The sequence below is a fragment of the Solanum dulcamara genome, chromosome 3 (genome assembly GCF_947179165.1).
Source record: "Solanum dulcamara chromosome 3, daSolDulc1.2, whole genome shotgun sequence".
NCBI classification, from domain to species: Eukaryota; Viridiplantae; Streptophyta; class Magnoliopsida; order Solanales; family Solanaceae; genus Solanum; species Solanum dulcamara.
The window spans coordinates 75,164,193-75,226,254 of NC_077239.1; the positions used below are offsets into that span (position 1 = coordinate 75,164,193).

The 62,062-nt window shown below is 31.4% G+C and overlaps 4 protein-coding genes across 4 annotated transcripts; 3 read left to right on the top strand and 1 right to left on the bottom strand.

Moving 5' to 3' along the window:
• Positions 1–5,970: 5,970 nt before the first annotated feature.
• Positions 5,971–8,604, top strand: LOC129882957 (60S ribosomal protein L18-2). The gene is made up of 5 exons (XM_055957474.1): positions 5,971–6,077; positions 6,172–6,261; positions 6,360–6,488; positions 7,667–7,849; positions 8,182–8,604. The coding sequence occupies exons 1-5, from the start codon at positions 6,075–6,077 to the stop codon at positions 8,338–8,340; spliced, it is 564 nt and encodes a 187-aa protein (XP_055813449.1). The 5' UTR covers positions 5,971–6,074; the 3' UTR covers positions 8,341–8,604.
• Positions 8,605–30,419: 21,815 nt separating this feature from the next.
• On the top strand, positions 30,420–34,331 carry LOC129882960 (uncharacterized). The gene is made up of 3 exons (XM_055957478.1): positions 30,420–30,989; positions 32,302–32,546; positions 33,928–34,331. The coding sequence occupies exons 1-3, from the start codon at positions 30,525–30,527 to the stop codon at positions 34,172–34,174; spliced, it is 957 nt and encodes a 318-aa protein (XP_055813453.1). The 5' UTR covers positions 30,420–30,524; the 3' UTR covers positions 34,175–34,331.
• Positions 34,332–37,745: 3,414 nt separating this feature from the next.
• Positions 37,746–38,568, top strand: LOC129882961 (RING-H2 finger protein ATL2-like). Its single transcript, XM_055957479.1, has one exon. The coding sequence runs from the start codon at positions 37,798–37,800 to the stop codon at positions 38,446–38,448; it is 651 nt and encodes a 216-aa protein (XP_055813454.1). The 5' UTR covers positions 37,746–37,797; the 3' UTR covers positions 38,449–38,568.
• Positions 38,569–40,519: 1,951 nt separating this feature from the next.
• LOC129882958 (probable pectinesterase/pectinesterase inhibitor 7) lies at positions 40,520–43,014 on the bottom strand. Its single transcript, XM_055957475.1, has 2 exons — positions 41,954–43,014; positions 40,520–41,342 (listed from the first exon to the last, which is right to left on the bottom strand). The coding sequence occupies exons 1-2, from the start codon at positions 42,975–42,977 to the stop codon at positions 40,651–40,653; spliced, it is 1,716 nt and encodes a 571-aa protein (XP_055813450.1). The 5' UTR covers positions 42,978–43,014; the 3' UTR covers positions 40,520–40,650.
• Positions 43,015–62,062: the final 19,048 nt, after the last annotated feature.

Genomic DNA, 62,062 nt, shown 5'->3' on the forward strand with positions numbered 1-62,062 from the left:
CTCTCATTCAATTTCAAACCTTAGTTATTGGCAGTAATAGTTGTATCATTTGGATACCGCTTATGCACTACTGAGAATGTTAATCAACAATCACATCTCAGTTCTTCTTCGGTACGGTTCACTAATCAAGTGTACTTCAATGTTTTATTATCATTTTTTTTCTGAAACACCAAAAATAAATTGAAGAATTTGTGTATCTTCGAAAATTTCTCAACGATGTTAAACTTCTTGTGCAAGTCCCTCCAATAAATATATACCCAAAAGATGCAGAAAATGTATAGAAAGGGCAACCCGTAGACTAAAACAGCCTTGTTTATACAAATTGGTTCTTCTTGTGTTTGTGTCCAAAAGAGCATTCTTACAGTCAAGGCTATGAAAACCTTTAGCATTGCCAGACAAGTAATTACTCATATGTGTTTTTTTTTTCATTTTGCTACTCAGAATAGGAGTATGACAAGGCATATAAGAGAATTTTAACCCTATCTTAGTCTTCTTTTATCCCAGTTCATAGCTACGCTTCAGTCGTCTTCAGTTCGCGACTCCCTCAAGGATTCCTTATCATCCTTTTCTCTGTTACTTGTCAAATTACGGATCAGATTAATCGTGAAGATCCACCAATCATTCACCATTTTTGAATAACGGATGAGGTTTTATAGAGTTGAGTTTATATATAGTAGTGGATTGGGATAATATTCCTTGCAGTGAAGGAGCAGTGACTGAAGAAGTATGGAAATGTTATGGAGAATAAGAGGAAAGGCAGGGAAGAGAGAGGCTTAAAATTATTTTGTTATCGAAGCGGTGTTTTCTGTCTACCTAAACTTTGATTTTTCATATGAAATTGCTCAAATTTGTGGTAAAAGATAAATGGTTTCCTGATTTCTAAACATGTCATATCATAGATCCTCTTTTATATATATATATAGGTGTTAAAATTGTTTTATTAGTTGATATTTTTTGGAAAAATGCGATCTTATAATTAGTCATGTTTCTAAATCATATAATCTGATAAGCTACATTATAGACTTTCCAATAGTTTACTGCCTACTTTTTCTTAGACGGTTAACAGTCCTCCTATCAAAACATTGAATATACTCGCCTTAGACACTTTGTGACATCACTCGATTTGATGCAGTATTTATCGTTTTGATAATCGATAAGTGCCTTGCACTGTGATTTTCAAGCTTGGATGCCCTGTCAGTTGTGAAATCCTTTGAAGTAGGTAAAAATATGGATCACATAACTGAAAAGCTTTAGTCTTTGGAGGGGCCAAAGAAATATTTGTGATTTCGGTGCTGCAGCATGTGCGGCAGAAGAGAAAACCGCCATTTTTACCATTTTATTCTTCAAATTAAATGAACAAGTCAGTCCATCTAACAAAATGGTGTAAAAAGTACCATAGAGATAATGTAGATTGTGTCAAAATTAGTCGACACTCACCCCCAAAATATTTAAAGGGGCAGAATGTGTTGGGGAAAAGACAAAAAAAGGGTGAAGTAGTACTTGACCCACACGAAATATGTTTCACCTGTCTATTTCGATATAGTTGGCTATCCACTTTGTTTTTCCGAATATGGATATAAAACATATATTTCAATATGTTTGATGTTACTGCAACTTAGTAATATTATAAGTATGATACATGTGCAGGTCTACAATTGAACATTCAAATCATAATCCTACAACACAACTATAAAATATTGCAATGTGAGTCGTTTGTGTCACGATCCGAATTTGAGTGTGATGGAACTCATCTTAATCCGCTGAGATAAATCAGCTTAAAATCCAACGGAAAGTAAATGTGGAAGAAAATGAAATGAATCGAACTTTAACTTAATTACAAATACGTAAAATAAACTCAAAATCCTTCAAAATTGGTTGTCACATGTACAAGCCTCTAGATAATGCATAGAAGCAGGAAGAAATATAAGTTTTAATGTCTTTGTCTCAAACATGACTAAAAACATAAAATAAGAGTTGAGGTAGCTGATGAAATGATGTAACAGCTACCTCAGTCACTCTAGATAGTAGCCTCGGTGATGGATGGAAAGAAAGAGGTGTCACACTAATCCGGGCTCACATCCTATACAACTGTAGAAACAAAAGGTGAGTACCAACCACACAGTATCCAGCAAGCACACGACTAAGCATAAGAAAAGCTAAATAGAACTCAAATAGCCCTGTCACACCAACCGAATCTCCATAACTACAACCTGCACGTAAACCATCATAATCTAGCAATTTATATTATAAGTAGCACATAGGTTCTACCATTCTCAATATTTCAAATAACTCAATCAAGTATCAAGATATATCAGTCATAAGGATATCACAGGAGTAAATGTGAATCCACAGACAATCAATGAAGTACAATATAATGCAATGCGGTGTCAGATGATATGATGCATGTCTGTTCTATCGATACACATCCGCTGAATCTCAGTCCGAAATCCATGGGGGACATATCTGTCCATGTAACCTGCTACATAGCGTATGGCCCGACCCCTCTTATGATACCTGCCACTAAGTATGTGGTCCGATTCCTATTTCTCATAATCACTGCCATGGAGCTTGTGGCGCGTTTCATATTTTTCTCATTGTTATCACAAGTGTTTCATTTCAGCTGTGTCATAGAACAAGTATAATATAGGCATGATCACACGTATAGAAATGTACAATGATACTCACGAGTCATCTCAATATAGTCAAGGCACGCTATCTCAGATAAGTAATTATCATCAATCATATCACAGATAACAATATAAAATTTATTTGAACTAAAATACAGAGGACTAAATTAATCCTCGACTCATAAATTATTTGAATAGGTGATCTCTCAAATAAGGGATCTTAAGTTCGCAACTCTCTAATATTTTTTTGATCGAGCTTATTGCACAAAACTTTTAATGCGATTTACTTCTAATGTATAATCTGCGCACTATTATATTAATACATAATTTATCTCATGCGTGGCAGAAGGATAGCAACCATATATTCTTTGTCAACAAAAATAAAAAATATAAGCAAAAAATGTGTAATAGTAACATTTGTACATTAATATCTTCAACCATGATAACTACAACTAGAAATTTAGTCTTCTGATAGAAATGAATTTATGCTGATGTCCCCCGAAAGACAATATTTAATTTTTGGCCATGTTAATATAACTTTAACAATTATCGACTTTCTAGAAAACTCATTGTTCCTCTTCTCCTTCTTATTCCTCTTCTTTTTTTCGGAGCCCGAATAAATTTAGATTCACATCCAAAAGTTCCACATTGGGGAGGTAAAGTGCTCCATAATAAAGACAACTTCATAACCAAGGAGACTCAGATCTAAGCCTCTTGATTAAGGATAAACGAGTACTTACTACTCCACTACAATCCTTATTGGTTTCTTTGTCTCTTTTTTCTTCTTCTAATAAATTATAAACACGTATTAAAATTGAAGATGATGAGATATGTATTATAGAGGTTAGAAAGCTAATTAGTGTTAGGATTAATGGATGTCATTTTCTCCCCTTTACTTTTTTTCTGCCCCCTTTTTCTTTTGTCAATTGTGGCAACTAATCTTTGCCTATAAATTGTTAGATTTGATAATGAAAATGTACACAATTCTCTCAAATTCTCTTCGCTTTGTTTTTCCCTTTAGTCTTTTATTTACATTTCTTATAATTTTATTATTTTATAACACGTTATCATCACGAAACTCTAATTTTCTTCAGACAAATTAACTTCTATATCAGGTATATCTACTAGAGAAATTTTATTTTAGTTGTCTTTATTATTTCTAAATTAATTTCTATATCAGTTGTCATCATGTTAAATTTATCAAAACTCAAGTTTGTGGCACTTGACATTTCCGGAAAAAATTATTTATCATGGATCCTTGATACTAAAATTCACCTTGACGCTAAAGGTCTTGGTGATATTATTAAACAAGAAAATAAAGCATCAAGCCAAGATAAAACAAATGCCATGATTTTTGTCCGTCATCATATTCATGAATGATTAAAAACTGAATTTTTAACTGTGAAAGATCCCCTTGAATTATGGACTAATTTGAAAGATCGATATCATCACCTAAAACTTACGATGTTACCAAAAACCCGATATCATCATATTCAGAGAGCCATATAAATATGCTGTAACGACATCCATCAGATGCATGTCAATTTTTTCATGAACTGCCAGATTTATAAGATAGCTGAAAGTGATTGCACCCACCACAGGAGAATATGTTTCTCTATAATCAATGACAGGTCTTTGCGAAAATTCTTGTGACACAAGTCGTGCTTTATAGCTTACGACTTCATTTTTCTCATTTCGTATTCGCACAAAGACCCATTTGTATCCCATTGGTTTTATACCTTCAGGTGTTCGGACTATCAGTCCGAAAACTTTGCGTTTTTCAAGAGAAGCTAATTCAACTTGAATTGCATCTTTCCATTTTGGTCAATCATTCCTCTGTCTACATTCATCGACAGATTTTGGTTCAAGATCCCCATTTTGTTACATTATTTCAATAGCAACATTATAAGCAAAACTATTGTCGACAATTACATTATTTCGGTTCCATATTTTTTCTGATGAGACATAATTTATTGAATTTTTTTTATCATTTTCAGGCGTCTTAACCGCTTCCAAGGTTTTATCAATTGTTATGTCTTCTTTAGTCTTTTGTTTAGTTTTCTTATAATTTTGTTATTTTATAACAATTAGTACCGTTTTATGATTTTATTGAGGTGATTTTTTTTTTGTTGAAGACAAAATGAATCTATAAATTTTTAAAGACTAAATATTAAAATATCGCGATTGATTCAGAAATTTGTATATCAAATTTAGAGTGAAAAATTGACCAATATTTAAGTGAACTCGTTGGTAAATCCTCTCAACAAGTTGTGGTGACCCATCAAATATTTTATGGCCAATTCTAATGACTTTTAAGGGCTTGTGGTCCGAAATACTAGCGATTCGTTAGGCCACATGCTCTAATAATCTATCAAGATACATAAGCGAGAGTTTTGTTCTTTTTTTTTTTTTTTTTAAGAGTTTGTGCTTAAAATTAATCAACAACAACTACAGGTGTTCAAAATCGAATCATAACTGATAAGCCAATCGCAAAATTGGCTTATTGTCTTATTAGTATTGGATTATCGAATAAACGGTTGAGGAATGAATTAAAATTTTATAATTAACAATTTATTGTTGTGGGGTGGATTATTAAATTTTCTTATCGGATAAACCGTTAAACCGTTAAGAATTACCATATACTTACACTTCTTTTTCAGTCTTTAGCCAATTGACATGAGTTATTTACTCTGTTTGTGTGCAATTCTGTAAAAATACAAGTCACCAAGTTGAAGTCAATGTATCCTTGACTTTTGCTTGTATGATATATCTTCTCTTCAATCAGTTCCACCCTTTCAATGTCAACTTAAGTTCTTTCTCGTTGTCAAATAGTGTACAAACTTCTTATAGGTTATTTGATACACCGCCAAATAATCGTCCGATAATTGATAATCCGCTACCGAACCAACCGATATTTTATAGGTTGGCTAGCGGATTAGTATATTTAAAAATCGATATCCGATAGGTCAAACCTTTAAGTAAAATTATCCGCCCGATAAGCAGTCCTAACAACAATAACAATAACAGTAACAATAACATATTCAGTGAAATCTCATAAAATTGGGAGTGATTAAATTCAGTCGATCCGTTAAAATTTATGGAAATTCAGACGATAATTTTGACAAGAAAAATTCTATCCATCATAAAATTATCATAAGTTTGCAATCTAGTGCTGGCTGTGAATTTATTCTTGTAAAACTTTTTTTTTAACTGAACAAAATTTAAATAATCACACTAAAAAAATCCTATTTGTGCATATTTCCCTCACATATAGTACCTTGGGCCTATTGGGCTGTCAGACACCAACCAAGCCCATTAACGTTCATGGATTAGGGTTTAATACAAAAGGGTTAAAAAGCTTCTTCTTCATCTTTTTCTCTTTGTCAAGCACAAAAAACCTATCAGCAGCAGAGGCGGCGGGAAGCGGAAGCAGCAGGCGGAGCATCCATGGTGAATGCTTTTTTCTAGAATCTTTCTGTAGCTTCTACCCTTCTTTCTTCACGGACGCAATTGTTTGATTTTGTTATTTTCTTTTTCTCTTCAGGGTATCGATCTAGTTGCCGGAGGTAAGTCGAAGAATACTAAACGCACTGCACCAAAATCCGACGATATTTATCTCAAGCTTCTCGTCAAGGTATTTTTTTTTGTCGCTTTTCAGAGGTTATGTCTTATAGATTTAGTGCATTTTGGTTAGTATACTGAGAATTGAATGGTTAATTGTGTAAATAACAGTTGTACCGATTTCTTACACGGAGGACTGATAGTAAGTTCAATGCTGTGATACTGAAGAGGCTTTTCATGAGCAAGATCAATAAAGCTCCATTGTCTCTATCAAGTTTGATTACTTACATGAAGGGAAAGGTATTGCTATTCATCCTTTTTAGCTATTTTTCACCTTAAACTGTTTGGAGAGTTTCATAATGTATGGAATTTTGAATTATTATGTTATATTGTATTATACTTTGTTCTTTCAATAAATACAGTGCTTGTATAGATTGTGTATGTTTTATGTCGTATGTAATGTCATGTATCAGTCATTTGAAAGATGAATTATAAAAAAATTATGACCATTACCCAAAATGGGACATGTTATCTTAACATTGGATTTAGTGTTACAAGACAATAAACTTTAAGTATTTAAGTAACAATCAAACTATCATTTTTTTAATCTAACAACACCATACAATACATAAGGTGACAACCATCCAAACAAGTTGTTAGTGATCTGGGATTAAACACATTTATAGTGAGTACTTGTTAAAATGTTCTTTCTTAAGGATTTGAATGTGGTTGTTCTTGTGTTTGTTAAATCGTTCTTTGTCTCATGCCCTGCCTCCTATATTTGCTGTGCATCAGTGGTCCTTGTATTAAAGACAGGTTGTGTAGCATTGTAATAATGGAATTGCTGAAAATAAATAGCAGTGAATAGGACTATAGGAGTAAGTAATTGACACATCAAAGTCAAGAATACAACTTAATCCTTATATTACTAATACATTTAGGGGTCGTTTGGTATGCCGGACTAACATATATAGTCTTGTTTTAATAATTTAGTACTGCCTTATCCCTTGTTTGGTTACTAATCCTCGGATAACTTATGCGTACCAGGGAAAGTTATCCATTCTAGTGGGTGGAATAATAGTACCTGGGATTACTTTCCCAGGATAAAACATTGAAAATGTCAAATACTCCCGAGGTCCCTCAACCCCTTTTTCTACTAATTAAGGTGGAGGTGGAGGGTATCTTTGTAAACAAACTACTTTTCTTAGAAATGATGCATCACATGTTATTTTATTACTCCTAGCATAAGTTGTCTTCAAACTGAAAACCCCCTTTTTCTTATTCCTAATTCTATATTGTATAAAGTGATGCATAGATTGCATATATAGCAAAGTTATGTCTCCGGATTATTTATGCAATGCAAAATCTATAACTCAACCATGCAAAGTTTTGTATCTGAATCTAAATGTTAGATTAGTAATGCAGGTTACTGACATACTAGATGGTATATCTAAATTGACTTGTCTATTATATGATAGGAGGACAAGGTCGCTGTTATTGTCGGGACTGTTACCGATGATATTCGGGCTTATGAAGTCCCTTCACTCAAGGTTACTGCATTGAGATTTACTGAAACAGCTAGAGCTAGGATTGAGAAGGCTGGAGGAGAATGTATGACCTTTGATCAGCTCGCTCTCAGAGCCCCTCTTGGGCAGAACACGGTACAGAAATTTGTCCTCTATTAGTTTGTGTTTTTATGGTGTTCTTTTATTAATCAAGTCAATTTTTAGAGCAACTGTTGGTAGTGGTCTTTAGTATAATAAAAATTCAGGTGTCTGTAGAATTGTGGTGCGGATCACTGTTTTCTGGACTTGCATGGGAAATGTTCCATTCATTGTAGAGAAAATGGAGTAGTGAAACTTATCTCTGAGAACAGGGATGTTGTCTGAATGGAAAACATACCACTAGTCATTCATTCTGCAATTTCGATTGCCATTAAAAACCCTTTGACTGCTATGTTGCTTTCTTGATATTGTTGGCTGCGTTCTTTCAGGTATTGCTTAGGGGTCCAAAGAACTCAAGGGAAGCTGTTAAGCACTTTGGTAAAGCTCCTGGTGTCCCGCACAGCCATACAAAGCCTTATGTTCGCGCAAAGGGAAGGAAATTTGAGCGAGCAAGAGGAAAAAGAAACAGCAGAGGCTACAAGGTTTGAGGAAGTGCCAGATGTTTGAATGCACAATGATAGAATTTCTTTTAGAAGGATATCCCAACCCTACTTTACCATAATATAATTGTTTCTTGTTGGATTTTTCTTATTTCATCCCTGTTTCTCTTACACCCCCAGCAACATATTGCTGATTTTTGCATGTGTTTCTTATCTGTTTTGCGAAATTTAGTTCTATTAAGAGGGAGTGGTATCTTCAACATCTGCAAACAAGCCTATGCTGGATAATTAAATCCTTTTCATTTTGTTCCATACTTGTTCCTTATATGTTATGACTGAAATAAGAGTCAATTACAGATTTTTGTACTGGCAGAGGACACCAGTTTATTACTCGAAGCTATTAGTAGATTGTGTAACGATAATATTAAAAAAAGAATACATACCTTTTTCACTAATCAAAAGTAACTATATTGCACTCATTTCATCAATCGATGAGATAAGACTACTTGTCACTACCTAACATGAAATAAATTGGAGTGAATTCTTATTAATTGGGCTGCAAAATAATCATTGAACACCAAATAATTTTTTATATAAAAAAAATAAATCAAATTACATGCCCCAATTTGTTAGTCCTTTATTATCAGAAGAAATATCAATTCATAGTTTCTCATCTTTTTGTCTATTAGGTATTTTAAGAGAATTAAATAGAGAGGGAAAAAGAGTTGAGTACATAAATACAAAATGCAAATAGAAGGAGCTTTCCTTGCTTTTGACAGGCTATTTTTTCTGGATTCTTCTTCTTCGCTGGAAATTTATCGCTATCAGTTCATTAGGGTATTCAAACATTTCAAAGCACATCATGAATAAGAGATTGAACAATCCAAGTGAAGAAGAATAATCTAGAAATCGATGAGACTGACAAGATATAATCCCAATCGTTCTAGCCAGGGTTGATCTCCGATTAGCCGCTGTCGTGAATGTGGTTTGAGAGGGTTGAAACCTAATGAATTGGTAGTAATGAATTTATAGACAAGGAAAAAATGAAGAAATTAAAACAATCTGAGTGAAAAGAAGAATAGAAATCGCTACACATTTTATTTGAGCACCTATCAGATCCTTTTTACCTCTATTCTATTTGCATATTATATTTAGGAAAAATTACATATCTATACATCCTTATTTATCATACTAATTTAATGGACGTGTTTTGCACGTGTGTATCACGTCAATTATTACTTATTGTGTTTTAGATGGACCGATAATAGACATAGTAATTTTGTGAAAATTTAGTGCAAAAGCTCAGAATTTTTAACCCTTTGGAATTATGAAGTTACTGTTCTTTGAGAAAGAATCAAATTGTGTTCTTATTGTTTTACGAATAGAAAGCCAAATTGATATTGAAAGTCCATACGAATTCATGTTAATCAATATTCTGGAATCACAAAGCTCGAGGCCCATGAACGAAAGTAACGTAAACTTAAAAAATATTGAAATCGAAATAACATGAAATCATTCGAAAGTTAACAATTGCAAATGTTAATACAACTTAACAATAAAGAAAGAAATCTTACTCAAGTAATAAGATCATATGACTTATGCGTTGAAGTTTGTTTAATTGAAAATGTTTTATTAGTCCTTTAAATTATAAACAATTTAAAATTTAACCAAATATATTTCAAAAAAAAAAAAGTTCATTAAACTAAATACCTCATTTTGTGAGGTATAAAACTTGGCACCAAAATATTCAAGTGGAATGTAAAAATGAGGTTGGAAGAATATAAAATAAATCAATAAGAATATATTTGACTAATCAAAAACTATACTGAGGCATCGAGTAATTGTTCTTTTTTTTATCCAACTAATGGATCCTTATACAACAACAACAACAACCCAGTGAAATCCCACATCGTGGGGTCTGGGGAGGGTAGAGTGTACGCAGACCTGACTCCTACCAATGTAGGACGGCTGTTTCCGAAAGACCCTCGGCTCAATAAAAGTATAGAACAAGGTTAGACAAGAATATTAAAGTAAATAAGTAGATAACGAAAATGATCCAAACAATAGTATAATCAAAGCACAAAAAACAGTAGATATTATTATTGGATAATAACATAAATACCATAAATAACATACAGCAGAGTACCAGAAATCATAGTGCGTTAATACGCCTACGAATAAGGGAGAATAAAACCACTATGAACTAGCCTTCTACCCTAATGTGTGTCCTCCACACCCTCCTATCTAGGGTCATGTCCTCGGTAAGTCGTAAATGCGCCATGTCCTGTCTGATCACCTCTCCCCAATATTTCTTCGGCCTACCCCTACCTCTTCTGAAACCATCCATGGCCAGCCTCTCACACCTCCGCACTGGTGCCTCTGGGACTCTCCTATTCACATGTCCAAACCATCTCAGTCGCGTTTCCCGCATCTTGTCTTCCACCGAGGCCACTCCTACCTTTTCTCGAATAGCCTCATTTCTAATCCTGTCACTCCTGGTATGCCCACACATCCATCTCAACATTCTCATCTCGGCAACCTTCATCTTTTGCACGTGGGAGACCTTAACTGGCCAACACTCTGCCCCATATAACATAGCTGGTCTAACGACCACTTTGTAGAACTTGCCCTTAAGTTGTGGTGGCACCTTCTTGTCACATAACACACCGGAGGCAAGCCTCCATTTCATCCATCCTGCCCCAATACGGTGTGTGACATCCTCGTCGATCTCTCCGCTGTCTTGCATGATAGAACCAAGGTACTTAAAACTACTTCTCTTTTGGATGGCTTGGTCCCCGAGCCTAACTTCCGCGCCAACCTCTTGAGGTGTCTCACTGAACTTGCACTCTAGGTACTCTGTCTTGGTTCTACTCAGCTTAAACCCCTTAGACTCCAAGGTGCGTCTCCAATCTTCCAGTTTAGCGTTAACTCCGCTACGAGTCTCATCGATGAGGGCTATGTCGTCCGCAAAAAGCATACACCATGGCACCTCACCTTGAATTTGTCGCGTCAATCCATCCATCACCAAGGCAAATAGGAATGGGCTAAGAGCTGATCCTTGATGCAACCCCATCATAACTGGGAAGTGTTCTGAGTCCCCTCCTACTGTCCTTACCCTGGTTTTGGCACCCTCGTACATGTCCTTGATCACCCTTATGTACGCTACAGGTACACCTTTAGCCTCCAAACATCTCCATAGTATCTCTCGTGGGACTTTATCGTAAGCCTTTTCCAAGTCGATGAACACCATAAGCAAGTCTCTCTTCCTCTCCCTATATTGCTCCATTAGTCTCCTCATAAGGTGGATGGCTTCTGTAGTTGAGCGTCCCGGCAGAAATCCGAACTGGTTCTCTGAAATAGACACGCCTCTCCTCACCCTCATCTCTACCACTCTTTCCCACACTTTCATAGTATGGCTTAGAAGCTTAATACCTCTATAGTTGTCACAGCTCTGGCTATCCCCTTTATTTTTGTAAAGCAGGATCATGATGCTCGATCTCCATTCTACGGGCATCGTTGTCGTCGTAAAGATGACATTAAATAACCTAGTCAGCCATTCCAAACCTACCGAGCCCGCACTCTTCCAAAATTCTCTAGGGATCTCGTCAGGTCCGGTCGCTCTTCCCCAGCGCATCCTACGAACAGCATCCTTAACCTCATCGACCGTAATACTCCTACAACCCCCCAAATCGTGACTCCTTCCTGTATGTTCCAAATTTCCCAACACAATTTCTCTGTCCCCTTTGTCATTCAAAAGTTTATGGAAGTATGACTGCCATCTTTGTTTGATAAGGGTCTCCTCTACCAATACTTTTCCGTCTTCGTCTTTAATGCACTTCACTTGATCCACATCGCGTGCCCTTCTCTCCCGGGCCCTGGCTAGCCTGAATAATTTTCTTTCCCCACCTTTCTCTTCCAGTTCAGCATAAAGACGTTCAAAAGCTGCCATTTTCGCCGTTGCAACCGCCAACTTCGCCTCCTTCCTCGCTATCTTATACAGTTCTCCATTCGTCCACTTCTCCACCTCATCCTTGCTCTCCATCAACTTAACATACGCCACCTTCTTTGCTTCCACTTTCCCTTGCACTTCTCCATTCCACCACCAGTCCCCTCGATGCCGACTACGACTACCTGTCGAGACTCCTAGCACTTCCTTTGCTACAACCCTAATAAAACTAGCTGTCCTATCCCACATATCGTTCGCATCCCCACTACTATCCCAGGCCCCCATATCCTTCAATTTCTCTCCCATCTCAAGGGCACTAACCGTTGTCAAACTCCCCCATCTGATTCTAGGTCGTTCTTCCCCGACCCTCCTCCCATCTCAAGGGCACTAACCGTTGTCAAACTCCCCCATCTGATTCTAGGTCGTTCTTCCCCCACCCAACTAATGGATCCTTATATGGATACAAAAGGTCTTCGTTGCTGCCTGAATCTCTAAAAAAATAGATTTACAACATTAGATGATATGAAATTAGGAGCATTTAAAATCAAACAAAAAATATGTAATATGATAAAAAAAAAATTAGAAATATGCCGCAAGTACATTCAACACAAACCTACAATATTAGCTTTTGGGGGGGTGATAGAGTAGTTTGGAGTTATATTGCAAGAATTAATCGATTGTAATTTCTCATATATTTTAGGATTATACTTAATTATTAATTATCCTAATATATAATTCTTATCATATATTTTAGGCTTACCAAATATTTTAGGAATTCTTAATTTTTAAAATATATTTTCTCTTACCGTATATGTAGGACTCATTAATGTTAAATATTATTGTAGAGTCTTTCAATGAAGATAAAAAATTCAGTCAACATTTCTAACGGCCTTCATGATTTTAATATAGTATAGATAAATGTATGTACTTTGAGCGTGTGTATCACAAGAATTAATAATAAATGTATAGGGAAAAAAATTATTATATGCACATTATTTATTAAGTACTAAATTTTTAAATAACAACGTAAAAGTTTTAAAGATAAAATGTGTACTTAAAGAGTAACGTAATAATTCACCATCAGACTAACAATTAAGAAGCAAAATTAAATAATAGTAAACAAATTTTCGCAATTGATATCAAAAATCAAAAAGCAAAATTTTTAAATAAATACTTTGTGTGATAAAACGAAATTAAGCTCTATCTCATTGAAACACAATACCAATTTTTAATTTTCTAATATCAAAGCAGAATAGTTCTTATTATTATGCATGTTACAAAAATAATAATATGAATGTTTCTTAAAAAATCAATTCTTTAAAAGTTTCTTCATTCTCTCCCACAGCAATTAGTTTTGTGACAAATTAGAATATCCAAAAATTTAAAACTTAGTAAAAGAAGGAAGTTTAGACATAGCGGTAGAAAACTAACAAATAAAGAACAATATATTATGATGGATGATAAAATAGATTCATATATACAAACTTTCTTGAAAACTAAAAAGAACATTAATAAATGAAAAAGAAACCAATACACACAATTAGCTTGGACTGTCAACACACTCATACAAATAAATACTTAAACCAAAAATTTTAAAGCAATTAGAAGCGAAATTTTTTTTTGGTCACCAAAGTCTAGTAAATATTGTAATATCATCGAATACAATTTTTTTTTGTTAATAACAATAAACTCTAGATGGAGTCGATAAATGTTTCGTCTATTGTTAACTCATCCATGTATCTCATCAATTAATACTATATCGTCTACAAATATCAAGGTACATGCACGATTAACCATTACTCATAACAAATAGCATTGTAATATAAAACATTGAGTAAGAAGTAAAAGAAATAGATGTTGTAATTTATAAGCAAGTTGTCAGTGTCCACTACAATGTAATGACTACAAAGACATTCATGAAAAATACACATGAAGAGTTGAGAAAGAAAAATAGTAGAGAATTTTGAGAAGCATACATTAAGGATTTCTCTTGTTTATGATATTTTTATCTCTATATATAAAGCCTTGTAAACCTAAAAATAATAAAAGGTGGTTAAATTTTACCTAAAATATTTAGGAAGAATTAATTATTATTATTATTATTTATTATTATTATTATTTTTTATTATTATTATTATTATTATTATTATTATATAAATATGTAATATTACATAATTCAAACAAGGAAAAATTAATACACAATATTAGCTCATTTGAAAATTCTAAATTACATAACTCAAATATGGAAAATTTTAATACACGATATCTAAAGGGTGTTAAAATCCTAAATATTAGGTCAAAAAATTAGATCATTGTTCTTAAATATATATATATATATATATATATATATATATATATATATATATATATATATATATATATATATATATATATGAAAAAAATGCCTATTGTAGAGTATTGTAATGAAGGGCAAACATTCAATCAATTAAGGACAATTCTACTAATTAATTTTATTTATTTATTTGAAGGACTCCTAATTTAAAAAGAGTTCAAAGTGCTCAAAAATTTTCTAATATAATTTGTCTCATGTTATAATGATAATACTTCGTAAAAAAAAAGTATCTTAAAATTACCTACAGGAATTGAAAGAGCACAAAATTAATTAGTTAAAATTTGATAACAAAAGAAAAACACAAATTTGATAACAAAAGAAAAACACTCCTCAACGTAAAAGCAGATAATTTTATAGTAAAAGAAAATAGTGTTATAAATGGAACACAAATTTGTTTTGGAGAAGGCGACTTTAATTAATTTCAAAATTTTAAATATTAGAATAATAATTAAATAATAATTATTTGAGAAAATAGTAATGACAACTTTTTTTATTGGAGAATCTTTTAAACTTTTGCCTATTTTTTTGGACGTCTTTTATTGACCGTTTTGCTTTTCTTTTTGGGACCTTTGTTTGCCTATTTTGTGAACACTTTTTAAAAATCTTTTCTGCGTATTATTTTGGAAGGTTTTTGACTATTTTGTTTTTAAATCTATTTTAGTTGGAATTTTTTTTTTGGAAATTTAATCATAATAAGAAAATCTCCTTCATTTAATTTTTATTATAGTCAATATTTAATATTGTTAAAATAATAATATAATAATTAAAAAAGATGGTGAAAAGACGATTTTGTCTAAAGCAGAGTCTTTTAATGAAGGACAAAAAGTTCAATCAATATTTTAAGTATCTTCGTGCTTTTAATATAGTATAGATTTTCTATTATTCCCTACCATTCCAAAATATTTTTAAAATCCCTCTTTTTCCTCCAAAATTCACTCATCCGAATACATTACTTCCTAATTTCTCTCTTCCTATTTTCATTCCTCCAATCTCTTCTATTTTTACTCTCTCAATCAATAGTTACTTTATTTATTACAATTTTAAATTTTAAATCGATTTCAACTTCCTCAATGCGTAGTTTTTCATCCTCTCTATCTGAAAATTCATTCATCTGTATTTTATTTTTTGATTTTGCATATTCAAAGTTTTGATACATATGGATGATGATTCTTCTCTTACCATTGAGAGTACTCAGTTAAACTTAATATTGATCATGTTTATGATTCTGACAACAAAGATTGGGCTGAAAATAGATCAAACAATTGCACAATTCATTATCAATGACGAATTAGAAAGTTGAGAAGGCGAAGCCGAACAAGGATGTACCTTCCTCTTCTAAATGACTGTGGACCCCCCCCCCCCCCCACCTAAAAAAAGGGTAGAAAAGTTAATTTTTTTTTGCTTTCAGCAGATCAAATTGTTGTTCATTTTTTTCTGATACATATAGATTCAGATTTTTAATGTATCTAGTTGTTTTTGTTTCTTAAATTAATGTATAATGCCTTAGTTTCAACATTATGATACATTACATTTGAATTGTGTTTTCGAGATGGATAGTTTTTTCCTAATACATTACTATTTATGTATCTTGTTTAAATTGATAAATATTATATTTCTACTAGCTAGATACATTAAATAAGTATTTGTGCCTATAAGATGTTAGATTTGAGATAGATACATTTTCGTGTGGCAGTCACTATGTATTGAATACATTTATTATAAATTTGAATTTACGTATCATGCCTAAAAAAATAGTGCATGGTACATTACTATCTATGTGTGTTATTTTGTTTGAGAAATACTATATTTTTTAAAATATACATTATAAATGTAATTATTGCCAATAACATTTTTGTGTGTGTGATATATAATACAGTTGTGAATTGATATGTATATGATACATGTAATAAAGTTTTAATATTGTTGAATTTTGATATATATATATATATATATATATATATACACATATCAATTAAATTGATACACTGTTCTTTAGCTATAAAACATTAGAGTTTACGTATCAAGTGTATTTATTGAGTAACGTGCAAAGACACCTTACCTTTTAAATTGAATAAATCTGAACAAAAATTAAAGACTGCGGATACATAACAACAACTGATACATGGTAGATTATACAATTTTTACTAATTATGTATCAGATAAATAATTAAAGGCATGAACACACAAGTTTAGATATGAAAATAAACCAGAACTCATATGTATCAGAAAAAGATTAATAACAAAAAAACATATTTTTTTTTAATTTTTTGCTCTATCGGTATTGTGTCATATACATAGCTATGAATATGATACAAACTGATATTGTTATAAAAATATTCGTGTTTATGTATCAACAATTATATTTGATAATGTCTACAGATACATAACCTTCTAGTTGGATAAGTTTGGGTATACGTATTGCATAGTAAAAGATAACGAAATTTCTAATAATTATGTAGCCCATATCAATAACTATAAACATGATACATGCTAATTTGTATTTCCATAAATTAAGATTATGTATCAAAATTAATATTTGAACACGATACATTGTGCATGATAAAAATATAATGTATCATAGTGTTGAAACGAAGGCATTATACATTAATTTAAGAAAAAAAATTAGATACATTAAAAATCTGAACCTATATGTATCACAAAAAGATGAACAACAAAAAATAAAAAAAATCAACAATCCGATCTACTGAAAGCAAAAGAAAAAAAAAATGATGAAATCCCTCTACACTTTCTTCTTGCTCTATATCAACTCCTGTTTGTTATTTTTCACTTTCAACGCGTCATCCATGGATCTCAACCTAAAGCTCTTATCGAAGCCACAAAAAAAATTACGAATAAAATTTTGTTATCATAAGATATAATTATGTTTCTAAGTTAATTCAAAATATTATTTCTAGATACATAACCAAGACTTATCCATTTTCGCATAATTGAAAAATGGGTATCGAGGAAAACAATATAGAATTGAAAAAATATAGCCAATTTCGTTATTTTTGAGCTTTGAAAAAATTAAAAATCAAGATCTCAATCGGATTCAATACTATGAAAAAAGAAAAGGTATATTCTCATATTATCAAAAATTTATAGATGATAAGCTAAAACAAATTTTAAAAAATTGATAATTGATGACGGCAAAGGAAAAAAATAGATGAAGAAGAAAATTTGTTATAATTTGGGATAAATTGGGGAGAAGAAAAATTTAAATTTGAATTGTTTGAAATTTCCAAAATTTTGAGAGGGATTGATATCAATTTGTTTTGATTGATTTGTGGAATTGCTATTTAATTTTATCTTTGATTTTCTTTTTTAAACATAACAACTAAGTTTTCTAATGTATCGGAATTAATATATCCGGATGGCTCTTGTGTATCCGAATGACACAAATTTGAAGGAATTTTTATAAATTGAAAAAGATCAGGGATAAAAATGTAATTTGTTTTTTCTACTATGGAATTTATGTAAGTTACTAGTTTAGGGTACTTGCTTTGCACGTGCGCATTACGTCAATTTATATAAAATGATTAAAAAATAATTCATTTTAAAAATATTATTAACATTACACTAAATATAATATTTATTTAAATAATAAAATAAATATCATTATATTAATACAATAATTGAATTCAATATTTTTGAATATATAAATATGATGGATATAGTTGAATCAGTTATATAACATTTACAATTATAGATATTTATTATATTAAAGTACATATATGTTAGATGAAATACATTGACAAACCATTAATCTTGCCTGTAAATTTTATTTAAACACTTTATTTTGATCGAACACGTGAACACTTTATTTTTTGAAAAAGAAAAGTACCAAAGTCACTTCTACCATTTTTTTAATTATGTTTTTAAAGAAAATTGGGGGTAGGGGAAGGGTAAATGGGGGTAGGGGAAGGGGAAGGGGAAAGAGAAATGGGGAGAGGATTTCAATGTTGGAAATCGAATTCTCGCTTATAAATTGAAAGTTCAGATAGTTAACCAACTGAAATATTAAGATACCCCTACTTTACCATAAATATATAAGCAGTGCAATTTTTTTTTGGCATTAATCTTTGATGTTTCATCATTTCTGCACTCCATACGTAGTTTAGTTATAAATCATCTTGAAATTGGATAATTTTAATATTTATTGGTATTGCAATGTGAAATCTTTATGTTCTATTTAAATTGTGTTTTCTTGGTAACTTCACTTTTACATCTTTTTAGTAAGTCATATTTTTATTAAATCCTTTATTCGTGAAATTATTTTACATGAAAAGTTTAAATATAGAATACAAATTTCTAAAAGAAGATGAGAAAAAAATATTCCTTGAAAATTTTTATTTGACTTTTTTTCTTTTGAATTTACAGGCCGATCACTGATTTTAGATCTGAAAATTTTACTTGGATCCACTTTTATAATAATCTTAAATTAATAAGTATTTTGAAAGAGAAGAGAATACATCTTTTTACCAGAAGTCAACATTCAGTTCGGGCATTAAAGCTTCAATTACGTATACCAACAGCATATGAGTCTTTTCACCTTAATATTATATTGGGGCATCAATTAGACGATTTTAATTGTTTGAATCACAACCTATCAAATCTGATTTAGGCATTGATTATGTATTATTTAAAGAAATAAATGTTTATGGAGGAGGTGGTTAAAGTATTTTATTATCTAAATAAAAAGACGTTTGCATCTTTATAGAAAAATGATAATAAGAACACATCCAAGATTGAAGCAAAAAAATAGAAAAAGCACCTACCAATCTTACAATATCATTGAGATATTTAAGTTCTTGTATCCGTTGCTGGGATGATGTACCGGAAATTAACATTTCAAGAGAACAAAAAGTACAAATAAAGAATTGTATATGTATATATACACACACAATAGCTATTTGACATGCAATGTATTTCTCCTTTGAAGGGCTCGGACATGTTTATATTTAGCCTGCTCAAGAAACAACAAAATACACATATTTACAATATTTTTGACGTATAATATATGGAATATGTGCAACAAATTATTACTCTAATTTCAAGTATTATACATAACAACGTCATCTGGATTCACCATCAATACATATTTTTATTATATTTATGTGTACATTTTTCTTTGTTTTGAAAGGGAGGAAGAGATGCCTTTCTTCGGGTCACTTGGATAGAAGAAAAAAAAGAGAAGAGTTTACCTTAAAGTCATAGGTGATAATATTATTAAAAGTGTGTGGAGAAGTGATATTGCCAAAGTTGAGAATTGGTGCAGAAGAAGCCATGGCTCCAATGGTCCCACGTGAGTATTTAAGCCCAAATCATGTTGCACATTGCGCTATAATAAATATCCCAAAAGCTGAAAATATAATAATATTAAATGATGTAAAAATTATTTTCCGTACTTCTATATTTTGATTACTCTATTTTATTCGTAAAACTTTTATTATTTGCTTTTCAAATCGTTTCGAATTTCTTAGCCTTATCTGATCTCTTTCTATGCTTTTATTGAGCCGAGGGTCTTTTGAAAATAGCCGTTCTACCTTGATAGGAATAAGACACGTTGTAAAATTTCACTGAATTGTTGTTGTTGTTGTCGTAAATGATGTAGAAATTAATTAAGGCCAGAACATATATACTTTCACCATCGGAATCGCCAAAAACAATAACAGGAGAGTCAATCAATGATGAGAGCTGCATAATTTGCTCATGGTTATGTCGAACTGAAATACCCCAATGTGGTCTTGTTTGAATACGGTATTGACTTTTCTCCTAGGTATGGTATTTGCCTTTTTCGTAAAATCTATGCTGCAAATGAAACACAGTAACAATTATCATGTTCACCATATTAAAGGAGAAAATTTTCTTTTCTTTCTCGCACATAGTAAAAAAATAGATAGATACAAAAACATTCACAAAAAGAGAATCTATGTTCCTTCTTCCCATTCGTAAATCAAAACATACAATCAATTAAATATATGTACAACTACACAAAGCAAATCACAAAATAAATCTATATAGTTAAATCAAAATTAATTCAATCACCAAGACAATATAGCCGCGACATATAATTTGAGTTGGAAAATATTTAAACTCATGGCTGATTGACAAAAATTTATGGAGACCGAAATTTAATTGAATTGAAAGTTTAATTTGTATTAAGACTCCTCTATTATAACCATATAATGAGTCTTTTCCCCAAGAATAATGACCATTATAACCAAAAAAAGGTACGATAATTTTTATTTTTTTCCATTTTGGATAAAAAAATATTCAATTTTATCCATCATTAATTAAATATCTAAGGTTGAGTTTCAAAAATGAATTAAATGAGTATTGAGAGTTAGCATAGAGTTTGAAAAGAGCAAAAATGAAAAAAAATGACTAATTTATGTTTTTATTTTTTTTCTTAAGATGTGTGTCATATTTCAACAATTCAATTATTTTGGAATGGAGAAAGTAATTAATAAAGGGAATAGTTTAATTTGACGCTAAATTTAAAGAAAAAAGTTTTTTTTTAAAAAATATTAAAATAAGTGATACATATAAATATGACTATAAATAATTAAACTAAAAATAAAACAGATATTTTAAAATTAAATTATAAATAATTTATGTTTTTATTTTTTTTCTTAAGATGTGTGCCATATTCCAACAATTCAATTATTTTGGAATGGAGAAAGTAATTAATAAAGGGAATAGTTTAATTTGACGCTAAATTTAAAGAAAAAAGTTTTTTTTTAAAAAATATTAAAATAAGTGATAAATATTAATATGACTATAAATAATTAAACTAAAAATAAAACAGATATTTAAAAATTAAATTATAAATAATTATAAAAATTAAATAGCATTTTTTAAATTAATAAAAAAAAATGATTCATATAAACTGAAATATCGAAATTAGTTTTCAAAGAGACAACATTTGATGAAACCAATGGTCACAAAAGAATATCCACATTAGCGTCTAGTGAAAAGGAGAACAAAATTCCGAAGCCTGTCCTTGGTGTGGCCGGCTAAGCATAATGAAACAAATTTTTAAAAAATTTATGGTCTAAAATAAAAACAAATTAAAATTTGTGATTAAAAATATGAAAAAATTATATAAAATAGATTAATTCTGAAATTATTTATTTAAATTGGACCCAACTCAAATTATTTATCTTTAATAGACTCATAATCCAAATTATTTACCCTCTTATCCCATTTACTTTTTAATTTCGCGCATAACGTTAGCATCACTGCTCCTCTTTGAATATACTATAATATCAAGCAGCTTTTTTCTTTATACCATACTCTGATGGTATCAATCAGTTTCGCTGAAGCACTGTTTTTTCTTCTTGATATCATCAAAATATATATATACTCTCGTGGAATAATTAATCTCATTAAATATCTATATTTATAAAATAATTTTATTTATTCCATTCTATACCAAACGAGGTATCTAGAGAGGGCGGCTAGAGTGATTGTTCAATTCCAAAAATGTGCATAAAATAAATGAATTTAGGCATCTAGCGAAGGGAGGCTGTGGACTTGCTTTGTTCTAAAAGAAATAAATTTTTGAAGTGCTACTTTTATTTTTTCCAAACTTTTTATAAAATTAAAAATAATTGAAAAATCTATTTTAAAAAAAATCGTAATAGATTTTCTTTCCTTACAAAATGTAGGTAGCTTGATTTGGCATACCAATTAACAATTTATAATTATATAGCATAGGCAAAAATAATCTTAAATTAATTGTTATTAATTTAGAATGCCAAACCAATTTCTTGTACAAAATGCTAAATCAGTATAAAATTATAAATAAGTCAATTTCAAAGTATTGATTGTATGTGAGGCATTAAAAAAAAATCATAACCAAAATTGCTCAATCAACAATTGTTAATTAAGAATACGAGATGGTTTATTATTATAAACTTTAAGAACAAATTAAAATTTTAAAAAATTTAGCTTAAATCAGAAGTAAATTTATCTGCTCAATTATAGCTATTATCAAGATTTTAATTTTTTTTTTTTTTTTTTTTTTTTTGGGAACAGACCCTACACGAGGCTCCCACCTCTCGTGCACAGTCAGGGGTTGAGCCGCACCCCCAAGCCTTACCATAAATAATCAAAATAAAATACAAGGAGGGGGACATAAACCTTACCTCTGATCCTATGGTGGTTCATAAGTCGGCTAACCTCTTAAGGTCGGCTAACTCATCCCCGATACAAAAAGAGACTAACTATAACTAGAAAGCATTAAACCTGTGAGAGGACTCCTCTCGGTACAAATCAACTAAGAAAGCATAAATGAGGGAGACTCTCCCCTTCCATGAGAATACAAGAAAGTAGCCTACACTAGTCCTATTCAAGAACCAGTACACGAACCTTCTATCTCGCATGGGTTGGGGAAATTCTTTTCATCTTTGCTCTTTTTAGACATGTCGTACCAAGTAGGTCCAAGGAAAATTGCAGCAACACCAATCATAGCCAAGTTGGTAAAATTAGAGATAAACATGTTCAAGAAGGTTGTTTTATCCTTTTTAATCTTCTTCTCCTGAAGCTTGCCATTCCTATCTTGTCTAGCTTTATGTGGCCCTTGGTTTCTTGTGGAAGTTGTTGAAGGTTGTAGAAGTGTTGTGTATTATCAAGTGTATGGCTGTACTTAGATAATGTATCAGCTGGAAAATTTGCTTCCCGAAAAACATGTTTGCATTGGAAGTATTCTAGCAGTTGAACCAGTTGTTGGAGTTCATTAACGTAGTTTTGAATGTTCCAGGGTGGTTTGATGTCCAGATTCAGCCACTTGATCACAAGTTCCGAATCTACTTCCAATATTACTCTATTATAACCATGATGAATGCACCAATTAATGCCAAAACTGGCTGCCTGCACTTCCGCTTGATTATTTGTTCCAACTCCCAAAGGAGAGGCAAAAGCATATATCAAATTACCCTTATGATCCCTTACTATTCCTCCTGCTCCTATCTTTCCTGGGTTGCCTATGGCACTCCCATCAGTGTTAAGTTTAACTATGTTGGGGGGGGGGGGTTTGAGCCATTTAACCTGGGTTACTTTTATGTCATGCTTACAGTTTTCTATCCAAATAATTAGATCTTTCCAAGCTGGTGGCCATTGGATATATGGAAAAACTGTGGTAATAAGCATGTATATTTCTTTGATTATATTGAACTTCACCCTAGTAGTACTAGATTTCTTTCCTCCATATTTACTTGCACACCTATTCTTCCAGACATTCCAGCAAATAAATATAGGGAGGGCTTGCAACATGAGTTTATGTACATCATTGTTTGGTTTGTAGGTCCACCATCTCATCAAGATGTCTCTAATAGAGTTGTGGTCCTGCCTGATTCCCCCCCAGTTGGAGAAATATGTCCAGATGTGTTTAGCAAAGCTTCCGGAGACAAATATGTGCTCTATGTTGTCCAAACCAGGCCTGTAGCAGCATGAGCACTCTGCAGTTTCTCTCCCAAAAGAAATCAGTTTATCATTGGTTGGCAGTTTGTGTCTTAATGTTCTCCACAGTAAGAATGAAGCCTTGAACGGGATGTTAGTATGCCATGTCATCCTATCTATCAATGTCTTGTTTTTTTTCTTTCTCACATTTTCCCAAGCTGATTTACAAGTGAAATTTCCATGTGATTGCAGCTTCCATTGAGCTTGATCTAATGTGTTTTGTTGGTACATGATTTTAGTATTGAGAATTGTGTGTATCATGTGTTGAGGGGCCTGTTGCCTGATTTTCTCTTCATTCCATTTTCCATTTGTCAAGAACATGGAGACAGTGGAGTTGTTGAATCTTGGAATATATTCATAGTGATTGGCTAGAGGGCCAATACCCAGCCAATCATCCCACCAGAAACTGCAGTTCCCTGAACATAAGGTCCACTTAATGTGAGGTTCTATGTCACCTTTGTTCTTCATCATGTTCTTCCACATGAGGGATTGACCTGTGTGCCACTTTTTTGTGACAGGGTGAGCTCTTTGGCAGTATTTAGCTCTCAAGAAATCCCCCCATAAAGATCTCTTAGTTCTGAACACCCACCAATGTTTGTATTGCATTGCCAGACATATATCTTCCAAGTTTTTTACACCAATACCTCCCTCCTCATATGGTAAACTAAGGGTTTCCCAAGAGGCCCAATGGTACTTCCTTTTCTCCTTATCCCAACCCCAGAAGAAGTCAGCAATAAGACATTTTATTTGTTTCAAAGTGGTTCTGGTAGGGGTTATGGCAGATAACAGATGTATAGGAAGTGATTGAAGCACTGATTTGATCAAAGTGGCTCTCCCCCCATAGCTTAGCATCTTTGTCTGCCACCCTTGAATTTTAGCAATCACTTTTGAAACTATACCAGTGAAATATATGACCCTTTGTCTTCCTATGTACAATGGACATCCCAAGTATGTCATAGGCCCATGAGTGCATTTATAACCAGTGATGGTCGCTACTCTATCCATTATATCATCAGGGGTATTGGTAGGGATTAAGATTTGGCTTTTGTCCTTATTAATAAGCTGCCCAGAAACGCCTTCATACATCTGAAGAGTCTTCATGATGAGTTGAAGGGAATACTTGGAAGTTGAGGTGAAAATAATAATGTCATCTGCAAAACTCAAGTGGTTAATTTGAGGACCCCTTTTCTCCATTTGAAAACCAGTGTATAGATAGTGCTGATGAAGGTTGTTTAACATTCTGGTCAGTACTTCTGCACCAATAACAAAGAGAGCAGGAGAGAGTGGGTCTCCCTGTTTGAGACCTCTTGTTGAGTGGAAAAAACCATGCCTGCTGCCATTTATGATGACAGAGTACCAATTGTTAGACATTATTCTCCATACCATGTCTATGAATGTTTCCCCAAATCCCATCTTTCTCATGACAAGACAGATAAAGGACCATGAGACTCTATCATAAGCCTTGGCCATGTCAAGTTTAATAACCACATTATCTCCAATTTTGGGTTTGTTTATGTTATGCATAATTTCTTGAGCCAGCATAATGTTCTCAGATATGCTCCTTCCTTGGACAAATCCAGACTGATTATCCGAAATAAGATGTGGAAGGATGGGAGCCAGTCTGCTACTAAGGAGTTTGGAGATTATTTTGCTACTAAAATTGCTGAGAGATATAGGTCTGAATTCAGATAGTCTATTAGGATGTTCAACTTTTGGGAGTAGAACCAGACATGCATGGGAGACGTATTTTGGGATGTCATGGCCATTAAAGAAAAACATAATCAGCTCCAAAAGGTCCTCACTGATAATGTCCCAGCATACCTGGAAAAACTTGCCACTCATCCCATCAGGACCTGCAGCAGAAGTACCATTCATAGAGAAAATCACTTTCTGTAACTCCTCTTTAGTAGGTACCCTTTGCAACATGTGGTTTTGATTGTCACTGACCTTTCTAGGTATGTACTTAAGGAAATCTTCATTGATTTTCCTGTTGTCTGTAGTAAATATCTTTTCAAAGTAATGACATGCAGCCTTGGCAATTTCCTCATTTCCCTGAATACTATTACCCTGATCATCCTCAATTTTGTGAATATACAGTCTTCTCCTTCTCCCTCTAATGATAGCATGGAAGTAATTGGAGTTGGCATCCCCCTCCTTAAACCATTGGAGTTGAGTTTTTTGTTTGAGGATGGATTGCTCTATCTTTAGATACCTGATGTATTTGGCATTGATCAAGTTCAACTTGGTTCTATTTTCTTCGGAATTATCACTGATTATTGCATCCTCAGCCTCTCTAACTTTTGTCTCAAAATCAGTGATGGAAGAGAAAATATCACCATATTCTTGTCTTGACCACTTACTCAGAGTGCTTCGCACTCTTTTCATTTTTTCCTGAAATCTTCTCATAGGATTTCCTGCGACAGGTTTTCCCCAGCACGTTTTCACTACATCAAGGAAGCTATCATTATCAACCCAGCAGTGTAGAAACTTAAAATACTTAGGGGCATTGTTCTGTCTCTCTGTACACTCCATAAATAAAGGGCAATGGTCTGATCCAGTGGAAGCTAAATGAGTAATAGTAGTCATGGGCATCATGTCTAACCACTTATCATTTACCATAGCTCTATCTAGTCTCTTCCAAATCCTGGCATCATTATCTCTGTTGTTACACCATGTATACTTTGCACCATGAAAACCCAAGTCTATGAGTCCACAAGCTTCAATAGTACTTATGAATTCAAAACTTTTGTTCATGTTGTAGGGTATGCCCCCCAGCTTCTCTTCAATGCCAGTGATTACATTAAAATCCCCTATTGTACACCATGGTTTGTCTACACTGGAATATAGCAGTAGTTTATCCCAAAGATCTCTTCTCAAATGATCTTTACATTTAGCATAAACAAAGGTTGTGAGATAGGTAATATGCCATGTAACATGTTTGATCTCACAGGTAATCTGCTGCTCATCCTGATCTATAATGGAGCATGCTACATCTTTATTCCAGAAGAGCCAAATTTTGTTGTTGGAATTATGAATAGCACTGTCCATATTAAGCTGAATTTTATGGGAATTGAGGTGTGATTGGTTTGAGAATGGTTCCAGAATTGCCATCATAGATATTTTGTGATAGTCTTTGAGTTTTTGAAGTCTATCTAGTGAACCCTGAGTATCAATACTCCTTGCATATCAACATAGGGTATTAATCATTGAGACTTATTTGATTTGGACCTTGTTTTGATGCCACTTTTACAAATAGCATTATCAGAACTTGTTGTGTTATCTTGTTGCTTCTTTTTCCTATTTTCTTGCTGACCCTTGGTAGAAAGAGCCCTCCTTTCCTCCTCTTCTTTTTGAACCTCATCATATTGGTCAGGATCTTCCTCATCCTCAGAATATGTGACTCTATATTCATCTGTTAGTTCTTGTGGAGTAATTTCCTTGTTAAGGGCACATTTTCCAGTATTCGGTTTCTGAATTTGCAAAGCTGTCACATGGATGCCTGCATGTTCCACCACCAGTACATCATGTAAGCTCTGTTGTCCTGATTGCATTTCTTTAATAATTTTCTTCTTCAACGCATCCCTTTTCTTCTTACTAAGTGCTATTGTAGACTTGTTGTTAAACGCCTGAGGACTCTCATTTTGCCTTTTCGGATCCGGAGGTTCCTTATCCATTGTGTAGCAGTCCTCTTCTTGTTGTGAGTATTCATTGTACCTCTCTTTTCTGGTTACAGTTGTAGTAGTTACCTCTGTGGTAGCAGGAGCTCTAATGTCTTTCCTATGGTCAACCAAAGTACTTTCCCTCCCTCTGGTAACCCCTTCCTGCAAGTTAGTGGGTTCCTCCTGTATTCCCCCATCCTCACCTCCATAAACTACAACAGCTACATCATTCACAACATTAAAATTATTGGGGGAGCCATGAGGCTGTGGGAGAGATAAGTCAATACCTGGCTCCTTCATTTTTGTAATATTGCAGTCATCCTCAAGTGTATCATTTGTGTCAGCATTTAAACCAATCATCGGGACTTGGGGGTGTGGGAGAGATAAGTCAATACCTGAATCCTTCCTTTTTGTCGTGTTGCAGTCATCATCCAGTGTGTCATTTGTGTTAGCATCTAAATCATTAATGGGGACTTGGGGGTGTGGGAGAGATAAGTCAATACCTGAATCCTTCCTTTTTTTGTTGTTGCAGTCGTCATCCATTGTGTCATTTGCATCAGCATCTAAGCCATTAATGGGGATTTGGGGGGATGGGAGAGATAAGTCAATACCTGTTTGCTTTGCTAGATTCTGCTTTGATTGAACATTCTTTTGTTGTTCCTTCTGTCTTGGTTTTTTCTGAATTTGCCATTCTTGTTGTTCCTCCTTGTTTTTGTTCCTATTTTGGTGTTGTCTCTGTCTCCCAGCTTGATTTTCTTTTGTACCTGCATTAGTTAAAGATATATTATTCTCAGGCATTTGTACAGTGGTTAAGGGACATACCTGGTTGTCATCTTCTTTCCTGGTTTTATTATTCCTTGCTTCTTCAGCGTCTTTCCTTTCTTCATCTCTCTTCTTGACATTACATCTTGTCATAGTATGTCCTTGATGCTTACAGTAAGAACAGTATTCAGGTAAACCTTCATATTGTATAGCTTGCCATCTGCCTTTATTGTGATCCTCTTCATCAATTCCTAACCATACATGTTGAGGCCTTTCTTTGGTGATATCCATTTGTATCCTTACTTTTGCAACACTGCCTCTAGTTTTTTTAAGAGATGCTGCATCCAGGTACAGGGTTTTACCAATCGGGTCTAAAAGGGTGGTTATAAACTCTTTATTGTAACAATGCCACGGTAGTTCTGGTAGTATGACCCAAACTGGTACGATAGGAGTTTCCTCCTCTGGCCTAAAGGTTGGAGTCCACAATTGTAGTCGCATAAGTTGCCCATCAATATACATTTTCTGTTTATTCCAGACTGAAATATGATCTTCCTCATTATCAAGATCAATGTAAATGTGTCTTGCATTGAAATGAGCAATTTTGACACCTCCGGTGAGTTGAGTCTGCTGAATAAAGCTTCTTCTGATAAGCTCTATCTTGGGCATTGTATTGGTGAATTTTCCTATTAAAGTATACTTACATCTAGACGCAAGTTTCACAAAAAAGTCTTCCTTTTTATAGATTATAGCTGGTAGGCCCTGTCTTGTGGTGTAGACAGGAGGTGAAATATTAATAGGCGCTTCAGTTCTATTTTGGTTAACTCTTAGTCTAGTCGCATAAGTTTGTATAACTATAAATGGACTTGGTTCTGGGACAGACTCTATTTTGGAGCCCTGCAACTGCGGTAGCTGTTTTGGTTTTGTGGGAGGTTTGTCATTTGAATTCTGGATATTTGGTTTATACTGAGGGTTGTGTTTAACAAAGTTGGATGTTAGCTTGGTAAGATCATGAGGGAGTTGAGTCTTGTTAGATGTTGAATTGTTATGATTAATCTTGGTACTGTTATTACCTGCATCATTTTTTCCTTGCTTGTCCTGAGTATCAGTTTCTATAGCGATAGGATTAAACTCATTTTCACCCTTATTTTCCTTATTTACCTCTTTCGACTTATGTTCAATCGGAATAGATACACTCTTACCTGGATTGATTTGGATATTGCTCCTTGTCGTTTCTTCACTCTCGATATTCGACTGTTTCGAGATCCTTTCCTGTGAGGCATTTCCAGCACCAGTCGCCGAGTCCTCCACATTTTGTGTACCTGTGTCGAATCTCTTCAAATTCAAGAAGTTCTCATCTGAGTTAGAGAACTCTTTATCAGAGGAAACACTCTCACTATCCGAGTCACCTTGGTTATCCCCAGATTTTCCGATTGGGAGTGTGAAATCGTTTGAGATTTGTTGTGAATCTGATTGTGTAGAATCAGACTCCGCGTCTTTACCCTGAGTTTCACCATTGCTTCTATTTTGTGACCAGAAGATGATTTTTTGTGCCCAAGCTAGTTGCTCCTTCGAAATCTCTACAGGGGTCGCGTTGAAGCCGATATCCGAAGAGCTACGAATGGATTTAGGTGTTGATTCCAGTTGGGTCTTGTTCCTGGGTGAGAGAGCCTCCTCTTGGACTAAATCCGGTGGTCTGCGGAGTGCCGCCGGCGGCGATAGGGCCATTCCGGCAGCTCTGTTTGTTGTCGGCGTTTGAATATAGAGAGAAGAGAGAGGATATTGTAGAGAGAGAAAAACCCTTTTTCTAGTCAAGATTTTAATTGTGTTTGGTTAAGTGCCAAACAATCTTGCCTAACAAATACATATAGTAAAATTGCATTACTAATATGACATGACTTTAACAAACGATACTTATTTTGAGAGCGAGACCGAGGAAATAACTAGTTGACAATATAAAAAAAAAAAACATAAAACTCCTTCCATAAAGCCTATATTAGATTGGGTAAAGTAACCAGCAACAGGGGAAGAGTGAAAAAAACAGAGGAAAATGGAGAAAATAGAGCACAAAAATGTATCCGTTAATGGAATAAAAATGCATGTAGCAGAAATTGGTGAAGGTCCAGCAGTTCTATTTGTACATGGCTTCCCTGAGTTATGGTATTCATGGCGTCACCAAATGTTGTACCTTTCTAACAAAGGTTACAGAGCTATTGCTCCTGATCTTCGTGGTTACGGAGACACTGAAATTCCATCGGAAATCAGTAGTTATACTGCTTTTCATATTGTTGGTGACTTGGTTGCTCTGTTAGATGTTTTGGATCTAGACAAAGTTTTCTTAGTAGGACATGATTGGGGTGCTCTAGTTGCTTGGTATTTCTGTTTGTTTCGTCCTGATCGAATTAAGGCTTTGGTTAATCTGAGTTGTGAGTTTCGTCCAAGAAATCCTTTAAGAAAACCAGTGGATAGCTTGAGGGAGTTGCTTGGTGATGACTATTATATGTGTAGATTTCAGGTATATTTCTTTTTCTTTAGTACTTGTTTTGCTTTTTAATTGAATCGGAAAAAATGTTCAAAACCATTTGCATAGTTCTTTTAACTCTTGGATTGAGTTAGATCTAATATTTATTTATTTTTTTGGAATTCCGGAATAGTTCTCTTTCCATTCTATTTTTTGGGTCTGTGGATAAAAATACAGTAGATTCTGCCCATTTGAGATTTTTGATAACTGGTCTCAAGTTGGAATAAAGTAGATTTTTACCAGTATTAGTTTCGGATTGAGTCATAGTTGATTGATTGAGCATAACTAGTTTCGGATTGAGTCATAGTTAATTGATTGAGCCTAAGTAGTTTCGGATTGAGCAGTAGTAGATTAAGTTACAAGTTACAAGTTTATGGCTGGTGCTTGCTCTTTTTAGTGAAATATTATACAACATTCCACATATTGCTATTATCATTCATTTGACTGCTCTTCCTTCAGTAGAGAAACGAAATCAAAATTTGTTTACTCACTTGGCTAGTAAAATCGTTGAGAAGATTTATTCCGTTCGTCCTAAATTATGTGGCATTTTAAAAAAAATATTTTTATCTTATTGATAAGGACTTGATTGTCTAGTAAAATTGTTGAAGAGAGTTATTCCCTATCTTTTAATCCCCTCTTCCATTTTTCCCTTTCCCTACCCCCAATTTTTTTTATAGAAATAACTTAACTTAGAATTCCCCTTTTATTCTTAATAAAATAAATTATAACCACACAAATAATCTTTATTTTGTTATTAAATTTTGTGTAAAGTCAAATGGTGCCATATAAAGGTAATATTTCTCCTTAAATCAAATAATCTCACCTAAATTGAGATGATGTTGTAATTTTCCCCTCTTTTTGTGCAAAACATAAACTACCTACAATAACATCATGTGCCATATAAATTAAGAGAGGGGATAACATTTTCCCCTTCCTCTGCCGAACTTTAACTACCTACAGTAATATTAAGGGGTCACTAATGTAGCTCTCGTTTGGCTATAGATTCTGAAGTTGAAAATTTGAGGTTATGTTAGAACTTGTATTTTACTTGATTTTTTTTAAAGTTTTATGAGTGGAAGTGAAATTCCTCTCAAAAACTTGTTCTAATAATCTAACGATATTTCAAAATCTGATCAAATTTCATGATCAAACAATATTCAAAAATAAAATTTCAAAATCTAATAAAAAATCTACGGTGATACGCTAGCGTAATATGTTAATGTGAAAATACTCCATGACAGAACACTAATGTGGAATCTTGCTTGAATTTACCAATAATGCTGTGCTATTTATACTCACGATTTAGAAACCAGGGGAAGTGGAAGAGGAGTTTGCTTCAATTGATACTGCAAAACTCATAATAGGATTTCTTTCTTCACGTGATACACGCCCACCTTGCATTCCCAAAGAGATAGGCTTTCATCAAGCCTTTGCACATTCACCAGCAACATTACCCTCATGGCTAACACAGGAAGATGTGAATTATTATGCTCAGAAATTAAACAAAACAGGCTTCACTGGAGGATTGAACTACTACAGAAATCTGGACAAGTATGTATACTCCCTCCCTCTCTTCGTTTTTATTTGTCTGATTTTGATTTGACACGGAGTTTAAGAAAATCAAGAAAACTTTTGAATGCTATTGTTTTAAACTAACATTATGTAAAATGTAGCAAAATGTCTTGTGGTACGGATTGGTCATAGTGCTTACTCTGCTGGTTGTGTTTACTGAATTTCTTTATTTTAGCTGTTACAAAATTATTCCACTAGCAATATATCGAATTAGTAGGCGTTTGATCATAGTATTTGAGACTCAAATTTAATGTTTTGATTTGAAATCAATATTTTTCTCCCTTCAATTGAGGGTAGGGGAAGAAAAGGGACGGGATTATAAGGTGGAAATCAAACTCTCACCAACAAAGTAAAAGTTCAAATAGTCAATCAACTGAGCTATTAAAATTTCTTTAAATCAGTGTGCGTTTATGAAATAAGAACAAAACCTCAACTTCAATTTCAAATCATGATTTGAAATTAAGAATATTTAAAATGTACTAAAATGTCTTTTAGTCTTGTAGTAGGGAATTGGTCATATTACTTACTCTGCTGGTTGTGTGTACTGAATTTCTTTAAATTCATTTTAGCTGTTACGAAATTATTCTATCAGCAGTATATCGAATTAGTAGGCGTTTGATCGTAGAATTTGAGACTCAAATTTAAAGTTTTGATTTGAAATCAATGTTTTTTTTTCTTCAACTGAGGGTAGGGAAAGAAGGGGGAAGGGGATTATAGGGTGGATATCGAACCCTCATCAACAAAGTGATCAAATTACCAATCAACCAATCTATTAAGATTTCTTTAAATCAGTGTGTGTTTATGAAATAAGAACAAAACTTCAACTTCAATTTCAAATCATGATTTGAAATCTCAAATTCTCTAAAAAGTAGGATTTTAAATTTCAAATTTTTCTTAAATGTAGAACTTGATCCTTAAGTTTATATTTTGGGAAAAAAGACTCATTATTATAAATTTTACAGTAAACTCATGTTGAACGTGCATAAATTGTATGTACCATGTGGAAGGATGACATTAAATAATAACTACTTACAACTTTTGTTAATTTTTTAAACCAATGAATCTTGTCATATTATGTGTATTTGAAAATTTGTAATAACATATAATCACAAGTATTTATTTACCAAAGAAAAACATAGATATGTCTTTTATTAAGACCTGCACCCTTATGATATTACAACATCTTATTTATGAACTATAATTTATTTTTTTTGGTAAGAATATGTAAGAGTTGGAAATTTTTTGATAGTCTTCGCAAATTACGGTGTTTTCATATTTATAAAATAAAAAATATAATTTACGAATTTCATAATTTCAACTTTAAATCAATCTGATTTCAAATCTGATGCGATAAATGCAGAAATTGGGAGCTCACAGCCCCATTTAGTGGATGCAAAATTCAAGTTCCAACTAAGTTTGTGGTGGGCGATCTAGACCTGACATATCATGTTCCTGGAATGAAGGAGTATATTCACAATGGTGGTTTCAAGAAAGAAGTTCCAAATTTAGAGGAGGTTGTTGTAATGGAGGGAGCAGCTCACTTCATCAACCAAGAAAAGCCTGATGAAATAAATGCCCACATTTATGATTTTATTCAGAAGTTTTAACCAACCACTTGAAATTAAAGCATCTATGATTGATACTGCATTTTACCTTTCTATAAATTACTGAAGTTTGTGACAAAGTAAGATACCCAAACAGATTTATATGCCTGAAATTTGAAATTTTATTGATGGAGAGATGGGTATTTGCCGCTCTGTTTACAAGTCCTTCAGCTTTGACATGCATTGCCCCCCCCACCCCCCACCCCACCCCAAACTATAAGTAATATAATTGGAAATAAGGGGAAACCTTGGCACATTTGTTGCTATGTGATTAGAGGGTCTATAGGTAGAAATAGTATCCTGCAGAAATGCAGGATAAGACTGTATTAAAGATTCTTGTGATTTGGTCACGATGAATGAAAACTCATGAAAATGTTCAATTTTTTTCTAGATTGTGTAAAGATATGACATCTGAGTCCAACTCAGTCCTAAAAGTTAGCTAATGAGAAGAGGATTGTCCAAATCTATATAAACAGACCATCAATTCATTCTCCAATCAATGTGAAACTTTTACCACTCTAACACCCCTTCACACCAGGCCCAATTAGAGCGAGGATCGGAAGCCCTAATGGGGATAGATCTGACACTTAGATTTTGTAAAGATATGACACTTGCGTGTAACTCAACCCCAAAAAGATAACTCATGAGTGGATAATTGTCCAAGTTTTCCCAATAAATGTGGTGGTGGAATGCGTAAACATTGATTTTGAAGGGAGATACAGGATCATCTTGGTAACTAGAATGAAGAACCTAGAAGTTGTTGCCTGCTGTTTTGGATTTTGATATACATAAATAGCAGATCAAGAGGGATGATAAAATATCATGTTGCAATGAGAATTTCTTGCGCGAGAGAGTATGTGCTCGGTGACGACAGCTACTATGTTTCAATCTCAAACAAGTTGAGGTCGGCTATATGAATCTTCACTGATCATATTAGTCGTTATAAACGACATTGATGAGAAATTGAATTGAGGAGCGGTAGTTCTTGGTCAACCGCAGTCATCTTCCCTCCAATAAAAGGCCAATGGACATCACGACAGAGCTAGACATTTGGCATTTCCTTCCCTCTTCTGTTCTAATAACTTAGCCATGGAAAGAAAACCAGCTATTTGATGTCAATTTCCTCGTTTATTTCTAATATGAAAAATTAATGTGTAACATCTACTACGTATACATAAAAATTTATTTTAATCATATATAAATAATAAAATTTTTCGTTAAAGGGAGTTTGAAGGATCTCCTAACCATAAGGTGGCTCCACCGCTGCTTAAGATAAAAATGATAAAAAATCTACTGCAAATTTACAAAAGTAAATAAATGTACATTCTCTAAAAATTTTAATTTTTAGATGAGATCTTCATTGAATTTGGAGCGGATTTTTTCACTCTATTTTATCATATACACTCATCTTTCTTCGATGTATAAAAAAAATATAAAAGGAATCTATTCGAAAAACGATTACCGATACCAATATAAGTAGGAAAGTGACCAATATAGCACTAAAAAAAAGGTGAAGAGTATGATATTCTTGTCCCGATGCTGCAGAACATATTTGCACAAGGGGAGAAAGCAAAATCATAATTATCCAGAGTGGATATTTAATTTTTCTTCTTTAGTCTTTATTATTATTATTTTTTTTAGTCTATCTCTTATGAACTTCTTACTAGTTTATATTTAAATGTTTTAGGAAGGATCTTGGAAATATCTAAAGTCTGGCATCTTTCATGCATGTGGGAGAATGACTTGAGCAACTTGAGGCACTTGTCCATTAACACTACATTTGCTTCAAATTAAATATAGATAATTCTCATCCAACAACCCTTATCAATTTTTTATTTTTTTTTTAATTTTTCATTCGATGTCTGGAGTCTGCATTAGAATTCCGACTAAATTCGAATTGCGTATTATAGGGTCTATTCGTGGGATGACGCTTTTAATAGAAATTTCTCCATATCTAAAATTCAAATCTGGGATCTTTGATTAAGGGTGAAATAATCCTACAACTAAATTTTAAAGTGACATTTTAAATGATATTCCTTCTGCCCTTTACTCCATTTGATTGGACATGTATAACATATATTGTATTTTATTAGAAAATTAGAAAGAAAATTAAGGAGTGTGAGTTTCGTACCTACAATATCACAAAAATTAAGGAGTGTGTTTCTCAAATTAATAAGTGATAGTTTAGGTATAAAAGTCACACTTCCAATAGTTCATGTATGAAATTAAAAAAAGAATAATTTAAGTGTGTTTTTTATGCTTATCTCTAAAATAAATATCATTCCTTTCTTAATATACGTGTAACCATTTGAATTTTGAGAATCAAATTGCTTAATTGTGACCATGAATTTGAACACAGAAATTTTAAGGTTTTTTAATGAAATTTATATTTTTGGAATCTATGTAAATAGTATAAGTCATATGAATTAATAATTAACAATTCAAAATATTCAAAAAATAAAAATATGAAAATTCAATTAAAGAAACACTTATTTTACTCTCCAAAATTAAATCAGTGTCATGTAAATTGAGACGATCGAAATAATAAGTGATCATTAAACTGCTTATTTGCTTAACTCGTTACGAACATTTTTTAATGAGATCTTGTTGAATACTTTTAAAAGTTATTCTACAATAGTACTTTTTTTCTAATTTAGGATTTATATTCATGGTGGTGTTATTTTTCTTTCAATTTTAAATATTTCTATTTTCCTTCTAATTTAGGACCTGCATTTATGATTAAAAAATAATTCCTTTTAATTGATGATCTAGAAGGAAAATATGTTAAATTCATTATCTTATTCCCTAAAATTAGAAGTTATTATTCCCCTCCCTCCCCTGTGTTTCGACTTCTTAGTATTTATTTTTTTCGCTTTAGTCTGTTTAATAAAAGAATATCCTTTATGTTAGGTATAACAATTATTATTTGTAATCAGAACATTAAAAAAAATATTTTAATATGTTAAATATAGTTTTAGTTAATACTAAAATAAATAAATTAAAGCGAAGATAGTACTCCTTTCATTTTATATTAAATGAATTTGTGAGTACATATTAAGAAAAATATTCAATGACATAATTTGAACCATACTTTACACTATTGCCCTTTGTAAAATCATAAATATAAATTTGCAAGTATGTGATTTATCTCCTAGAAAATATAAAAGTTCAATAAATAAAATGGCAACTATGAAAAAAGTTTTAAATATCTATCTTGAATTTTGAACAATGAAAAATCGCTCAAAAATTCACTTAATATGAAATGGAAGAAGTATTATTTTGTAATAGGACAAGGCCTCTAAGCTATTACACAATCGTAGATTTTGAAAATTTATTTTTAAATATATTTTTAACAATAAAATTTGATTACATTTTAAAATTTTAATTTTTAAATATTTTATAAATTTTAAAATTTTCACTAACAAAACTTTATATTTTATGTTTATATACGTCTTGAAAAACTTAAAATTTCAAATTTTAAATCTACGAACAAACGCGAGCTCAAAGTCTTACCCAGGTACAGTGTGTGTGTATATATATATATGATACCGCGACAAGTGAGGAAACTTCGTCTCTTATGTTTCTTAGCTAAACCTTTTGTGCACTGCAACTTTTTTTTTTTTTTCATGGATGACGATGAGTATTCATCATCTACATCTACCCTCAGATCTTGTTGCGATGATTATCTGCCGCATTACGCTTTCAGCGGTAAACTCATGTTTATCTCTGTTCTCCTTTTCTTCTTCGTCTGTCTTTTCATCGCCTTCTTTCACTTATACGCTAATCGATTCCTCCTCCGCCGTGATCGCCACCACAACCGCCGTCGTTACCGTCACCAGATTCCGGCTTCACCCATCCCGGCGGTTTCTTCTCAAGGGCTCGGCCCTTCGTTACTAAAATCACTCCCTGTTTTCGTTTACGATGCGGAATTTTACAATCCTCCAATCGAATGTCCTGTGTGCTTGGCGGAATTCGAAAATGGAGAAACGGGTCGGGTTTTGCCTAAATGTAATCATTGTTTTCACTGTGAGTGTATTGATATGTGGTTTCAGTCTCATTGTAGCTGCCCGATTTGCCGAGCCCCAATTCAACAATTGGTGAAACAGATTGAAGTAACTGAAAATAATCAGAGTGAATTAGAAAGAGAAGATGTTGTAATAATGGTGGATGAATCTATAATCGAAGAAATACAGAATCGTGAATTATCTTCTTCTGAATCGTCGCAGTCTGACGATGGCAAAAAATCCATGGGCACGATAGTTATTGTTGCGAGTTAACTCAATTAATAAAAATTGGGCATATGAAAGTCATTTCTTTAACAAAAAAGTACTTCAATTTTCTTTTTTGTTGTTGTTTCTACTGCTATTTTCCAATTCCATTGCTAAGTCCATTAAAGGTTGAAAATATCATCTATATATCTAAAATGATTTTAATATACAATTTTTATTAATTGAGTGATCATCCGAACAATCATTTAGTATTCACTTAGATGCTATTTATAAGGGAAGATCAAAAGGTTAGAAGAAGCAATAAGGTTCGAGCCAAAAAGAGAATAAGTTGGCACAAAAAATGTTATTTTCATGTATATTGGGTGAAACATTTTTGACGAAGTGGTATATCAAGTTACTTTAATTTGTAGAAGGGTGTGGTACACTAGTCTTATGTAGTATATTACTCTTATTCTTAAAATATCCATCGTCCTTAATTAACAATATTAAGTGAATTTGTGAAATAATGTACACATACTAAGAAAAATATTCAAGGATATAATTTGAATCATACGTTTCACTATTGTTCTTTGTAAAATAATAAATATAATTTTGCAAGTGGTGTAATTTATCTCCTAGGAAAAATATACAACTTCAATAAATTAAAGGGCAAATATGAAAAAAAAATCAAACATCTATCTTGAATTTTGAACAATAAAGAATTTATCAAAAATTCACTGGAGGGAGTTAGAGAAATGATTCTTATCCAAAAATCATTGGAATGGAGTTAAAAGACTACAGTGACCTTGTCATACAATATTAGGCACGATTTAGTGTAGCTTTCCCACTTAAGCTTTCCCTCCAAAACTAAACCATTCCCTCCATGTATTGATTAGTAAGTTTTGACATAGATTAGTGTGTTTAAAAGAAGCTTTACAACACATCATCATAGATTAGTGTGTTTTAAAAAAAGCTTTACAAAACAAAACCATTCCCTCCATAATTTCAGCTTCTATTATACTCTTCATCTACAACACAAATTAATGAGTACTCCAACCGTTTCAAAAAGAATAACCTATTTTTTTTAGTTTGTTTCAAAAACAATGACCCTTTTCTTTTTTGACACACTTTAATTTCAATTTTCCTCGTGGTATATTTTAGTACATTTGATAAAACTTTAATTTAGAATCATAAAATTGAAAAGTCTTTTTTATTTTCTTAAATTTTGTGTCAAATTAAATTAAATCATTATTTTTAAAACGGAGGCAGTACTTGTGATTCAAATTTACTCATTCACCTAATCTTTCAAATATTGATTATGCAGAAAACTGACATGTTTTGCTTCTGAAAATTGGGTTTAGCAACGATGAAAATTGGGTTTAGCAACGATGATAGTGTGTAAAAGTAATTAATGTAAAGTGTACAATAGGAAAAAAAAATCTTTATTTTTTTAATATATTAAATATGACAATTAAAAAAATAAATTACTTGAAAAATCGTTTCGTTGCTTTCACCTATAGAGAATTGTACTACTGTTTAAACTAATGCACCATTCCCGAGGAGTGCATCGATTTACGAATATTTGACTTGATTTTGTATACCCAACAAAGATGAATACTGCATCGGTTTTTATCAAATTTATATAAATGTCGAAGTATATAAATTTTAACTAATAATTTAAAATATATGTTTTTATCATGTATTTCCACGCTTTATTTTATGTAGCACTGTTTGATTTGATATGATGTTAAAAAAAATATTTTTGAAACTTGTGATCTAAAAAAAAATCTTAGATATTTGAATAGTTGTAAATCATTTCATTAAGGATAAAATATAAATTTTAGAATTAAATTATTTTTTATTATAGTATAGTGACATTCTTTTTTGAGACGGAATAAAAGAAAAAAATACTATATAAAATGGGATGAAAGGAGTATAATTTTTTTTTAGATCTAAATTTTGAATATAAAATATCGAATTAATCAAATCTAATTTAATTTTGAAAATGAGTCAAATTTACTTTGAAAAAAACCATAACAACTAATTCGAAAGGCAAAGAGCAATAATTTGGATGACAATTTAATTTCTAGCGAAGTACCATCTCAATAATCACACAAAACTTTAAAAAAAAATAGGTAGATTAAATAAAGGAATTCACATTAACTTTTTGACTACATTTCCCAGGACGATTTACAATCCTGATTATTAATTCACTTAATCAATTCATATAATTATAAAATCAAAAGAACAAAAAAAAAGGAATTGTGAGAGTTACAGTAAACTATTGAAATATGGCACACCAGTTTGTGGCAACCAATCATCTCCTACTAGAAAACCAGATATTGTAAAATTAACAGCATCAGTAGCATTCAACATTCGAATTGCAGGCCATGTAACTCTGCCTGTAGTATTTGATCCAGGTCCAGTGTTATTAAACTCTGCATAATACGACGTATTTAGCGCGAAATCTCCAGACCAATCGTGCCATCCCGTTGGATGAATAAATCCATCCATATAAGATTGCATATAAATTGTCCTAGAGTACTCTTTCCATGGCCTACCAAGATATGTATTCGTGGTACCATCACTCAATAACAAATCATCTGCAGGTCTAATTGTGCAATTTTGTATCGAAATTCCCGTGTTTTGGTTTATATCTGTTCTGCCCTGAGCTGTTATCGCGTTGAATTGATTGACCATAGGAAGTCGAGGGTGCATGTTGCAGTTTTGGAAAACTGCAGCAGCGTTACCAAATATGAAATCGACTGTGCCATATATGTCACACTCTCTGTAAAATTGTCTTAGAGAATGTACGTATAATGTGTCTTGATACGCCTCGAAACTACAACTGTAGAATGTGGATAAATCAGCACCATTTCGAACTGCAACTGCTTGATGTTTGATTGCTCCTGCTGTGTTTTGGAATGTTATGTTAACCGCGACGAATCCTAGACCAACCACGGCTGCAGAAGTACACACAAATATGTTGTTAGATAACAACCATGGTACAAAATTAAGTACAACATTAATTTTGATAAAATAACTGTGTTTTTCCTTTGTTGGTGTAAAATCAAGTCTTAAGCCTAACTCGCACCCCAAAAGGTAGCTCTAAGGGATGAGTATTGTTCAAGCTTTATAAAAAATTCACCCATCTCATTAACCACCAGTGTAGAACTTTTGTCATTCTTCAACATCCATATCAAGCCAATATCATCTAAAATCAAGTTTTGGGCCTAACTTACACCCTAAAAGCTAGTTAGCTCTAAGAGATGAGGATTGCTCAAGCTTTATAAAGAGTCCACATATCTCATTAACCACTAATGTGTAACTTTTGGCATTCTTCTACGGTTGGTTTGTATGATTCATGAGTTCGAGATGTGAAAACAATCTCTTTGTAAAGTACAGGATGGATGCGTATGCAACTCTCATCCGACTAGAGACCTATTCATAATTTAAATTTGATGTATTCGACTTTTAAAAGTAAGAGTTTAGAATCTAAATATTTAATAAAATTTTAGCATGTTGAAAATGATGGGTTCAGATGAAAACGTAAAAATAAGACGCAGGTACTTACAAAATGTGGAAGAGTTGAATGTTGTCCATCCATCAACAAAACTATGGTTGCCCGTTATGATCGTTTGATTAATTCCATCACCAATCATCATCAAATACTTCTTGTACTTAGGAATTGCAACATACTCCTCATATACACCTTGTGTGATATATATAAGAAAGTACCCTGACTGAACTTTTGTATTATTTGGTGCAGCAGCAACAGCATCACTAATTGTAGTGAAATTCCCACTTCCATCCTGATTCACAATCACAATGTCACTTACAACTACCTGATCATTTTCTTGTAGCAGCTTCCTCTTGCCTACCGTCTCGAAAATCGCTTTGTTTCGTGCTGACATTTTCAAAGGCAATCGTCCATTTTTGAACAATTGCTTTTTATCATGACGAATTTTCGGCCCCTTTTTCTTGTTCGGTACCCACCCTTTAGTGAAAAGAGCTAAAGCGACACTATAAAGTTTGGTATCATTAGAAAGTGGAGCAACTAGACCATTTCTCAAACTCCAAGCAGATGATGTCTCTTGAAGTCCATCCAAACAAGTTTGTGTGTTTGTCAAAAGTGCGCTTAGCATAGTTTGAACATCGTCAGCTTGTAAAACAGGGAGAATTTTCGACGTCGTGTTGACGGTTTTAAATGAACTTGACAAATAATCCATGTTGAGTACTGCTAGAAATTGACAATCTTCTAGCGCACGGACAGCGGTGATTGTTAATTGTTTGGATTTGTGAAGGTATTTTTCGATTAGGGATAAGAATTTACGAGCGGAAGAGAGTGATTTTTGGACGGATTTTCGACCGTAGCCGTATACATTTTCATTGGGGGAACCTGAAGGAGGGAGAACAGAGGATTTACAAAAGGAAGGATAAGGAGTGGATTTGCAAATAACAGAGGGAGGAACAGGGGTGTTTGGAGGAGCATCAGCAGCAAATAAAATTGGGACAAGTAGCAAAAGTGTAGTGCAACAAAGGATGAAATGAACAAAAAAGAAATTGCAATTTTTTGCCATGGCTTTTGATATACACATGAAATGGTGATTATAGTTGCATGAAGTTTCTTCTTTTTTTTTTTTGTTGGAATGGTTGGATGGATAGTGGAATATATATAGCAAAAAAGAAATAGCTAGTTGTAATTTTTTTTTTGGCTACATGCACAAGACTTACAGTACGTAGTAATAAAGTATTCTATAACAATTGGATGGAAGTCAAACCAGTTATTTGCATGGCTTTTTTCCTTGAAAGCGCGTTGATCTTGAAGTATTGAATATGGAGTTTGTAGTATTTATTATGAATGTATTGATTGGGTTCAAACAACTATGCGGAGACGGAAACAAAATTTTAACGTATGAGTTTTCAATTTTAGAACGATAATTTTAAGCGTTAATAATTGAGTTTTAAATTTAGTACTCTATACAGAATTTATTAAAATAAATATACTTGAATTCGGCTAAATTTATATCTAGGTTTCTACTTCTGCCCCTGATTTCTTGTCTAGTGCATTATTAGTACTTCCCAAATCTAACGAGGAGCATAGTGCTACAGTAATTCATCCATTTTAAAAATAATGACTTATTTTCTTTTTTAGTCTGTTTAAAAAATAATGACTTATTTTCTTTTTTTACCACACTTTAATTTAAACTTTCCACGTGATATATTTAAGATTATATGATTAAAGAACATTTAGATACATTTAACATAACTTTAATTTAGAATCATAAAATTAAAAAAAATTCTTTATTTTTTTAAACTTCATATCAAATTAAATTAGTCCATTCGAAGTTTGCTACATTTGTTTGTGCATCGTTTGTCAACGAAGTTAGCACATGCCAACTTGGTTTAGGTTATACACGTCCCCTGCAGACGATAAGACACTAAAAATGCTGAGATTAATTTTGTATATTTAAATGCGGATTTAAAATGTTAAATTTATGGATTGATAATAAATTATTTAGTGCTCTCTCCATAATTTTTTTTTAGAGTCAAACAATAGAACTTTGAATAACATTTTAAGATGTATTTTTTCATCATATTTATATGAAAAAAAATTTAAAATTATATAATTTAATTTAGCTTTAAAAATTAGTCAAATTGACTCTCGAAAAACAGAACATGACAACTAAAAAGGAATGGAGAGAATATATATTAAGTAATTTTTTTTAATTATAGTTATAAAGTTTAAACTAAACCTATTGAATTTTATTGAATTCGTAACTTTAATAGTAGCTCTGCCACCGTATACATTGATGTAATTTTTTTACTGCATTGATAATGTTGACCTATAGACTATAAAATGTTCTAGTACCATTAAAATTGAATAATAATCTGATACGATCCATGAAATTATATTGATATTACAAAAAAAAAAATTGCATCGACATGAGTATACATTCAGTAATTTAAATTATCCTAATTAATAACCACCCAAGATGAAAAAAGAGTTTCGCTAATAAGCACTTCTTTTCTTCTTGTTTTCCTATCAGTCATTGTATATCATAGATTTTTGCCGTCCATCCCTTCTCCAAATTCCGCATATAATTAAGGTTTAATGCATCAGGTTCTTTTTATATATCTATTATGCAGTTAAATCTTTCTACAATTATATCGTTTGTCTTTTTTTGATTGTTAATTATAACGAAGTGTTATTATTACTCATTAACAGTTAGCAACCGCAATAATAAAAACAATTTTTTGAAGTGATTGGTCTTTTCTTTGCTCAATCACATTAAAAATATATTTAATTGATGGGTGACAATAATATATTGAAACTTAGGGCATATACTTTAGTTGATATTAAAATTATGTGAATTAATTGTGTAGACACTTTTTATTTAGTTTAGGTATACAACAGTTATGAAACAATTATGCTAAATTATGGAATTACATAATTTTAATTATGAATGCAAACCAAATCTGAATTAAATTTAATGAAATTTGAATTATGTCGATTCTATCGAGACAAATTAAACGAATCATCTGTCTATATATTCCAAATTAATTACTTCCAAACCAGCTTAATGACGGTTAATAATTAAGAGTAGCACAAATTCTAACTATGCAGCTAGAGTTGTTGAAATTTTCTTATTTCTTTCCATCTAATGATCATTATTATTCCCCTAAATCACTACTTCCTCCATTCCATATTAAGTAAATTTTTGAGGAATTTTTCATTGTTCAAAGTTTAAGATAGATGTTTGAAACTTTTTTCATATTTGTCCTTTCATTTATTGAATTTTTATATTTTCTTCACACTACTTGCAAAGTTATATTTATGATTTTACAAAGGACAATAGTGAAAAGTATGGTTCAAATTATGTCCTTAAATATTTTTCTTAATATATGTGTATTACTTCACAAATTCACTTAATGTGTAATGGAGGGAGTACGAACCAAATCATTAATTATTACCGTGTCGCAATGGTGAGTGAAAATAAAATCGAAACCTCGAGCATATTTGTCACGAATCACTCATTTTAGAAGGAAAAAACATTTTGATTTATTAAAATAATAAATAAAAGGAAAAAAATACTGAACGAGTTAAAAAAATAATATTTGGGTGAATATTTTTTAATAAATAATTATTGATTTTAGCGATACTTTTTATTTATTACCATTTATAGTAATACATAGCAATACTATGATAAATATGATATGTATTAAAAGTGAATTATGCATGTAATATAAATGTATTATAAATGTTTTAAAATATATTATGTTTGTTTAGTAAGAAATTGACACAACGTATTATAAGTGTATTAAAATGTACGATAAATGTACTACTCTCAAATAAAACTTGTATTATATATATTTTATAAATTATTCTCGATAATATATATTAAAACTGTATTATAAATATTCAGAAAAAAATATTATTACTATAAATAGCAAATATCTTTTTAATATGATATATTTATGTAAATTTCCTTTAAAAAAACGTAGACGTAGCAAAGAGGATCACGTGTTTGGAGTTTCGGCACGTTATATTTAGTCAACATGTACAGCTAAGAGATTGGAGTATCCTTTTTAATTCATGGATTATAAGTTGAAATAGTCAAATCGAACAATATGATATTTATCTATTGAGTTAACACACTCAAATTATTCTAAAAATAAGGATATATAATTATATTTAGTAAGTGAAATAATTAGAACATGAAGAAATATGTTGGCAAGCTGCTTTAATTTAATAATTGTATAAAAGTTGTATTGTATCCGGTTTTAGGTTCGAAAGTAATAACCGGATACGTAATAGTAAAATCAGCTTATGAAAATATGATTTAATCGACGTTTAAAGCCACTCTTTCTTCATGTTTAACAACTTCATAGTGATGAGTTCGCTAGCTCTATGATTAAAACTTCAAGTTTAACAATTTTTGATTTTTGAGTAGAAGGTTTTTCCACGAGGCAAACAAGATTCAAAAGTTCAAACTACGCATTTTAAGATTATTGAGTATAATTTTTTGATGATTCATTTAATTTATTAATTTAGCTCGTCTTGCTCGTTCAAATTCAGCTCAAATTAGGTAAAACAACTCTACATACTTATCACAATCAAGAATATAATAGTATTGACTCCTCCTCTTCTTCTTCTTTTTTTTTTTTTAATAATTTCATTAAAAAGGAAAATGTTTTCTCTCTTAGTTCTTCTTATCTATCATTTAAGGCTCGACATACATACAATATACATTAAGAAAAATAATTCATTAGACATTTAGCATAAGAGTATTTGACTAAATTATCCTTATCACGATCTCCAAATAAGGGTTAAATTAAATAACAACACAATATTTTGCTTTTCTTAAATGACAACACCAAACTTTTTTTTGTAGCTAAAGAGACAAAATAAATGGACTAGATACTAAAGAGTACTCATAGTCATAGGTATATTTATTGGTATATAAGCCTAAATTAAATAAACACTAAAAGGTGTAGGCTTAACTAGCTAGGATATAAGTGATGCACCAACTTTTGTTGACAAAAGTAGCATAATAAAGATACTAATTAAGTAGCATGTGATAGAGACATATTTATTCCTTTCCAAACTACTGTACTTAGGTACATATGATATGATTAATTAAATCAAACATTTGACAATAAATCCTCCTTTCTTTTTGTCTATTCTTGCTCAAGCCAAACTATTACACCTACTTACTTTGACATTGGTAGCTACTAGATTTCTAGATTTAGAATTTGGTTGGATTACAGATTATATATTACTCTCTCCATTTATTTTTACTTATCCATTATAATAAATATCTAATTTTACTTGTCTAATTTAGAAGATCAAATATAATTTATTATTTTACACATATATAATCCTTACTATTTTATTTATCGCTTCTTAAAGTGTGTGTCAAGTCAAATATAAATAAGTAGTACATCGTAAATTTTTTAGTCATGTAGCTATTAGAGGTCTTAATATTTTGATTTACTTTTAGGGTGTGTTTGGTATTTTTCCAAAGAAATAAGTAATTTATATTTTTTGTATTTGATAACCAAGAAAAAAATATTAATTTTCCAAAAATGTATATGTAATTCAGGTAAATGTTATGGGTGTGGAGGTGGGGGTTGAGCAGGATTGGGATGTTGAGAATAGGTCGGCGATAATTAACATGAAACACAATTTATGAAACTTATTTTCTTTACACTCATAAGTGAAATTATTTTTCTAATTTTTAATTATTTTCAAAATAATTTTAATCAATCAATTGTTAAAAAATAAATTAAAAAATATTTTCGAAACGATATTTTCCTCCCTACGAAAAACACACCTTTAAAAGTCAATATGCAAATCAATTCACAAACTGACAGAATGTCGAGAAAAAACACGTTTACGTTACTTACAACTAATAATAATACTAGTAAGCTTCCAATTAGAGTTACACCTCTGAACGATCGATAAAAAATAATTATATTTATTAATAAAACAAATAAAAACATATACTATTATTTTATATCAAGAAATATATATATTTTTATGTATTTTATATCTTTCTAAAAAATATATATATATATATTTCTGGTTATTATTTAAATGAACATTATTTATATCAATTTCTCTCTATATTTTTTGGCACTTTGCACTGACTTCCTGGTTTTGTTGTTTTATTATTATCATATATTTTTGGGAGTATTGACTGATTCAACATACTGGAAATATTTGTTTAGACTCGTTTGATTTCATAAATTAACTCAAAAGTCAACCATTATACTACTATTTACACCTATCAATAATTTTAGGATTTAATTCCTACTAGACTATACAAAAAAAAAAACTATCCCATCGAAGTATTTTAATACATTACAACAGCATGTGTTACGTGTTCTAATTGATATTCTCTCCGATTCACATAATCTGATGTTTTTGTTTTGACACGCCCTTTAAAAAATTTACTTAATTACTCCTAAAAATTAAGGTTTTAGTTAAATTTGCTTTTGTTTGAGTTGATAACTACAAAGACCATTCATAGAGATTTAATTATTTGCACATAATCAAAGCAATAAAATATGACTATTCTCAATTAAACATGCATCTATATATGTTGGAATCAACATATACTCCAATGTGATCAAATGCATTTTAAGAAATACATAACAAGAGTATATATTTGATGTATTCATGGAAAATTGTAATTGAGAAAAACTTTTTTGAAATGTGTAAATAAGAATTAATTTAAAAACATAAAATTATTGGATTCTTGATTAGGTAAAATATTAATTATTTTAGAGCAAAATGAAAAGCTAAAAACACTAATAGTACTCCCCCTTAATTTCAAAATAAAATGAATTTTCGAGATGTGATACATTCCTTTATAAGAAAGTTAATTAAAGACATTAATTAAAAGACAATTTATCAATATTCCTCTTTTAATCTGTTCTTCCTCAAACTTTTTTTAGAACTAGAAATATTCTTTAAAGATATGGGTAATTTTGAAAAAGAAATTATTGACATATCTTTTGAACTTTGAAAATTCATTCATTTTGAATTATAAAAAAATGCTAAAAATTCATTTATTGGATTGGAGGAAATATGCACAAGAAGGGACTAGTGTAAATACTCCCTTTGATCTATCTTAAATGAAAGTTAGGGGCCCTTTGATAAAGTGTATCAGAATAACATGAATAAGGTATATTAGTAATGTTGAGATTAGTATGCTATGTTGGAATTATTTTTTATTCACCGTGTTAGGTTTGCTTTATTAAAAATAGCAGTCATTACTTAACTTCTTTAAAAAATTGTTTGTTTACAAAAATATGTACCCTCACATTCTTTAGGTTTGTATACTTTGAGGGACTTCAAAGGCAATTTTATCTTTAATCATGCTTATTTATGTATAAATATAATTCTGGCATTGTAATGTCGTGATTTGCTATGTATAAGAATTGTCTAAAAAAATGTATTAGTAATTATACATAGATTGAAAATACTATCAAATAAGCAAAGAGTGTAAATATAATACCAAAACTAATACTAAATATTATTTTCTTTAGTACGTGCATCCTACCAAACGATCCCTTACTGCTAAATAAATTGAATCCAAAATAAGTTTAATTTTATAAAATCAAGAAGGCATTAATTATTCTTTTTCAAATTTAACCTTGCGTCAATTAATAATCCATTTGCTAAAACTCCTCCGCATGTTCAGCTCAAGGCAACGTACGTACTTAAGCACTATATAATTAAAGTTAATTAATATCTTTTTATGTTTTGTTGATTTCAACGAGTAAATTCTTTCAAAATTCTGTTTATTATATATTCAAGATGGCAACTGCCTGATTTTGTAAGGAAAGTTGTACCTTTCTTGGATTTTTCATGATATGGGATGTTTGATATTTGTAGTAGGGTTCGATTAAATTTGTCTTTTGGTGTCTTCTTCAAAATTTCATGTATTACAACAAGTTATCATTACATTGAAGCAACACAACATTATTTCGATATCATTATATCGACATATCAAATTCTTGAGTTAGGTTTTATTGTTCAGACTTTTATTTATATTACATTTTTAATTAAAAATTTGCATTGTTTAGATTCTTACTTTATAAGGTTTGTGTACATCCTACCTTCCTAATACTCAACTTATAAAATTATACTGATAATGTTATTATTATTCAATTTATACAATGTCATCTAGGAAAAAAAATTAAGATCTCTATCAAGTTCTGCTTAGGCCCCAGTCTTATAGAGCCAGCCCTGATAACATGCATGATCCATTTCTTTAAAGATTTTTCCTCCAAAGAGCTTTATGCATATTTTACTTAAAGAGGTACTATGATGATATGAAAGAGATCAAAAGGAATTATATGTGCATATTTAGTAAAAATAAAGAGCTATTACAGGGTGTAAATGTAACCACAACTTGAATGTTGGGGCATTGAGAAGCAAGGATATATATACTTCCATAAGCAAAAAATCTTATTGTCTGTGATTTATGAATCTCATGGGGTGTGGGGTCAAAAAATAAAAAGACAAAAAGACAGCAAAAATACTTCTCAAGACTTGGTCTTTTACGCGGATTAATACTTAAGTGATTAGTTGTGATGGAATGTTTATTTAAAAACATATATTTATTTTCATAGAGGAGAGTGACTACAACAATACAAACCCAGTATAATCCCACCATGTGGGGTCTTGGGAGGGTAGAGTGTATGCAGACCTAATTCCCCACCTTGAAAGGTAGGGCGACTGTTTTCGAAAGACCCTCGGCTCAATAGAGAAAAACAAGATAGAAGGTCAGATAGGATAAAGGAGAGTGACTATTTCCGTGAATCAGTTTATTGGAATCAATAGAAGAATCTGTGGACCAAATTATTAACGACAAAGTCATTTTTTTTAGACCAAACTAATAACTGTGAAGGGAGGGGACATTTTTGACCCTTTTAAAAAAAAAATATATATAACAGACTAAAAAAAAAATAAAGAAACAAAGGAAGTACTCAATTAACCTCAAGTAGAAACAAGCATGTCGGCAGAAATCTGTCTGCTTCCTGCCTACTTCTAATCGCTTAGTAGTAATGAGTCGTATTATAATAGATTTTTATTTAAGCATATATAATACATAAACGTGCTCTTTAATTTGGCATTATCTGGCCTCATGCCCTTTAACTTTGGGTGTGCACAAGTAGAGACTTAAACTTGTATAGAGTTGAATAAGTAGAACATGTATTCTACATAGAGTTTTACATGGTAATTCGCGTCCTACACGACATTTTACGTGGCGTTCTACATGTTTTATGTCATCTAAGACGTGTGTATCTACTTATTCAACTTTATATAAGTTTAATTGTATAATTGTACACATCCAAAATTATAACATATAGATGTCAGCTAACGATAAGTTAAAAGACATACTTAGATATTATACCTTTTGTTTATTCACTTCTTTTAATATTGTTACTACGTTACACAGAATGTTATTCATGCCAACAACGTCAAAGGATAAAAGTTTTCAAACTAATTGGACCAGAAATATGATCCATAATTACCTTCTTTTTTCCTTTTCCAATTCGGTCTTTTTATCATCTTTTCTCCTTTCACTACTTATTTGTCACTGAAATTGAGTGGATAGTATTCCATTGTGCTTTTATTGTCTATTCTTTGAATTCGTTTGATTGGAGAAAATTGAAAACACCATTATTTGATTTGTACATTGAGTTTGAAATTAATGTTGAAAAAGAGAAAAGGTCCATTAATTTTTGAATGTTTAAGTTGAATCAAACTATTGAAAATTGTTGAAATTGCTTTAAAAAGTGTGTATCAAAGGTAAAGCAATTTGGAGTTGATCTGGATCAATTTTAAAGTAAAAATGTGTTGATGGTGTGATGTAAAATCCTCATGCATTGCCACAATGCCAAAATATTTATGGCGATCCTCAGGATATAATAAAAAATATTCTGACCGTCTGGCGAATCACTAACACTTATTATTAAGAAAAGTCTGTGTCAAATACCAAATAAAATGTGGCAAAAGTTTTAAAACAATAATATTTTAGTATTTAATAGGACTCTTTAGCTATATTTTAATATTTATTAAAAATGACAATAATTTGACTTTCTATTTAGACACTATTTTTATTTTTTTTATTTTTTTACTTAATAGAATACAAGTAATTAAAAACAAATTGAAGAAAATTATGGGAGAATATCTTTCAAATATGGTAAATTCTAATTACATTACTTATTAGGAGATCCAAATAGGTGAAATCAATTATCAATTTTCTTTCTTCCTCTATTAAGGAGCTTCAATCTTCTTCCCCATCCTCCATTAACGATCTTCAATTCTTGTGTAAATTCAATTCGTTTGTTAAAATTTGTGGCTACAAAAATGAGATCGATTCGGAAAACACAACAAGCATGCTTATAGAAAATAAATATAACTTGAGAAATGATACATAAAATAAAAAGATGGTCTGATAATAAAAAATTGGATCATAGTTTAGAAAGATACAAAAATGAAATGAAATACAAAGCAGATTGAATGGAATACAAATCTACTAACCTGTAAATATTCAGAAAGGATACAAAAAATGCAATAAAATACAAATCAAGTAGAATGGAATACAGATCTACTTGTCTATAAATATTCAGAAATGATAAAAAAATGTAAAGAAATACAACTCATGTATAATGGAATACAGATCAACTTGCCTATAAATATTCAAAAAGGATACAAAAATTCAATGAAATACAATTTGCAAGAAAAACATACAATACTAAATGATAAACACAAAATAAATGATAGATAAAGGATATCATTTTTGTTTAAACTATAAATATAATTAAAGGATACAATTACTCTTAACAAAAATAAAGATTTAAAAGACATCAAATTACTATAACTAATTAAATGACATACATTGGGGTTGAATACATTCTAATAGTGTAGATAAAATTTCAAATATAAGTGGCATACATCTAGATTAAATACATACTAATATGAATACAACTATAATAAGCCTATATATTGGAATGAATATTGTTTGTTAAAGGATACAATAATCCTAAAATCCACAGATATAATGATAATAGTAATGAATACAAATATTATTAAGAAAATACCAAATATTAAAAGAGATTTAATAGGATGCAAATAATGAGAAATGATAGATAATCCAGGTCAATAAAAATCTACCATGATATACGATGAATATTTTGTTACCTAAATCAGTGGGATTCTATTGGGAAGAGATTTTGAAAAAATAAATAGAGAAGAAGGAAGTGAGATAATATAATAACTCGTTTGGTCATTTTGAGAATGAGTCATCTTTTTTTCATTAAATACTCTCTCCGTAAATTTAAATTAAAAATTTGGACTTTTTGATAATTTCGATTAATTAGTTGAAGAATAATTTTAGAGAGTTAATTTAATTGATGGGCTAAAGTGTAAATTTATTTGGTATCATATGACAATTTATTTACTAAAACAAAAAAAGGATTAATATTAATTGGATGATACCACAAACCGCTTCCAACCCTTATTCTGCATTCAAGCGTCGTCGACAAAAAAAAAGAAGAGAAAACCCACGAAAAACGCAGTAGGTGATCTTAACTAAGTTTCATATTTCGTCTTATGTGTGTTGATAGTTACAGGCGGACTTTTGATGATTATTTTATTGTTTTGTTAAGTAGTATATAGAATGATAAGTAATGTATTGTTTAAAGATAAGATTGAACCACAATTCGTGCATATTGATGACTAATGTTAGGAGTTGATTGGCCAATAAGGTGAGAAGGATGGGTGGCAAGGAAATTATTCCTATTCGTACAGGCAGAGTAATGCAGTACTGCAAGTTCGATCTCAATGTTAGGGTTTTTGATATGTTATCATATTATGATCAATATTTTGATATATTGGTATAAGTAATTAAATATTAGGTATATTGTATTATATAAATATCATTAGATTTAGGTTTTTTGGAGGACTTAAGGTTTAATCCTAGGCTTGGGATTTAGGAAATTTATTATATTAATATGTGTGTTGTTGGTTTCAAAATCTTATTGTGGTTATTTATTTGATTAGATTATACTTATTTGAAGGCCCAACGAAAAGGGAAGGCTTAAGTTCCGGAGTGATTGCTTGATTAATTAAGGCAAGTGAATTTCTAGACCTCAGTTTAAGCTTGTAGATGCTTGTATTTTCGTGTTATGTGTACTGGGGAGTAATGAGAATTGGACTAGGTTATTGACTGTATGATTGGCCTTAAAAATGAAGATGAGGGGTATAAAATGGTGATCTAATGACATGTATTGGTGGAATTGATATGTTGTGATTATGGATTTATTTTTGTCACGACCCAAAATGGGTCATGAGTGGCACTCACACTTAACCTCCTAGGTGGGAGAACCAACGATACAAACTCCAACTAATAAATATAACAATAACGCGGAAGCTCAAATAAATATGTTTTCCCCAAAACCTGAAAGTCATCACATGAATGACATCTAAATTTTAAAACTAAGTCTCGAATTATCAAACACCAAATAAATAAATAACATAACATGTCCAAAAACTAAGGACACCATGCTATGACAAGATATTTCATCGCCAGCTAAAATGATAGCTCACCCTGAAATCTTATGAACTGGAGACTGACTAAAGCTGAGGTCGAGTCGAAGTCGGTGGAACACTCGTTGCACCCCACAAAATAAAACAAGAAAAGATACAAGTAGGGGTCAGTACAGGACAATATGTATTGAGTAGGTATCATCGGCCGACTCAAAATAGAAATTAATATGGATAAAGTAATACCGGAAAATCAACCGTAACACTTAACAGGTAGCAACCAACAAGATCAAGATCAAGTGACAACACAATGAATAATTTCATAACCAATCAACAATATTAAGATCACACATGAGGACTCAAGCCTTCACATCACACTCTTTTGAAAAATGAGTTATTGGAGGTTGGGTAGTATTAAGTCATTTTAATTTGTTTTCCTTTAATATTACCGTGTCGGAACGTGACACCCGATCCAAATATACCGTGTAAGAATATGACACCCGATCTAAATATATCGTGTCGGAACGTGACACCCGATCCAAATATACCGTGTAAGAATATGACACCCGATCCAAATATAATTAATTTATCATTCTGCAAGATTACATTCCACTTTATTAACAATATTTCATAACGCCTTCTTTATTTAAGGCACCATTTTTTATAGGGCAAGTTCAAGATTATGGATTTCATGGCCTCGAAATTTCAGACCAATCACAACAACATATCAACCATCCAAACCACAACAATTAAATGCGTAGTAAACTTCACACATTACCCAATGAATATCAATCACTATTAAGAGTCAATCTATGATATAGAATAAAAACCATAACCTACCTTAACCAAAGAACCGAAGTAAAGCAAGTCAATCCACCAATGTCTTTCCCCTTTTTCAATGTCTCAGACCAATCTCAATCTATCAAATATATAATATTTATAAGTAAACTAATCTGTAAACACCAATATTATATATATATATATATATATATATATATGTTTAACCTAGCCCGAATAACCCACTCAATTATATAAACACGTTCCTAATCTTGATGGCACTTAACATGTCAACTCCCATATTTTATGAATTTCAAAACTAGGGTTAAACCTCAATTAAATTAAATAATCACTTTAAAACTTGAGCCTCTCGTAATGCTTCCGAATGATCAAAATATGTTCAAATACATAATCTTCATAAGAATACGAATTCAATGACACCCATATAGCTATATTTATTTTCGGATCAAAAATTGAGTCAAAAAGTCATTCCGAGTCATTGAAGTCAAATCTGAAATTTTCTTTCCGATTATGTTCACTCATGATAAAATAAACTCACATGTCAAATTTCAGCTAAAACGGATCGTTATTCGACCCTCAAATCAAGATTTTATGTGAAAAACCCTAGGGTCATATTTCCTTATTTTAGCATTATTTCTCCACCAATATACCCTAAAAATATGTTCATAATCGCATAAAAATTTAATATAAAGGATGAGAATAATTACCTTGATGCTTTGGAATGAAAATCATTATTTTTCTCTTCTCCTTTATTTTTCTTTTCCCCTTTCTTTTCTTTCTTCCTCCGTATTTTTTTCCCCAGTTTCTGCATTCTGTTCTTGTCGCTGTTCTCTTCATTTTTTTTCTTTCTTTTTTTTCCAACTAATTATGTATAAAAATTTATAAACCCTATCTTTTTTCTTTAATAATTGGTATAGAGTTTTAATTAAATTAACACTTTAACCCACTAATTAAATAAATTATTAAAGTTTTTCCCTCAACTAAATAACCGTAATTATCGAAAAATCCAAAATACCCAATTAAAAATTTACAGGATGAGTCTTTTATTAACTAAAAATTCTTAATACTCAAAACGACCTAGTGGGTCGTTACAATTTTGGACATGTGAAATGACTATGTTGATGTGAGATAGAAAAAATTATTGTTGTTGTCATGTTATTATCGTGAATTATATGAACATGAACTGATTGCATTGGTCTTGACATATTATGTTGAGACTGAAAATGAGATGAAACAAAGGAGTTGGACCACACACTCCATGGCAGGTATTATGAAATAAAGGGGTCGAGCCACACTCTCCGTGACAGGATATATATATTGAGGGGATGGGCCACACGCTCAGTGGCAGGTTACATGGACAGAAATGTCCCCCATGAGTTTTGGACTGTAATTCAGCGGATGTGTACCGATAGGACAGACTTGCATCATTTCATTGCATTGCATTGCACTTTTTTGATATTTGTGAATTTGTGTTTACCTCATATTGCTCTGTGTGTGCTGAACTTGACCTGGCATGATTCATTGACGAGACTATTGATGAGTATTTGTGGACTGTATTACTGCTGTTATTGTACAAGTGTAGAGTTGGGTTGATTTTATGCAGGTTGTAGTTAAGGAGGTTCGGTTGGGAGGACAGAAGTACTTGTATTTATTAAGCTTTGCTTAGTTTTAGTTATCCACTTGCTGAGTACCGTGGTGTTTGGTACTCACCCCTTGCTTCTACACTTGTGTAGGTTGTGAGTCCGGGCCTGCTTGATCTCCTACTGTTTTCTCCTACATCTGAGGCTATCATTCCGAGTGTTGAGGTAGCTGTTACATCCATCTAGCGGACACCTCTTACTCTTTTATTATGTTTTAGTCCTATTCTAGAGACGAAGACATTGTGACTGTATTTCTTTTCGTACTTCAGCAATACATTAGTGGCTTGTATATGTGACAAGCAATCTTGGGGATTTGAATTTATTTTACGTATTTTTGATTAAGTTAAATTTTGATTTATCTCATTTTCTTCCGCATTTACTTTTCGTTGGGTATTAGGCTGACTTATCTCGGTGGTTTGAGATGAGTGCTATCATACCCAGATTCGGATCGTGATAGATAAGTAGGAATTAAAAAAAATAGAGAAGAAGGAAGTGAGATAAATAGAAATTGAAAAAAAAAATTAGAAAGAGAATAGTAAATGGGGAAAAGAAACGTGACCATTAAGAGAGTGAGTCACTTTACAATTAATTTATTTTAATTTCTCTAAAACGTGAACATAACAAGTTGAGAAAAAATAGAAACTAAATTGGAAGACTATTAATTTGCTCTAGAACTATAATATAACTATTATTGATAACTTTTTTAAACTGTAGTCATTTTCATTGAATAAATCGAGAATTTTGACTAGTTCACTGAGTTTTACTAAAGATAAGGCCCATAAAAAAAATGGACCAAAACATGCATGCTGCTTGCTTTAGTGAAAAAAGGAAGGCATGAATGTCACGCTTAAGTTCGTATTTTGGTTTCACTAGTCACTTTGCTCTTTTCAAATCAGGCTTAAATTGGACCAAAATGGACCACACCAATACAGTACTAGTTTGTAATTGTCGTCGATGTATATTTAGTTTATAATAAGTATATATTAAACATATATTAGTGTACAATCACAGTATATTTCTTATTTTATTATAATTATTTTTTATCGTTATTTGAATAAAAATTAATGATGAATTTATTATGATCTTATATATATAACATATATTATCCATTAAAACTTACAGTACATGAAATTATTCTATTTTAATTGATAAAATGAGATTCCGAAGAATAAAATAATTTTCTACATTTTTATTACTTAAAGTGGTTAAAAAGAAAGATAACAAGAATATAGTTCCTTATAAGTAATATTTTTATAAGGAACAAGATTTGATTTAAAAATTATATATATTTATTCAGAAAAGGGCATTTTTGACCCATTTTGTAATAATAGGGGCATTTTTAATCCATTAAATAACAATAAGGGCATTTCTGGATCAAAGGATTGGCGGTAAGGGCATTTTTAGACCAAACTATAAATGAAGGATATTTTTATTCATTTCAAATAGTTTAAGGACATTTTTGATATTTTCCCTAATTTTAATAATAAGTAGCATATTTTTATTCTTTTTTTATTATTATTTTGAAAATATGCATTTTGGGCGGGAGATTGAGGGAGAATTTGTGTGTACGCCACTAACAAAATAAACAGAAAAAAATATGACCTTCTTAGATCTTCTATATAGGGATGGATTCAAAAGTTTCACTGAAAGTTCGTTAAAATAAAAATGGGAAAATTATGCGGATAAACAAACACATAGTAGTTAATTAGCTAACATAGCTATAGTTTGATTTATTATAACTCGCGGCAAATATCTAGCTGTAATTAAAGATTTAGTTTTTTGTATAATTCGCGCGATTATATAGTTGAGTTTTATCCAATTCGCGCGATTTATACAAACGTTGTAAATGAATCGAATTGTATAGCGAAGTATATACAAACACTATAAATTATATAGTGAATTATACAACTGTTGTGCATGAATTATATAGTGAAATATACAAACGTTATACAAAAACTACGAATTGAATAGTGAATTATACAAATGTATATAAATGCTGCGCGAATTATACAAACGCTGCTATAACTATCTACGAATTGTAATTAGCAAACTATAGCTATGGAGCATAATTAAGCTATTTTTGAGTGGCTATATGCAAAAATTCCCCAATTAAAATATATTGCCTAGTATTTGAATTTTAAACCTCAAGTTGAATTTTGATACCCTTAAACCACTGAGTTAATCTCTAGTCTTGTGTTTAGTGGATTTAAAATCTATAAACATATATTTAAAAAAATAGCGCGCATTCAGAATTTTCACTAAGTGGGTTCAAACAATAAAAATATAGTATCTAGGTTTTGGACTTTGGAATCTCAAATTGGATTTTGAATCCCTAAATTATTAAGTCAACCTCTAGTCTTGTATTTAGGCGATTCAAAATCTCTATATATAATACTTTATATATACAACGTAATTTTTTCCCCAAAACAAAATTCGAGTGAACATCCTCACCCTCCCTAGATCCACCCTGCTTCTATAGTTTAGCTTCATCTGATTAATTAATATAGTAATTGTTCTTACGGGGTTGCTTCGCCTGTACTCGATACGTAATGGCCTCATTAATTAGTTCCTCATATTATTCCCAGTTTATATAATATTTCCTCTTTTTCAGATTTGATGCGAATTTTAAAAGAACAGTTAAGAGTCAATATAATTTAATAATCCTTCAACCATCTAAAAATAATTTGATGAAGTAGCAATACGAGGATTAAAAACCTAATTTTTGTAGTAATTTAATTTCCTTCATTTTTCTAACTAAACTCCACATATTTTTGGACCATAGTACCACTATTTGTATTATATAGACTAGTGGAATTAAGATAAAGACTGATTATTATTTTTGTGACATTTGAAATGTTGAAGGGAACACCATGTTAAACAAAACTACCCAACTCAATTGGTTAACTATCTGAACTTTCAACTTATTAGTGAAGGTTTTATTTCTTATATTTTGTAATCTCCTCTCCCGTTTTTCCTTCCCCTACCTCCGAATTTTTGGGGGAAAAGGGGGAAAACAGCACAAAGAGGCTAGCTTCCGTCGTTAGTGGAGAGAGGTATTTCTTCTTTTTAGTCGTTTAGACAACATTCGAGGTCTTTTGTCCCGATAGTATAAAATGAAATAAAATTGAGTTTTTTCGAATAATAGAAAGATAAATTTGACTCGTTTATCAGTAACATATGGTATAATTAAATTGACTAATATTAATCTAGCTAGCTCAATCACAAAATTAGTTAATGATGTGTAGAATTGAAGAACAAATGAAGTAAGACATTACATGTTCTTGGATCTTGTTTTAAGATTTGATATGTAGTAGGCAGATGGGTAATTATAAATTACAAATGAAGTAAGACAATACATGTTCTTGGACCTTGATTTAAGGTTCCATTATTGGGCAGTAACTGCACATGTGAAGAGAATTAAATTCCTGCTGGGAAGATAAGTATAGTTAACCAATTCCCATGCCAAAGCCGTTTCATTGTCAGTATGGAGCTTTCGATTTGGGTGTTTAGTTACAATATTTGAGTTCCATTGAAAAATACCATGGTTGGTGCTACAAAAATGGATGGTGGATAGATGGACGACTACTCTCGTTGTTTCATAATAAGTTTGTGTTTTTGGTTTTACTTTTTCATTTTGGTTCAAAATATGTGGTAGTTCACGTAATCAAGGATATTCATTTAATTTTTCTGTCAATTTTATCCTACTTAAATAAATAACAATTTACATAATCAAGAAATCATTAAAGAGCTACTATTTCTTAATTTTCAAGACAGTTGATTAATGGTAAGTTTAGTAAAAACATTTCTTTCATTATAGGACTGAATAGTTTTCTTGAAGAGGTATATCTAAGCTAAAAATTATGTTTATTAACCATAAACTACCATTATCTCTCTTTAAGCATATATATAATTGAAAAAGTACAAATAATAAAAAACTTTTATTTTTAAACGTTAGATATTTTGATCAGATTAATTTAATTATTAAAACGATTACCTAGCATTGAGTCTAGATAAAGTTAGGATGGATGCCACATACCTTCAACAGATTTAACCATTTATATCGAATATAATCATTACTCTCATCAACCAATTATTATTACTACAAACCAACACCTATTATGTGAAGGATTATATTAAAGATTAGTACATTATAACTCATGTTTAATTTTATTTTTTAATTGAACTAAAGTTTGACCAATAAATGTATAATTTTTTTAGAATAACTTTGTGATAGTTTATTATACTTTTATTATGAACTTTTGCTTATTTAGTAAGATTGTATAAAGAATTTGGACAATTTTGATAGTTTTTACAATTTACGGAGTTTTTATGTTTATTAGCAAAAACTATAATCTAAATTGTATGTTCAAACAAATTAAACGATTTCATATCATATGGCCATAGAAAACACAAAATCACAATACAAGTATAGTGATTCAACAATGTATACAAGGAAGTCCCTTGTGAAAATTCATGTCACCGCATCATTTTTTCCCTTTTTCTCCTTTGATTATTCACTCCAAATTTGATATTCGTATTGAAACCAGACTAAATTTAAAGTTGCCGTGATGTTTGCTTTATATTTCACCGCGTCTTGGCTGTATTCATCATGATCAGCAAGCACCGATAATAAAAATAAAGTAAACATCATGATCCTTTGATTTCCATGAATCATGATTGTCAATCTAATAAGACAATTACCATGTGTTAGCTATGAATAATAAATAAACAAACACACCGACATCACTTCAAACTCGAGTAGTCTTGATCTCTTCATACTACAATGTAGTCACTCAAGCAACAAGTAAAGGGCCGGAAGTAAAAGGAGATTTGACCGAATCTAGTAAATTTTGCTCAAATAGTATTATATTTTATTAAGTATATGTAAAGATATGATATCTAAGCTTAATTCAATTCTAAAATTTATTTCATGGGGAGGATTGCCCAAGTGCATATAAGGAATCCAGTAGTCTATTCATTAATCAATGTGGGATTTATTTTTTTATCCATTCTAACACCTCCTTTACACTCAGGTCCAACTGGAACATGGACCGGGAGCTCAAATAAGAATGACCCTGACTCTGATACCATGTAAAAATACAACACATGCATCTAACTCAATTCCAAAAAATTAGCTAATGCAGGAGGATTTTTCAAGTCCATATAAGGAATATAT

Excerpts from the sequence above, each read along its gene's own strand:
- LOC129882961 (XM_055957479.1), top strand. The coding sequence starts at position 37,798 with ATGGATGACGATGAGTATTCATCATCTACATCTACCCTCAGATCTTGT.
- LOC129882958 (XM_055957475.1), bottom strand. The coding sequence starts at position 42,977 with ATGTGTATATCAAAAGCCATGGCAAAAAATTGCAATTTCTTTTTTGTT. Across the intron at positions 41,343-41,953 it reads ATTCAACTCTTCCACATTTT|CCGTGGTTGGTCTAGGATTC; the intron begins GTAAGTACCTGC and ends GTACTTCTGCAG.
- LOC129882960 (XM_055957478.1), top strand. The coding sequence starts at position 30,525 with ATGGAGAAAATAGAGCACAAAAATGTATCCGTTAATGGAATAAAAATG. Across the intron at positions 30,990-32,301 it reads ATTATATGTGTAGATTTCAG|AAACCAGGGGAAGTGGAAGA; the intron begins GTATATTTCTTT and ends CTCACGATTTAG. Across the intron at positions 32,547-33,927 it reads TACTACAGAAATCTGGACAA|AAATTGGGAGCTCACAGCCC; the intron begins GTATGTATACTC and ends CGATAAATGCAG.
- LOC129882957 (XM_055957474.1), top strand. Across the intron at positions 6,262-6,359 it reads ATCTCAAGCTTCTCGTCAAG|TTGTACCGATTTCTTACACG; the intron begins GTATTTTTTTTT and ends TGTAAATAACAG. Across the intron at positions 7,850-8,181 it reads CCCCTCTTGGGCAGAACACG|GTATTGCTTAGGGGTCCAAA; the intron begins GTACAGAAATTT and ends GCGTTCTTTCAG.